A 72,089-nucleotide genomic window follows, 5' to 3' on the forward strand; every position below is an offset into this window, starting at 1 on the left:
TCGTTGCCATGGCTTCTCTTGTTGCAGAGCTTGGGCTCTAGGTGCATGGGCTTCAGTAGTCGTGGCTCACAGGCTCTAGAGCGCAGGCAGTAGTTGTGGCGCACAGGCTTAGTTGCTCCACGGCATGTGGGATCTTCCCACACCAGGGCTCAAACCAGTGCCCCCTGCTTTGGCAGGCGGATTCTTAACCACTGTGCCACCAGGGAAGTCCCCAGCTAGATGATTTTTGATGTCAGAAGGCCAAAAGCCCACCCTCAGAACATGGTAAGCCTGCCACTTTCTGAACATGTATCTCATGAAGAAGTCTGTAGCTTACTTTTACCTGTGCAGAATGACAATTACTGCACATTTTCCGTATCTTCAATCCCCACCCTCACCCCTGCCAAGCTTTATCCCATAAATATTCCTAGCCCCTCGCCTTTGGGGAGATGAATTTGAGATTTGTCCTTCCTTCTCCTTGCTTGGCTGCCTTGTGAATAAACAGTTTCTCTGCTGCAAACCACAGTGTCTCAGCGTTTGGCTTGCTGTGTGTAGGTCACATGAAACTGGTTCAGTAACAGTATGGACTGGGTGGCTTAAATAACAGAAATTTATTTTCTCACAGCTCTGGATGCTGGAAGTCTAAGAGGAAGGTGTCAACAGGTTTAATTTTTCCTGAGGCCTCTGTTTTGGCTTTGGGGTAGTCCACTTCGTGCTGTGTCCTCACATGGCCTTTTCTCCCCGTGAGCATACTCCTGGTGTCTATCCCTCTTCTTATAAGTGATGAAATAAAATTTACATTTTAAGGAAGGACAAGAAAATTTAAACATAAAATTTTCTGCTTTGGCCTCCCTACCTCCTTAATGTGCAGTGTGCATCTGCATTACACACTAACTAGTCTTCCTCAAAGATGGGAATGCTTTCTTAAATGTAAAGATCAATTTTTTTTTCCTTTCTTCTGATGCTAGCAATGGAACTTCTTAAAAGATTAGCATTCTTTCCCAACTCTATTGGGGGTCATGGTGACTCGCTGCTCGCTTTGTACATGCTTACTTGGCCTATGAACTTTATGTAAAATGTCAGTATGTCATTTTGTTGTACAATCCTTTGTCTGAAAAATGTAAATAATTGTGCCTTCAACTTCTAAAAGGCAGAACAGATCTCAGAGATTCTGAGAGTCTGTCTCCTGGGTGATAATCCTCAGTTTGGCTTGAATAAAACTCACTTTTTTCTTCTTAACTTGATTATTAATTGAGTTTTTGTCAACAGAAGGAAACCAGTCTTAATGGAATACAGCCACACTCTTATGACCTCACTTATCCTTAACTACCTCTATAAATGACCTATGTCCAATGACAATCCCATTGTAGGTTAGGGCTTCAACCTATGACAAGTATCTGTTAATATATGTTAGTGGTAATAAAAGGCAAGTAGCTTACTAAAGCTGGGTAATAAAGAGGAAAAGAATATTCAACTTTTAAAAGTATCCTCCAATTGCCAAGAGATCACAATAATTTCTGAAATTGCCTTTATAAAAACATAATTTCCAAAATATGCCTATTAAATACCATAAATGCATCACTTCTTTTTTTAAATTTACTTATTTTATTTTATTTATTTTATTTTTGGCTACATTGGGTCTTCGTTGCGCGCAGGCTTTTCTCTCGTTGTGGCGAGCAGCAGCTACTCTTCGTTGCGGTGCTCAGTCTTCTCATTGCGCTAGCTTCTCCTGTTGTGCAGCATGGGCTCTAGGCGCACAGGCTTCAGTAGTTGTGGCACGTGGGCTTCAGTAGTTGTGGCTTGCAAGCTCTAGAGCACAGGCTCAGTAGTTGTGGCAAACGGGCTTAGTTGCTCTGAGGCATGTGAGATCTTCCCGGACCAGGGCTCGAACCTGTGTCCCCTGCATTGGCAGGTGGATTCTTAACCACTGCACCACGAGGGACGCTCGTAAATGCATCACTTCCAAGAACTATTTCAAATAAACACAAACTTTCAATTAAAACAAATATTAAATGATGCAAAAATATAGTTTAATAAATTCACTTGAATACTTACACTTGTTATCATATACAACACTGATTATTATCCCACCTGACTAATCCCTCACAAACTCATCATCTTCCCTACAAAACGTTCAGATCATTCTGATCACTGAGATATCCTTTGATACCTGGCAAAAGAAGCCTTCACCTGCTTCCTCTGTTTTTCTCATCACTCTTCCCATCACACACTATACCAAAAACACATTGATCTTCCTTCAGTCATAAATTCCGTATGAGACTTTACAACTCAGAGTATTCCCAGGTTTTTTTCTCTCCAAATGAAACATCTATTTTCCCCACTATGCTTTGTAAATTCAAATAAATCTTTTAAGTGTCAACATAAAGTTTAACGTTTAAATTAAAGTGCTATTATAACCTACGCTCCTAAATCTTGAATATTCTCTATATTACCATAAAATTCCCTGGACCTGTGAATAACAGTATATAATTTTAGAAAATTGGTTTTGAATAATTATGAGTAGCTTTGCTGTTTTTATACTCTACATGTAATATGAAGCAGAGTTATTATCACTGTTATTCGATTTCAAATCAAAATATTCTGAAAGATGAAATGATATAAAATGTGAGCCTACAAATATATAAAGTTGATTAAATAAATGGTAGGGTGTTCTAGAGAGAATTTATAGCCCAGGAGCTACACTTAGAATATTTGTTCTCCTTGCCCAGAAGGCAAAGCAAAACAGAAAGCTGAGTGTCACTACCAAAGAGAACGAAAGGATGAATCTCGGTAAGCCTGAAAATACCTTTGCAGAGGTGTTCATTAGACCATGGTGTGGGTTCATAATCAGGCTTATCCAAAAAGATAAAATAGAAGAGAACAGGGTAAAAGGAGACAGCATATTCACCAGGATGAGAATGGTGAACACGGCTTTTTTCCCAGAGAATGGTGCTTTGGTCTCATGGGAAAGTCTAGGGGAAACGCTGTTGCTGTGAATGTGTTGGATTCTCTCGTATTTTGTAGTTTTACAGTTGATGACAACAAGAGGGTAAGTCAGACCCTGTTACTCCATGACAGCTGTAACCCACAACACACTGTAGGAAATAAGAGTGATTCTGAGTTTTAAAGTCTGACTCTCACTACTGGGCTTCTTTGGTGACTTTGCAAATTGGAACTAAGTTTTGGTTTGCAGCACAAGTGGAAGCAAAATAGGAAACTCCATATTAAATTCCTTTCCCCCCCAAAGCTAATTTATAGTTTTGTACCATTTTTAGAATTATACCAATTGTCTCTGCTGTCTCTTTGCATGTTGCGCCTCACTATTTATTTGGGAAAGAGAACACATTAATGATGTTTGTGTTAATCTGTTAGGACTGCCATAACAAAGTACCATACAAGGATTGGCTTAAACAATAGAAATTTATTTTCTCACACTTCTGGAGTCTGGGAGTCTGAGAGGAAGGTGTCAATAGGTTTGGTATCTCCTGAGGCCTCTCTCCTTGGCTTGGGAAGGCCATCTTCTCACTGGGTCCTGAAATGGCCTTTTTTGTCCCTGTGGGCATACACCTAGTGTCTACTTCTCCTCCTATGAGGAAACCAGTCCTAATGAATTAAGGCCCCACTCTTATGACCTCATTTAACCTTAATTACCTCTCTAAAGGCTCTGTCTCCAAGTACAGTCACTTAGGCGTTAGGACTTCAACATGTGTATATCATTAAGTTAATATAACTGTTAGTGGTAATAAAAGGCAATGGAGTTACTAAAGCTGTGGGATAAACAGGCAAAGAGAATTCAACTATTTGAAAGTACCCTGCAGGTGCTAATGGCTCATAGTAATTTCTAGAAGTGACTTTTGTAAAAACATAACTTCCAGAAGCTGCCCGCTGAATACTCTAAATTCCATAAATGCGTAACCACTACTAACTTTTTAGAACAAATAGAAAGCTTCCAACTGAAACAAACATTAAAAGGTGTTAAAATATAGTTTAATAAAATAAATTCATTTCAATTCAATACTTAGCACCTTTTATCTTAAACAATTATGATTATTTGTCCTACTTGATTAATCCCTCACAAAGCCATCGTCTCCCCGACAAAAAACTGTGTTCATTCTGATCCTCGAGATAACCTCAGATACCTACTTTCTCTGCTTCTTTGCTACCCACTGTCCCCATCACACAATATCCTAAATAGAAGATCTTCCTTCTGTTCTTTGAACTCCACATGTACCTTTCCAACTCAGAGTATTCCCAAGTCTTTTTCTCTCCATTGAAACATATTTTTTCCTACAATGTTTTGTAAATTAAATCTTCTAGGTGTCAACATAAATTTCAAATCAGCAGTGGTTTTCTACCCTGAACATTCCTATATATATTATAAAATTCTTTGAACCTCTAGTGAATAACACTATACAATTTACATAATTATGTTTAAATAGTTATTAGTACCATTCATGTTTTTATACACTATATGCAGTATGAAGCGGTTATCATCATCGTTATTCAATTTTGAATCAAAATGTCCCAGTTGGGTAAACACCATAAAATGTGAGCCTACAAATACATAAAGTTGATTATGTAAATAGTGAGATCTTCTAGAATGAACTTATAACCCAGAGACTACACTTGGAACCTCTGTTCTCCTTGCCCAACAGACAAAGCAGAACTGAGAAATTTGTGTGTCACTGTCAAAGAGCAGGAAGCAGATGAATTGCCAGAAGCCTGAAGACACCAGTGCACAGATGTTCATCAGACCATGGTGTGGGTTTATCATCAAAGTTATCCAAAAGAACAAAATAGAAGACAGCAAGGAAAAGGAGACACACATAGTCACCAGAATGAGCCAGTTCTTATGGTGCTTGTCTCACCTGGATGAGAGCAGCACTCTGGTCTCATGGGAAAGTCTACGGTAAGGCTGTTGTGATGAATGTGTTGGACTCGCTGTTAGCATCTGTGCAGAACAAGCCCATCTTCCCCTGCCCTCAGACACGAGAGCTCATGGATCTTGGTCCTTTGCACACTGGGACTTACACCAGCAGGCCCTTGGTTCTCAGGCCTTCGGACTTGCACTGAATGATACCAGCAGCTTTCCTGGTTCTCCAGTTTGCAGACAGCAGGTTGTGGGACTTCTCAGCCTCCATAACCAATTCCTACAATAAATGTCCTCTTAACATAGTCATCTCTCAGGGGATGTATCCACAGGGACCTGGTTCCAGCCTCCACCACTTGGATATCGGAATCCTCAGACGCTCAATTACCTTACATAAGATGGTCCAGCACAGTTGGCCCTCTGGATGTCGGGGTTCTGCATCTGGGGTTGGCTGAATCCTGGGATGCAGAACTCGCAGATATGGAACTGTATCTATATATCTTATTGCTTCTGTTTTTACGGAGAATGCTAACACAGACAATACAAATTCCCAACTGTAGAAAAGTCCCTGCAATCACAAAGGAAATAATAATCACGTCAATTGAAAGCTGCTCTTTGGCCCCGTTCCTGTTTGCCCATTTCTGTCCCCCCTCGCCTTGAAAGAACCTAATTAAAGGAATGAGATCACTAAACAATTTAAACTAACTCCTGACTTATGCTCTCCTGAATGCACACCACACCTTGCCTGACCTGTTCATTGTTTTCCTAGATTAAAAGAAGAATTAAGAATGACTAGCTCTCTACTCTCGACAGCTCCCTAAGCAATCCTGCAGGCAGACCCCACAGGCAAGGTAACATCCGAAGTCAGCCAGACTGAATGCAATGGAAAAGTTGCAGAAACTAACCTCCTGCCTTGACAATTCACTGAGATTCTTCCCCCTTTTTCCTTTTAAAATCTGTCATGGCTGGGAACTCCCTGGCAGTCCAGTGATCAAGACTTCACGCTTTCACTGCAGTGGGCATGGCTTCGACCCCTGCTCATGAACTAAAATCCCACATACTGCAACGTGTGGTCAAAAAAAACAAAACAAAACTGTCATGGCTGACCAGAATGTTCAGAGTTGGTCTCGGGACATGAGTCCACCTTCTCTCCGGATTGCCAGCTTTTCTGATGAAAACATCTTTCCCTTCTGACACTTCCTTCTCCATTATTGGCTTTTCAGCCGTGAGCAGCCAAACCTGAGTTTGGTAATACAATGAGATAAAATTCTGCATTTATGCTACTCCCAATAGTTCAAGACTCAGGAGACCATTCACATACATGCTTCACCTTTGAACAACGCAGCCACTGTACTATACCAAAATAGCATGTTTCTTTGTTCCCTTCTGAGACTGACGGTGTCAAAGATAAACACAACCAGATGTTAGTTGAAATGATAAAAACAACAATGGAAAAAACCGTTTTATTCAGTAACTACTGACAGCAGGAAAGAGTTGAACTCCATGGTAATTTCTGCAGAGGTGATCAAGTGTTTTAAACGGAGAATGAGAGGGACTTCCCTGGCGGCCCAGTAGTCAGGAATCCGCACTTCCACTGCAGGGGGCACAGGTTCAATCCTGGTCAGGGAACTAAGATCCAGCATGCAGTGTGGCACAGCCAAAAAAAAAAAAAACCAGAAAAAAAAAAAACCCTGTGAGATAAAAAAAAAATATATATATATACATTTTTAAATAAAGGGAGAATGAGAAAACAGGGAAGATGGGAGCTCAGTAGTCACAGAACTGAAAGATTACAGTGTTGGGAAATGTAAACAAGATTAGCGCAGCTGTATCTGATAGGCAGTAATTATGAAAACTAGGATTCAATCCTATCCAAAGAGACAGAGACAGAGGCCTAATTAATCCTCATGATTCCATTTCAATGGATTAGCTCTCAGCTCTTTGAGAAACATACATATAAACTCTTCTTAGTAAATGCTGAAAAAAAGAGGCTGGTGGGGGGGTGCCATTCAACAAGTTTACTGAGAACTAAGTAAATTCTCCTGGCAGATTAATCTAAAACTGTATAGTACATGTGTCCATTACGTTGTGTGTAACAAAAACATTGAAAAAACTCAAGACATGTTCTTCGAGTACTGAAAGCAATTATTCCATAAAGCAGTAAAATGGGTATCTTTGTTGTTTCACTGTCCTACTCGTTAAAGAAAAGGAAAATCGTCAATGAATCAAAGAATAAGCGGAAGAGGGAATTCCCTGGTGGTCCAGTGGTTAGGACTTTCACGGCAAGGGCCCAGATTCAATCCCTGTTTGATGAACTAAGATCCTAAAAGCTGTGCAGTGTAGCCAAAAAAAAAAAAAAAGCAGAAGACAAAACGAGACATTTTACCAAAGATAGCAAATATAAATCTGAAAGGATACTAACCATGAATCCTTAGGGAAATTCAATTCAAACAGTGAGAGAGCACGGCAAACTCATAAAAAGAGTTAAAATAAAAAACGACTGACCAACTAATTATTCACTAAGATGTGGAGGAAATGGAACCTTCATACAACTGCTGGTACGAATACAAAAAAATACACGACACTGTAAATCAACTAGACTCCAATAAAAATTAAAAAAGAAAAAATACCATGTTTAAATAGCAATTTGTTAGTTTCTTCAAAAGCTAAACGTTCACGTAACTTTGTGATTCAAACACTGCAATCTAATTTTTTGGCCAAAAGATAAAAGAAACAAATGTCCAGATTAAGAACTGTACACAAATGCTTGCACAAGTTTATTATCAACAGTCAAAACATGGAATTAACCCAAATAGCCATAAACAGGTGAATGGATAAATACTGTTATATCTAATGGTAAGAATATTACTCAAAAAAATTAAAAAGAGCTCCTCATTTAACATCACTGATGAATCTCAAAATAATTATAAAACACAAAACCAGGAGAAAACAAAAGTAAACATTTTAGGATTCCATCATGTAAATTATAGAAATCGCAAGGGTATCTATTACAAGGAGAAATAAATCAATGGTTGCTTGGAGGGCTGTGAAGGGTAGGGACACAGAGATTATAAAAGGACATCGAGCAAATACAGTGATAGACATGATCATTACCATGACTGTGATGATGTTTTCACAAGTATCATGTGTATGTCAAATCTTATCAAATACTTCACTTTAAATATGTGTACTTTACTACATGTAAATTACACCTAAATAAAGCTTTAAAAAAACACTTCAAGATTAACAAAATCTGTATGCCCCACTTTCTTGGAAAATAGATTTGAGAGCCCTATACTGACTCCACCATCTTTTTGTCATGCCCTCTGGGGGTCAGTCTTGCCTCAGTGGCAGCAAACACTGGCGAGTAATAAAGGACATTTCCACTTCGGTCAACAGGAATGTTGGCTGGCTCACAAGAGCCACATCCCTGGACTACTTTTCTCTACCTTTCTTTTTTCTGCCTGTGCAGCAACGGACTTGAGGCGAACATTGCAGGGAGGTTACAAAAATCCACAAAACTTTCCAATTATCTTCTCTGACAATGACCTCAGCTACACAAGATAAACATGCCTGGAGGTCGAGATTTGTGTACAAATCTGATCCTGCACATCGGCAATCATCACAAAGACATCTGTGGATGCACTTTTAGAAGAGGCACATTCCAATGAGCTGGCTGCTGTCTCCTCTGCTCCCTACTAACCCAGTTTCTGTAGCAGTTTCAGTTTCCCCTGGCCCCTATAGTCTTACAACCAGTGACTGTCACCCATGGAATTGTGGACTCCAGGGCACATGCTATTTGCAAGACCATGGGAGGAGATGCCTCTCAACAGTGCTGACACCTCCTGTGATACCCGCTGTGAACAGGGGAAAAAATTCATGCTGCTCCAAGAACTTGAGATTGTCACATCTTACTCCTCTTCAGGGTGATGTCTGAGTCTCCTAAAACTCATAGCATCCAGGCTTCAAATGAGGACCAAAAACCCCTGCCCTCTCTCCTACAACTTCACTGGCACCAATGCAAATTTGGCCAAAAATGGCAAGCCACTTTTTGCCATCATACTATCCTCCCTGAGGCCCATGCCTGTGGAGCCCAAATCTCCTTATAAAAAACCTCTAGCAGTACAAAGAACTCCCAAAACAAAATAGGCCTTAAACAGTAAGGCATCCATATTATACAAACCAAAACAACGTGTGGCACACAGTTTGGGTTGGTGACTCGCTAGATGGAAAAACTGAGCATGTGAGTACATGTCCCTGGAAAAGGTCATCCGTCTCTGCACACTGTCAGCTGAATTCATGTGATGTTCTCTGAGCCAACATTCCTTCAGGCTTTTGTACACGTAGTCAGAGAGAGGGGAACACCAACCCCGAAGGGACTGGGCTACTACTCCTGGTTTGCTCCAACACTTGGAAGAACAGAGGTCAGTTTCCCTGAGCGCACTGGGCTGGTGACTGATGCACACTGTGTGGACCTGCCAGGCGATAGAGGTAAAACGGCCACAGAAACGGGCAGTGACATAAATCTGGGAAGAGACCTGGACAGGTTACAAAGTGCAATACAGCCACACGTGCTTCCCACATAACTGAAATTTCAGGGGTATCTCCCCCAGTGGACAACTGAATGTATAAGATTGAATTCAGATGGGCCACTCCTCAGTTTCTTCCAACGTTGTTACCCTGAATAAGAAAATTGCACATTTCCTTGCACATTCAAGGCCTTTCTCCAGTGTAAACTCTACCATGTATACTGGGGTGAATTCTTTTGTTTTTTTAAAATTTATTTGGCAGTGTAGGGTCCTGGTTGCGGCACACGGGATCTTTGTTGTGGCGCACAGGCTCTAGAGTGTGTGGGCTCAGTAGTTGCGGCTCGCAGGTTTAGTTGCCCCACGGCATGGGGGATCTTAGTTCCCCAACCAGGGATCGAACCCACATCCCCTGCACTGGAAGGTGGATTCTGAACCAAAGGACCAACAAGGAAGTCCCATGAGGTGAATTCTTTAGGAAAGAATTTCCCAAATTCCTGGCACGAATAAGGTTCTTCCTGTGAACTCTAATAAGAACAAAAGGTGGAACTAGAAGTAAACAATTTCCCACATTCACAACACACATTAAGACCTTTCACCTCTGTCAACATGGATGTTGAAGGAGCACAGAGCTCTGGGGAAAAGATTTCTCACATTCACTACCCTCATATGGCCTCGATCCTGTGTGAACTCTCTGATGATAACGGAGGCCGGACCTAGACGAAAAAGATTTCCTACATTCACTGCATTTATAAGGCTTTTCTCCAGTATGAATTCTACAGTGTTCAATGAGATAAGAATTTGCTCTAAAGGACTTCCCACATTCAGTGCATTCATAAGGACTTTGGTTAGTGTGAATTCTCTGATGTTCACGGAGAATGGAACTACAGATAAAAGATTTCCCACATTCACTACACTCATATGGCCTCAACCCTGTGTGAACTCTCTGATGATAATGGAAACCATACCTAGATGAAAAAGATTTCCCACATTCACTGCATTTATAAGGCTTTTCTCCAGTGTGAACTCTACAGTGTTCAATGAGAGAAGACTCTCTCCTAAAGGATTTCCCACATTCACTGCACTCATAAGGGCTTTCTCCAGTGTGAACTCCCTGATGATAACGAAGGTTCCTCCTAGTGGTAAAAGATTTCCCACACTCATTACACTCATAAGGCCTTTCTCCTGTGTGAACTCTCTGGTGTATAAGAAGGTAACATCTTTGGATAAAGGATTTCCCACATACACTGCACACATAAGGCCTTTCTCCTGTGTGAATTCTCTCATGTTTAATGAGGTTGCAACTAGAGAAAAAAGATTTCCCACATTCACTGCACACATAAGGCCTTTCTCCTGTGTGAACTCTTTGGTGCATAAGAAAGTGACATCTTTGGATAAAGGATTTCCCACATTCACTGCACACATAAGGCCTTTCTCCTGTGTGAATTCTCTTATGATTGCTGAGGTTGGAACGAGAGGAAAAAGATTTCCCACATTCACTGCACACATAAGGCCTTTCTCCTGTGTGAACTCTTTGGTGTATAAGAACATGACATCTTTGGATAAAGGATTTCCCACATTCACTGCACACATAAGGCCTTTCTCCTGTGTGAATTCTCTTATGATTGCTGAGGTTGGAACTAGAGGAAAAAGATTTCCCACATTCATTGCACACATAAGGCCTTTCTCCTGTGTGAACTCTCTGATGATAACGGAGGGTGGAACCATAGGAAAAACATTTCCCACATACAGTGCACTCATAAGGCCTATCTCCAGCATGAGTCTTCTGATGATGACACAGGGCAGAGCTGGAGGTAAAACATTTTCTGCACTCACTGCACTCATAAGGCCTTTCTCCACTGTGAACTCTCTGATGATAACGAAGGCCAGAGTGAGAGGTAAAAGACTTCTCACATTCACTACATTCATAAGGCCTTGATCCACTGTGAACTCTCTGATGATAATGGAAGCCAGGGCGAGACGTAAAAGATTTCCCACATTCACTACATTCATAAAGCCTTGATCCAGTGTGAACTCTCTGATGATAATGGAGGCCACGGCGAGACATAAAAGATTTCCCACATTCACTGCATTCATAAGGCCTTTTTCCACTATGAACCTTCCAGTGCTGAGTGAGGTAAGATTGATGACTAAAGGATTTCCAACACTCACTGCACTCATAAGGCCTTTTTCCTGTGTGAACTCTCCGGTGGAGAATGAGTATCGAGCTATTGGTAAAAGATTTCCCACATTCACTGCAAGCAAAAGGCCTTTCCCCTTTATGTACTCGCTGGTGTAGGATGAGCACCAAGCTATTGTTAAAAGAGTTCCCACACTCACTGCAATCGTAAGGCCTTTCTCTTGTGTGAACTCTCCAGTGTACAATGAGGTAAAATTTTCGTCTAAAAGATATCCCACATTGAGTACACTCATAACGCCTTTCTCCAGTGTGAACTGTCCGTTCTCGAACTATGATGGATCTGCGGCTCAAAGACTGTGCACATTCACTGCACAAGTAACAATTTTCTCCAATGTGACTTCTCCAGGGATAACTAAGGACAAAGTTTTGGTTAAAGGATTTCCCACATTTGCTGCACTTGTACTGCCTCGCCCCAGTATGAATTCTTCGATGCAGATTGAGGGTTGAGGTTCGTCTGAAAGATTTGCCAGACTCACCACACACATGAAGCCTTTCCCCAGTATGCACTCTCTGGTGCACAACAAATGAGGATTTGTACCTGAATGTCTTCCCACATTCACTGCACACAAAACAATGTCTTCCAGGGTGGACACCCTGGTCCTGAACAAGTGCATGTTTTGGGCTGAAGGCTTTCTTGCATTCTCCCCGGCTGTAATGACTTCCTCTGCTTTGTAAAGTTGCCTCACGCTGGGCAATCTCATTTGGCTTCTCCCTGGTGTGAGGGGTCTGTGGCTGGAGATGTCCCAAGGTGGCCAGAAAGTCTTTCCCAACTTCCTCACAGGTAAAGGGCTTCCTTGACACATGGCATTTGCAGCTCTTCATAAACAAGGCCCTGACTACAGCGTTTCTGAAGGATTTCTCTTCCATGTGCTGCTTCTGGTGTTTTTGGAGGTTTGCACTAAAACGAAATCGTTTCCTACATATTCTACCCCCGAACACTTTCTGGCTGTGTTGTGTTTCTTCATGCTCAGCCAAGTGAAAAATACTTCTCAAGACCAGACTACACGTCTCACCAGAGTGGTTCTTCTGGGAAAACGAAGGTGCCTTAGGAGTCCTGGCCTGTGACATGCTTATAGAAATGCTTCGTTGAAAGGGTGCTTCTGCATCCTCTGCTCCACAGCAGCAACCTGAATGCAAATAAATGGTGGTGAAATACATGCAAATAAACATGTTGACTTTATAGGGAGGGGGCAACATCATCATAAAGGTAATGTGTCACATCTAGGAATGAGTCTACAGGATGCTTTTCCAGAAAGGAGATTTGTAATTCCACTGGGGAAGCGGCTACTAGGCATGAATGTGCCTCTAAGGCAAAAGAATGGTACACTACACCAGGGGAAGGACATTAGGATAGGGTGCAGTACCAAGTAGAGAGGCATATTCTAGAACTTGTTCATATGCCAGAGGATTCCTGCAGGACCTATTCTGCTAGTGACGTGACACTGTGTAGAAGCATATGTCCAAACCCAGGAGAAACCAACTGCAGTAGAATAGCTGCTGTTCAAGGCCAATTTAAGGATGTGTGGACACCTCATAGCACATGTGGACCAAAGTTGCAGAGCGAGAGAGGAGGAGGTATGAGAGAATGGCTGAGATTTGAGGTCCAGAAACATGGGGCTTGTCCCTGGGCTGGAAGTCAGAGTAGATATCACAGTGGAGTAAAACTGACTAGTCAGCACAGGCTTAACAGTGGGGAAGGGAGGTACACATGGGCTGTGGTGCGGGCAACAACCAAAAAAATACTGGGTAAATGAGAAACATTCCTGGTATGATCTGAACACAGTACTGATGTCACACCCTCCAGGTTCACCAGGGCAAGGTACCTGTGAGTTCACCTTGCAGCCTTGGCTATTGAGAATCCCTATAATTTTTGGTGTCCCTGACCTCAGCTGACAGCTGCAGAACCATTACATGGCTGGTCCCTTCTGAGAGCCCAAACTGCCATACCCCACCTAGCCAGTGACCTTGTAACCAACCCAACTTAAGGTCTTTCCCTACCAAAACCAGTCTGAAAATCCGGATGATGTGACTGATCCATCAAATGCAGAAACATGAACAAAAGGCTCTAAGAAACATGGAATATCAAGGAAACAAGACATCACCAAAGGAGCATAAGTTTCCAGCAAGTGAACCCAAAGAAATGCATATCTATAAACAACTGGACAAAGATTTCAAAATAAATGTTTTAAGGAAGCTCAGCCAGCTCCAGGAGAACACAAACAGAAACTCAATCAAAGTAGGAAAAAAATACACAAACAAATCAACAGGTTCCAAGAATGGGAGTTCCCTGGCAGTCCAGTGGTTAGGGCTTCACACTCCCACTGCAGGGGGCACGGGTTCCATCCCCAGTCAAGGAACTAAGATGCTGCGTGCCACATGGTGTGGCCAAAAAACAAAAAACAAGAAGTTCCAAGATACAAAAAAAAAAAAAGAAAAAGGAATTAAATTTTGGAGCTGAAGAACACAATGAATGAAATGAAAAATACAACAGAGACCAGCCAACTTGATCAAGCAGGAGAAAAATCTGTGACCTTGAATCAGGTGATTTCAAATCATCCAGCTAGAGGGATAAAAGACTGAAGAAAGCTTATGTAAATTATGGGATGCCATCAATGGAAATAATATTCACACTGTAGAAGTGCCACAAGGAGAAGTAATGGAGAAAGGAGCAAAAAGCTTATTTAAATAAAAAATGGTGGAAACAATCAACCAAATCAGGAGAGAGAGGTGAGGATATGCAGGTACATGATGCGCATAGGTCCCCATCCAGATTCAATCCAACAAGATCTTCACTGAGACAGTGAAATGAAAGTCTGAAAAGTCAAAGACAAAGAATTTTGAAAGCAGCAAAAGAAAAGAAACTCACCACATACAAGAGAACCCCTGTAAGGCTATAAGCACATTTCTCAGCAGAACCCATGCAGACCAGGAGAGAGTGGGACATTAAATTCAAAATGCAGAAGGAAAAAAAAACTGCCAACTAAGGAATACTTTATCTGGCAAAGCTGTCCTTCAGAAATGAAGGAGTGATAAAAACTCTCCTACATAAACAAAAGCTAGGAGAGTTCATCACCATTCAACCTGCCTTACCAGAAATGCTAAATGGAGCTTGTCAAGCTGAAAAGAGAACACTAATTAGTAACAGGAGGATATACAAAAATATGAAGCACAGTGGTAAAGGTTAAGTATATACTCAAATTCAGAATATGCTAACACTGTAACATGGTGGTGTGGTAATTATTTAATACTAGTATAAATGACAAAAGACAAAAATAATAAAAATTAATACAGCCACAATTATTTCTTAATGACTATAAGTATAAAAAGACATAAACTGTCACATCAAAAACATAAATTCAGGGACTTCCCTGGTGGAGCAATGGTTAAGAATCCACCTGCCAATGCAGGGGACATGGGTTCGAGCCCTGGTCTGGGAAGAACCCACATGCTGCGGAGCAACTAAGCCCGTGCGCCACAACTACTGAGCCTGTGCTCTAGAGCCCGCGTGCCACAACTACTGAAGCCCACATGCCTAGAGCCTATGCTCTGTAACAAGAGAAGCCACTGCAATGATAAGCCTGCACACTGCAACGAAGAGTAGCCCCTGCTCACCGCAACTGGAGAAAAAAGCTCACGCGCAGCAACGAAGACCCAACAGAGCCAAAAATAAAAAAATTAAAAAAAACATAAATGCAAAAGGGGTGAGATACTAAAAGGGGACTTTTCCCCCTTTTATTTATTTATTTTTATTGAAGTATAGTTGATTGACAATGTTGTATTAATTATTGCTATAAAGCAAAGTGATTCAGTTATACATATATATACATTCTTTTTTTAAAATATTCTTTTCCTTTATGGCTTATCAGAGGATACTGAATATACTTCTCTGTACTATACGGTAAGACTTTGTTGTTTATTCATTCTAGATATAAAAGCTTACACCTGGGAATTCCCTGGTGGTCCAGCAGTTAAGAATCCGCCCTCCAATGCAAGGGACGTGGGTTTGATCCCTGGTCGGGGAACTAAGATCCCACATGCCACAGGGCAACTAAGACCACGTGGCTCAACTAGAGACCCTGCGTGCCACAAACTATAGAGTCCATGCACTCTGTAGTCCGCATGCCACAACTGCACAGCCCGCATGCTCTGGCGCCCGTAATCACAACTAGAGAGAAGCCCGTGCGCCACAACAAAGATCCCGCATGTTGCCATTAAGACCCAACGCAGCCAAAATAAACAAATAAATAAATTAAAAAAAAAAAAACAGCTTACACCTGCTAATCCCAACCTCCCACTCCATCCCTTCCCCAACCCCCTCCCTATTAGCAACCGCCAGTCTGTTCTCTATCTCTGTGATTCTGTTGCTGTTTCACAGATAGGTTCATTTGTGTCATACATTAGCCTCCACATATAAGTGACATCATATGGTATTTGTCTTTCTCTTTCTGACTTACTTCACTTAGTATGATAATCTCTAGGTCCATCTATGTTGCTGCAAATGTCAAACTTCCTTCTTTATGGCTGAGTAGTATCCCATCGTATATGTTGGGTTGGCCCAAAAGTTCGTTCGGGTTTTTCTATAAGATGTTATGGAAAAACCCGAATGAACTTTTTGTCCAACCCAATATATACCACATCTTTTTAAACCATTCATCTATTGATGGGCATTTAGGTTGTTTCCATGTCTTGGCTATTGTGAATAGTGCTGCTATGAACATTTGGGTGCATATATCTTTTTGAATTATGTTTTGTCTGGATATATGCCCAAGAGAGGGATTACTGGATCATATGGTAATTCTTTTAGTTTTCTGAGGAACCTCCATACTGTTTTCCACAGTGGCTACACCAACTTACATTCCCAACAACAGTGTAGGAGGGTTCTAAAATGGGACTTTTTGTATAGAACTGACATTAAGTTGTTATCAGCTTACAATACTGTTATGCTTCATGCAAACCCGATGGTAAACACAAAAGCAAAAACCTACAGTAGACACAAAAAGAGAAAGAGAAAGGAATCAAAGAACACTGCTACCGAAAACCATCAAATCACAAAGGAAGAAAGTGAGAAAGAAAAAAAGGAACTAAGGAACTACAAAAATTCACAATATGGCAATTAGAAAGTCCTTACAAAATTCTCCCCATTCAGGAGACACACAGTGGCTGAGGATAAAGCCTTCAAGAGACTTGCTTCAGCTTTAAGGACACAAATAAGCTGAAAGAGAAGGAATTGAAAAAAAACTCCATACAAATGGAAACCAAAAATCAGTAGCTTATTCTTATAAATAGCCTACATTTAGGCAAGAAAAATAAACTTCAACTCAAAACCTATCACAAGAGAGAAAGAAAGTCGTTAAATAATAATAAAGGTGTTGACTCAAGAGAACAGAATATATTATAAGTAATATGCATCTAACACCAGGGCACTTAAATGTATAAGGCAAACATTAAGAAAGTGGAAAGTAGAAAAGAAAGCAATGAAATAGTATTAGCAGACTCCAATACCCATCTTTTGAGAATGGGTAGATTAACCAAATAGAAAATCAATAAGGAAATATTTAATGACATTTTAGCTCAAACATTGACCAAATACTGAATGGAACTTTAGACCACCTCAACCTAACAAACATACACAGAACATGCAATTCAACTACAGCAGAATACATTCTTTTCAAGTGGACACAGAACACTCTCTAAGAGAGATCATATGTTAGGTCACAAAACAAGTCTTAACACATTTAAGAAGACTGAAATCATATCAAGAATCTTATCCAGCCATAAGGGTTGGAAACTAAAAATCAGTAACATAATATATTTGTGAATGCGGGAAAGTTCAAACATATATGAACATTAAACAACACATTCCTGGGACTTCCCTGGTGGTGCAGTGGATAAGACTCCACGCCCCCAACGCAGGGGGCCCAGGTTCAATCCCTGGTCAGGGAACTAGATCCCACATGCATGCCGCAACTAAGAGTTCACATGCCACAACTAAGGAGCCCATGTGCTGCAACTAAGGAGCCGGCAAGCCTCAACTAAGGAGCACACATGCTGCAACTAAGACCCCATGCAACCAAATAAATAAATAAATGAATATTAAAAAAAAAAAAACACATTCCTGAACCATTAATGTGTTGAAGAAACAAAATCAGAAGGAAAAGTAAAATTATCTTGAGACAAAGTAAAATGGATCAAAACACGCCAAAACTTATGAGATGTAGCAAAAGAATTTCTAAAAGTAAACCTGATAGCAATAAATGTCTATATTAAGGAAAAATAAAAATCTCAAATACACAAACTCACTTTACACCACAAGGAACTAGGAAAAAAACAACTAAGCTCAAATGTAGAAGGAAGGAAATAACAAGGGTCAGAGCAGAAATAAAATACAGACTGAAGAAACAATAGGAAGGTTAACAAAGCTAAGAGCTGGTTTTTGAAAAGAACCAAAATTGACAAACCTTTAGGTACATTAAATTAGAAAAGAAGAGACTCAAATAAATGAAATCAGAAATGGAGGAGATACTACAACTGATACTATAGATACACAAAGATCATAAAAAACTATAATGAACAACTAAATGCCAACAAACTGGATAAAGTAGAAGAAATTCTTTGAAACAAACAACTTAGCAACACTAAATCATGAAGAAAAAAATCTGAATAGGTCAGTAACAAGTAAGGAAACTGAATCATTAATCAAAAATCTCCCAACAAGGGCTTCCCTGGTGGCGCAGTGGTTGAGAATCTGCCTGCCAATGCAGGGGACAGGGGTTCGAGCCCTGGTCTGGGAAGATCCCACATGCCGTGGAGCAACTGGGCCCATGAGCCACAACTACTGAGCCTGCGCGTCTGGAACCTGTGCTCCGCAACAAGAGAGGCCGCGATAGTGAGAGGCCTGTGCACCGCGATGAAGAGTGGCCCCCACTCGCTGCAACTAGAGAAAGCCCTCGCACAGAAACAAAGACCCAACACAGCCAAAAATAAATAAATAAATTTATATATATATAAAAAAAGACATATAGTATATTTATTAAAAAAAAAAAAATCTCCCAACAAGCTAAGCAACAAGGATATATTTTACAGCGCAGAGAAATACAGCCATTGTTTGCCTTCCTTCCTTCCTTCCTCCCTCCCTCCCTCCCTCCCTTCCTTGGGTCTTCATTGTTGCATGCGGGCTTTCTCTAGTTCCGGTGAGCAGAGGCTACTCCTTGTTGCAGCGCGCAGGCTTCTCATTGCGGTGGCTTCTCTTGTTGCGGAGCACGGGCTCTAGGCACACGGGCTTCAGTAGTTGCGGTATGTGGGCTCAGTAGTTGTGGCTCATGGGGTCTAGAGCACAGGCTCAGTAGTTGTGGCACACGGGCTTAGTTACTCTGCAGCATGTGGGATCTTCCCAGACCTGGGCTCGAACCCATATCCCCTGCACTGGTAGGTGGATTCTTAACAACTGCACCCACGCAGTGCAACGAAGAAGCCCATGCGCCCAGAGCCCGTGCTCCGCAACAAGAGAAGCCACTGCAATGAAAAGCCCGCTGACCACAATGAAGAGTAGCCCCCGCTCGCCACAACTAGAGAAAGCCCGCACACAGCAACGAAGACCCAATGCAGCCAAAAATAAATAAATAAATTTATTTAAGAAAAAAAAAAAAAAAGATGCCCACTGTCCTCATTTCTATTCAGTATTGTTCTGGAAGGCCTACCCAGAACACTTGGTCAAGAGAAAAAAGTAATAATAATAAAATCTTAAAAGAAGTAAAACTGAGTCTGCAGAAGGGATGATCTTATATATAGAGTACCCTAAAGACTCTCCCCTAAAACTGTTACAAATATTAAACAAATTCAGTAAAGTTGCAGGACACAAAATCAATATGCAAAAATCAGTTGCATTTCTATAAACTAAGAATGAAATATCGGAATAAGAAACTAGGAAAGCAATCACATTTACAATATCAAAACCAATAAAGTATATATGAATAAATTTAACCAAGAAAGTAAAAGATCTGGACTCTGAAAATTGTAAGACACTGATAAAAGCAAGTGACACAAATAAATGAAAAGATATCTGATGTCCTTGTATAGGAAGAATTAATAATGTTACAATGTCCACACTACCCAATGCGATATACAGATTCAATACAATTCCTATCAAAATCACAATGGAATTTTTCACAGAAATAGAACATGAATCCTAAAGCCACAAATGACCTCAAAGAGCCAAAGCAATCTTGAGCAAGAAGATCAGAGCTGAAGATATCAAACGTCCTGATTTTGAAATACACTGTGAAGCTGCAGTAATCAAAACAGTATGGTACTGTCACAAAAACAGACACACAGAGGAATGGAACAGGATAAAGAACCCAGGAAAAAGTCCCAAACATATATGGTAAACTAATCTTTGACAAGGGTGCAAAGAACACAGGATGGGGAAAGGACAGTCTCTTCAATAAAAGGTGTTGGGAAAACTGGATATTCACATGCAAAACAATGAAACCAGGCCCCTACTACTAATAATTAACTCAGAGTAGATTGAAGAGTTAAACAGAATACATGAAAATGTAAAACTCCGTGGGGGAAAAAAACAGGGAATACGCTAGTTGGCAGTTGTCTTGGTAATGATTTTTTTTTTAATACAACATGAAAAGTACAGGGAAAAAAAATAACAAGTGAAACTGCATCAACCGAAAAAGCTTTTCTGCACAGCAAAAGAAACAGTCAAAAAAATAAAAATGCCACCTACAGAATGGGAGAAAATATTTGCAAGCCATGTACCTAATAAAGGGATAATATTTTAAACACGTAATGTACTCATACAAATCAGCAGAAACAGAATAATCTGATTAAAATATGGGCAGAGGGTCTTAACTAAGCAAACTGTTTCTTGGTGTGCTCTCCCACTTGCTGTTGTGCTATGTCTCTAGCAATAAACTTTGTACCTGTTTTTACAAAAAAAAAAAAATGGGCAGAGGATCTGATTAGGCATTATTCCAAAGATGATATACAAATGGCTAACAAGTATATGAAAAATTGTTCTTCCTCACTAATCATCAGGGAAATGTAAATCCAAACCACAATGAGATATTACTATATAACTGTTAGGATGGCTATCATCAAAAAGACAAGAGGGTGGGATGAATTGGGAGATTGGGATTGACATATATACACTATTGATACTGTGTATAAAGTAGGTAACTAATGAGAACATACTGTATAGCACAGGTAACTCTACTCAATGCTCTATGGTGACCTAAATGAGAAGGAAATCCAAAAAATAGGGGATATATGTATAGCTGATGCACTTTGCTGTACAGTACAAACTAACACAATACTGTAAAGCACCAATACTCCAGGAAAGAAAGAAAGAAAAAGAAAGAGAGAGAGAGGAAGGAAGGAAGGAAGGAAGGAAAGAAGGAAGGAAGGAAGGAAGGAAGGAAGGAAGGAAGGAAGGAAGGAAGGAAGGAAGGAAGGAAGGAAGGAAGGGAAGGAAGGAAGAAAGGAAGAAAGGAAAGAAAGAAAGAAAGAAAGAAAGAAAGAAAGAAAGAAAGAAAGAAAGAAAGAAAGGAAGGAAGGAAGGAAGGAAGGAAGGAAGGAAGGAAGGAAAGAAGGAAGGAAAGAAGAAAGAAAAGGGAAGGGAGGGAGGAAGAAAGAAAGAGGTAAGGGTTGGCAAATGTATACAGATAAGGGAACCCTTGTACACTTGGTAGCAAGATAAACTGGTACAGGCATTATGAATAAACAGTATGGAAGTTCCTCAAAAATTCAAAACAGAACTATCATAAAATCCAGCAGTCCCACTGCTTGGAATATAGCCAAAAGAAATGAAATCCAATGGGGAAAAGATAACCTGCACTGTCACGTTCACGGCAGCATTATGGATAATACACAAGATATGGAAACAACCTGAGTGTCCACCCATGTAGGGATGGATAAACAAGGTGTGATATACTCACACATACACATGCATGCCTTGAATATTATTTAGCCTTAAAAACAAAGGAAGTCCTGTCATATGGGACAACATGGATGAACCAGACGGACATTATGCCAAATAATGTATGATATCACTTACATGTAGAATTTAAAACAAACAAAATTGTTGAACTCACAGAAACAGAGAGTAGAAGGCCAGGGGCTGTGGGATGGGAGAAATGGGAAGTTGTTGCTCAAAAAGCACAAACCTTCAGTTACAAGATGGTACAGATCACTAAACGCACTGCAGGACTACAGACCTCAAATTCTTCCCAGTGAGGATCCGGTACAGCAAATATTGGCGTTGCAGGGGAGAGAAGAATGGAGTGCGAACAACCCAGGCATACCTACCACAGCAACTACCCAGAAAGCTGTGGAAACAAGCAGTGCCTGAGGTCCACATGTCACAAGGACAGAGCACCCCCACAGAAAAGGGGGGTGAGCCAGAATACAGAGCTCACTCCAGGTCACTGGGAAGGCTGTGAGAGTCTTACCCAGTGAGGATATGAGTGTAAAGTTTTCCAGCATCACATCGTGGTACAAGTGCTTCTGAACCTCATCAAGGAGCCTCCATTCCTCCCACGAGAAGTACACGGCAATGTCTTCAAAGGTCATACTATCCTGTCAACATGGGGACAGATGAAAAAATGAACACTCTGAGAACCCACAGTCCATCACCTCACACATCTACCCCACTATCATCCTCCTCCCAAGCTTCCCACCTCAAAGGAGATACCAGGACCTGGTGCTACTGATGCTCACTCTCTCCTCAGGTCCCATGAACCACTGTGCTCAGCCCTCAGCAATAACAGTCAGGGAGACATATAGATGCCATGTAAGCTCTGGGCCTGGCTAGCAGAGCCCCATCCCTCCTGCCAAGCAATTCCCCTGGAGTCTCCCAGACTGTACATACAAGACACAGTCAAACATGGGCTCATGCTTCACCATTAAGTCCCCAATACCAGGGCCATGGGGCTATCAGCACATCATTCTGTAGACTCTCACTCTCTAACATCATCACTCCCCAGGGCTACACTCCCAGTCTGCCACCTCCCTGTTCTACAACACAGGCATTTCCCTCTACTCACTCATAAACGTGGCCCATAGCTTCCAGAGAGTCCTTGACACTCAAACACGACTCAGTACCATCCGAGACCTCTGATGAATCCCAATACCAGGGAAAGTCCCACATGCAGCTTTGCAGGCCTCTCCACCTGCTTCTGATCCTTGCTTCAATATTAGCCACTCAGAACCACATGTGAATTACAGACACCCATGACATTCTTCTACTTCTGTGATGCACTGTCTGATTGCCTGTCCCCTCAACAGTCACAACCCTCCTCTCTCTACTCAAACTTCCTCACAACCCCAGCCCTTACAATCGCCCTGCCAGGCATAACGACTTTCACAAGTGACTCCATTTACCCTGGATCTTATCCACCAGCAAGACTAAAACACTCTAGACCCCAACAAGGCTCACTACACAATTCTGGAGAATCTGGACAGTAGTGAATTAGCAGGAGCCCTGGCCTCAGTGTCAAATTGTCTCAATTATTTCTCTGCCTCCCAAACCACGTATTTTGCACCCATTCATCCCATGGTAGCCTTGGCCACCTGCCAGATCATCTTCTCTCCCAGACCATCCAGAGCCATTCTCTCTCTCACCTGTGTTTGTTATACTCAGGAACCTCAACCAGGTGCTAAGCAAGAGAACCACTCATTGGCATGCACCCTAGTCTTTCTGACGCGCTAATAACATTACGACTCTAACCTGCATTCTACTTTTGAAATGTCATCCACATCTCTGCTCTGGTCCTTATAATAGCAACCACTCTTGAAAGTCTCCATCCGGAGCCCTTCCCTAAATTTCAGACATATATGTCCAGCTGCCCATTTGATGGCTCCACTCACTGTACTCTGAAACACCCCAGACCCATAAAAAGACCAAAACAAAATTTCTGATATGCACAAGGAAATAAACATACTGCATCTGTCACATCCAAGTTGATGAAGGATCCATTCCTTCAGCTCCTAGGGCCAAAAACCCTGGAGTCATCCCTAACCTCTCCCTTACCTACAACATCCAAAAATCTACTTGGCTCTTTTTAAAAAATGTACTTAGAATCCAAACTTGTCTCCTACCTTCATGGCCACAGTTCTGTTCCTTTAACACTCACCTGGATTACAACAGTAAGCTCTTCCTGGGCTCACTGCCTCCTTCCTTAACTCCATAGTCTTTTCCCTTCTCTCCAGCCAAATGGAGCCTACTGAACCCTGGTTAGTACCAACACTTCCTCTTATTCAAACCTCTCATTACTTCCATAAATGATGCCCAACTTCTCAGACAGCCACATCATAGGCCTAATTACCAGGTCCCCTGCTCTTTGTTCCTAACCGAAAGAATGAAGACCGGCTGTACCCTGTTCCCAACTCAGTCACACCTCCAAGCATTTGCACATGCTAGTATCTGCTCCTGGGATAACCTTCCGTACAGGTTCCAACAGTTTACACAGGTTGTCAGGAAAGTGAACACCTGTATGTTACCCTTGTCCTGCACACAGGACCCACAGCTTGAGAATATCCTCAGGGCCCGCAGAGCTAAGAGCTGAGAATATATCAAGGGAAGACTCTCAAGACACAATACCCAGCCACCCTATGGGTGGTGTCATTACCAGTGAGGGACTGGGACACCCTCTCCTGCCTTGTGTAGGATCCCTAAGTGCTTTTTCAACGTTCAGAACACGTGGGAAGTGGAAGGCAACCATGGCTGGGCTCCATGTGCGCAGGACTCCCCTGTATTCCCACCCGACCCTGGAACCTGGACCTCGGGTAACTTACTAATGTCTGGGTTTCAATCTTAGAGCTGCCTCTTACCAGATCTCTGACCTTGGACAAAGGCTCTACTTCTCTCTGTCTCAATGTCTTCGTTACCCACATTCCAGTCTGTTCCCTCTCTAAGCAGCATTTTGATAACTTTTAAAACCCTAACACATAATGTGTCCCTCTTCTGTCCACTAACCTCCACGGCCTCCAGGTCCCTCAGAAAAAGGAACAACCTCTCTGCCGGTCCAGGTGCCACTCCGGCTCACTCTGTTTCCTGCAGACATCAGATGGACCCCAGGTTTCCCGAATCCTCCCGCCTCAGCCCGACCTCCAAGCTTTTGCACCTGCCGGTCCCTCCGCATGCCACCCTCTCCCACGTGCCATCACACTGTCAGAAACAGGGCCCCACCCAGGACCGCCTCACAGTCCTGGACACAGCCTGGGCTGCGGGCACATGAGCAGGCGCCCCGCACTCGGGGCTTTAGTGTCTGGTGGGGTGAGGGCGGTGAGGGCCCAGAGGCCGAGCGTCTACCTGAGGCGGGTCCCTCAGCGCCGCCGCCGCAGACGCCATAGCAGTCCGTGGGCGGAACGGGGCCGTGAGCGTCGAGAGAGGAGGTGGGACGCGGGCACTGCGGTCCGTCTCCCGGGCCTGACGCGGGGCACTCCGGGCGGTGTCGCCGAACCTCAGACCCGCCTCTGTGGCGCGCGGACAGTGCCTCCTCTCGCGCTTTTTCAGTCCCGTCACCCCGCTGCCCTGTAGCCAGAACAGACCCAGGGCAGTTACAATGGCCGCCACGAGGAGGAGGCCGGAAGTCCCGCCCCGACGTGAAGAATTCTCCCGGAAATGCATTTATCCTGGTGTGCCTTGGCTCACCTCGGTGCAGGATCTTCCGGGTAATGTAGTTTGCAGGGCTTTAGAAGCCGCCGCAAAGGGGGTTCTCCTTTCTGACCGACCAGAACTTTTGCCACGCGGCACCGGGAGGGATGCTGGAAAGCAATCATCCTACCTCGAGGAAGGGAGGGGCTCTGTTCGTTGTTAAGTGCAGCAAAGTGACAAAATGTCAGACTTCGTGATGCTCAGTCAGCTCCCAGAAAGTAAAAATATTATTTGAGATGCTCTCAAATGTACAGATCTAAATGGCCATATTATTATAGAGTCATTCAGACATGACTCAGCGCGTAGCTGGACACATTATATAACTGTTCTTCAAATGCATGTATCTGAAGCCATAGTCAGTTTTCTGAGTTGTATTATGATAGGCTATGAGCCAGAGAAATCAGTCCGTACAGTGCCATGACTGTGAAGAAAGAAGATGGATATTCTAAATTAGGTGGACAAGCAGGAGTTTTACCTCCGGTTCCACACAAAGCTTCTCACTTGCCTATAGAGTCGGTGATTGTGTCCTACCCATTAAGAAACACTTTCATCCATATAATATCTTATTCCATTTCCTAACATAAACTCAATTCCTTTTAGTGTACAGACATCTATCTCAAACGGAGAGCAACTTAACTAATGTCATTTTAGTATGGGCCAATAGCTGCAACTTTCAAAGTCACAGCACGTGTGGAAGGGAGTATCTGAACACTCATATAAAGGAGGGCATCTTAAGCTTATGATCTCGTGTCCTTGCTGGTAAGTGATTATCATTTTCTAGTGATTGCAGGTAGAGTTCTTCATGGGGAAATGAGATAATATCAGAAAAACAGTTTTGAAATGCAGGTGTTGGAAAGTTATTAATATTTATGTAGTTATTCAAAGACAGGGGCAGATATCGCTCTGGGGAAATAGTAGATGATGTTGAAGACAGTTAATACTTCAGAGAACTTTTGGTAGGGATTTTATTCTTGAAAACATTAATACCGGCTTGGAGAAAGAATTGGAGTGGACGTTAAGAGTAGCCAGACTAGTAAAAGTGAACAAGAATTTCGGGTGCCATGTTTATTCACGGTTCTAATAAATTTTCATTGAACAAAATAGTGTCAGGCACTGTTTCAGGTGCATGAGAACCATGACAGACAAAAACCTCTGTTTTCATGCAGCTTACACTCTTCAATGAACACAGAAAGGAAACATGAAAGAAAAAGTGTGTAACTTTATAGTAAGTTTTAGTGTGATATTAGAAAGTTCAAAGACTCATCTACATATCATCTAAGTCAGATATGAATGAGACTCAAAGTACAATCAGTCCTGAGGCAAAACTGCTCTCCAGCTGTGAAACCAAAAGCTCCATGCTTCCAAAATGTAATATTGGGACAGGCATAGGATAGACATTTCCATTACAAATGTGGGAAATGGGAAATAAAGGAGTGAGGGGTCCTAAACAAGTCCAAAACCTAGCAAGGCAAACATCATGAGATCTTATGGCTCATAAATAATCCTTTTTGGCTCAATGCTCTGCCTTCCAGACCCACTGGAGTAGTGGTCCTATCCCTGCAACTGTGCTGGATGGGTACTGCCCCCAGGAATCTATCTGGTGGAAATCCCACATCCAAGGTTCCAGTTGGTTTCACCTCCAAGACATTGGGGTGAGTGCTGTCGGTGTGGGCCATTGTCGTGGTTGTGGAGGTGGGAGAAGTTAATGAATTTTTGAATCAGTTTTTTAAAACAGGACAGCCAGACTTCCCTGGTGGCGTGGTGGTTAAGAATCCACCTGCCAATGCAGGGGACATGGGTTCGAGCCCTGGTCCGGGAAGATCCAACATGCCGTGGAGCAACTAAGCCCATGCACCACAACTACTAAGCCTGTGATCTAGAGCCCGTGAGCTACAACTACTGAGCCCAAGTGCCACAACTACTGAAGCCAACGCGCCTAGAGCCCGTGCTCCGCAACAAGAGAAGCCACCGCAATGAGAAGCCTGAGCACCGCAACGAAGAGTAGCCCCTGCCCACCGCAACTAGAGAAAGCCCGCGTGCAGCAACAAGGATCCAACGCAGCCAAAAATAAATAAATAAATTTCTAAAACGGGACAGCCTGGTTTTTCGGATTGTGATGTTGATAGAAAGTAAGGTAGGAGTCAGGTATGACACCAAGATTTTTCGTGTTGGGAGGTGGAAGGATGGAAGCTCCATCAGCTGTGTTGGGTGTTCTATAGTGGAAATAATTCTCATTGGGGATATCAGCAGTTTCCTTTTTGGCCAAGTTGAGGGTATGAGATATTTCATAGAACAAAAGAGTGGAGTTATTTAGCAGGACACACAGGTCTGGAACTATGGGAAGGGCTTCTGGATGGACACATGTACAAAACGTGGTGGACGGTTTGTGGACCAGGGGGACCTTTTGTTGATATTAGTTGGAGGAATCCTGAACATGATGGTAATGCCAATAGCAAATCAGAAAGAGGAGGGTGGGTGCCACAAGTGCATAGAGAGCTTGGGTACCTGAGTGAAGGTGGGGGGCATCATAAGCACTGGTGTGGGAGAGAGGATAATTTGTCAGGTGGCCAAGGATGCTGAGGAATGTGTGCACATGAGATGGGTGTGGAGACAGTTGTAACTGAGGCAAGATGACATTGAAGCCTGCTGTTCATTCACTGCTCTACAGAATCACTAGGATTTTGTTGTGAGCCTTGGTGGTGCCTGGGGTGTTTCAGCCAGGCTGGCAGATTAGTTCATGGGCACAGCAGCTCTCTGATAGAGCAACTTGACCTGAAGTGAAGGGACACTAGGGCTGGGCTTCAAATGAGGGTTAAGTGTACAGAGAAAGGCTGACAGGTCAGAATGGCTATCATCAAAAAGTCTACAAATAGTGAGTTCCCTGGTGGTCTAGTGGTTAGGATTCTGGGCTTCACTGCCATGGCCCGGGTTAAATCCCTCGTCGGGAAACTGAGATCCCACAAGCCGCACAGCACGGCAAAAGAAAAACCCAAAAAGTCTTTAAATAATAAATGCTGGAGAGGGTGTGGAAAAAGGGGAACCCTCATACACTGTTGGTGGCAATGTAAATCCATGCAGCCATTGTGGAAAACAGTATGGAGGTTTAAAAAACTAAAAACAGAATTCCCACATGACCCAGCAATTGCACTCCGGGGTATATATCCAAAAATACCAAAAACACTAATTCAAAAAGATACATGCATCCCAATGTTCACAGCAGCATAATTTACAATGGCCAAGATATGGAGGCAACCTAAATGCCCATCAATAGATGAATGGTTTAAAAAGATGTGGTATATATTGTGTTGGCCAAAAAGTTCATTTGTGTTTTTCCATAGCATCGTACAGAAAAACCCAAACGAACTTTTTGGCCAGTGCAATGTATGATGGGATACTACTTAGCCATAAAGAAGGAAATTTGACATTTGCAGCAACATGGATGGACCTAGAGATTATCATACAAAGTGAAGTAAGTCAGACAGAGAAAGACAAATACTGTATGATATCACTTATATGTGGAATATAAAAAATACAACAAACTAGTGACTATAACAAAAAAGACACAGGCTCACAAATATAGAGAACTAATGGTTACCAGAAGGGAGACAGAAGGGGGAAGGGGCAATAGAGGGGTAGAGGAGTAAGAGGTACAAACAATTAGGTATAAAATAAACTACGAGGATATATTGAACAACACGGGGAATATAGCCAATATTTTATAACTATAAGTGGAGTATAACCTTTAAAAATTATGAATCGCTATATTGTACACCTGTAACTTATATAATACTGTACAGCAACTATACTTCAATTAAAAAATTAAAATTAAAAATGTAAAAAAAAAAGATTTTTCTTTTTTAATAAACTGAAGTGTGCAAGTCATTACAAGCTAAGCCCCTATTTAAGGCCACAAAATATACTTTTGATTTTTGTAAATAAAAATTCAAGTGGGGAGTTCCCTGGTGGCCTAGTGGTTAGGATTCTGGGCTTTCACTGCTGCGGCAAAATATAGTAACAACTAAAAATTTAAATGACAAAAATAACGTGTATAACGTAAAAAAAATTGTCTATATTTTCAGTATCCATAAAACCATAAAAACATTGGGCAACATTTTGCAACAGGCAATTTTTGTGAAAACTATCCAATTACCATACAATAATCTAATTTATGAAAATTTCATTTTGATTTCAAAATCTACCTATAACCAGCCAGAATTAAAGTGGACTGATAATTTTAAATGTTCCCAAAACATTCTGACTATAGAATACTTATAGAATTATATATTTATTACTTTATCACATACTTTTATCAGCCACATTTCACTGAACAGGATTTCTTAAAAACTTACTTGCGACTGAGCTCTCACCACCACAGCAACAGTCAGCTCTACCCACCACCAGAGCCTCCCATCAAGCCTCTTAGATAGCCTCAACCACCAGAGGGCAGACAGCAGAAGCAAGAAAAACTACAATCCTGCAGCCTGTGGAACAAAAACCACATTCACAGAAAGATAGACAAGATGAAAAGGCAGAGGGCTATATACCAGATGAAGGAACAAGATAAAACCCCAGAAAAACAACTAAATAAAGTGGAGATAGGCAACCTTCCAGAAAAAGAATTCAGAATAATGATAGTGAAGATGATCCAGGACCTCAGAATAAGAATGGAGGCAAAGATCGAGAAGATGCAAGAAATGTTTAACAAAGACCAAGAAGAATTAAAGAACAAACAAACAGAGATGAACAACACAATAACTGAAATGAAAACTACACTAGAAGGAATCAATAGCAGGATAACTGAGGCAGAAGAATGGATAAGTGACCTGGAAGACAGAATGGTGGAATTCACTGCTGTGGAACAGACTGAAGAAAAAAGAATGAAAAGAAATGAAGACAGCCTAAGAGACCTCTGGGACAACATTAAATGCAACAACATTTGCATTATAGGGGTCCCAGAAGGAGAAGAGAGAGAGAAAGGACCAGAGAAAATATTTGAAGAGATTATAGTCAAAAACTTCCCTAACATGGGAAAGGAAATACACACCCAAGTCCAGGAAGCGCAGAGAGTCCCATACAGGATAAACCCAAGGAGAAACACGCTGAGACACATAGTAATCAAAGTGGCAAAAATTAAAGACAAAGAAAAATTATTGAAAGCAGCAAGGGAAAAATGACAAATAACATACACGGGAACTCCCATAAGGTTAACAGCTGATTTCTCAGCAGAAACTCTACAAGCCAGAAGGGAGTGGCATGATATACTTAAAGTGATGAAAGGGAAGAACCTACAACCAAGATTACTCTACCTGGCAAGGATCTCATTTAGATTTGATGGAGAAATCAAAAGCTTTACAGACAAGCAAAAGCTAAGAGAATTCAGCACCACCAAACCAGCTCTACAACAAATGCTAAAGGAACTTCTCTAAGTGGGAAACACAAGAGAAGAAAAGGACCTACAAAAACAAACACAAAACAATTAAGAAAATGGTCATAGGAACATACATATCGATAAGTACCTTAAACATGAATGGATTAAATGCTCCAACCAAAAGACACAGGCTTGCTGAATGGATACAAAAACAAGACCCATATATATGCTGTCTACAAGAGACCCACTTCAGACCTAGGGACACATACAGACTGAAAGTGAAGGGATGGAAAACGATATTCCATGCAAATGGAAATCAAAAGAAAGCTGGAGTAGCTATACTCATATCAGATAAAATAGACTTTAAAATAAAGAATATTACAAGAGACAAGGAAGGACACTACATAATGATCAAGGGATCAATCCAAGAAGAAGATATAACAATTATAAATATATATGCACCCAACATAGGAGCACTTCAATACATAAGGCAACTGCTAACAGCTATAAAAGAGGAAATTGACAGTAACACAATAATAATGGGGGACTTTAACACCTCACTTACACCAATGGACAGATCATCCAAAATGAAAATAAATAAGGAAACAAAAGCTTTAAATGACACAATAGACCAGATAGATTTAATTGATATTTATAGGACATTCCATCCAAAAACAGCAGATTACACTTTCTTCTCAAGTGTGCACGGAACATTCTCCAGGATAGATCACATCTTGGGTCACAAATCAAGCCTCAGTAAATTTAAGAAAATTGAAATCATATCAAGCATCTTTTCTGACCACAACGCTATGAGATTAGAAATGAATTACAGGGAGAAAAACGTGAAAAGCACAAACACATGGAGGCTAAACAATACATTACTAAATAACCAAGAGATCACTGAAGAAATCAAAGAGGAAATCAAAAAATACCTAGAGACAAATTAAAACAAAAACACGACGATCCAAAACCTATGGGATGCAGCAAAAGCAGTTCTAAGAGGGAAGTTTATAGCTATACAAGCCTACCTAAAGAAACAAGAAAAATATCAAGTAAACAATTCAACCTTACACCTAAAGGAACTAGAGAAAGAAGAACAAACAAAACCCAAAGTTAGCAGAAGGAAAGAAATCATAAAGATCAGAGCGGAAATAAATGAAATAGAAACAAAGAAAATATTGGCAAAGATCAATAAAACTAAAAGCTGGTTCTTTGAGAAGATAAACAAAATTGATAAGCCATTAGCCAGACTCATCAAGAAAAAGAGGGAGAGGACTCAAATCAATAAAATTAGAAATGAAAAAGGAGAAGTTACAACGGACACCACAGAAATACAAAGCATCATAAGAGACTACTACAAGCAACTCTATGCCAATAAAATGGACAACCTGGAAGAAATGGACAAATTCTTAGAAAGGTATAACCTTCCAAGACTGAACCAGGAAGAAACAGAAAATATGAACAGACCAATCACAAGTAATGAAATTGAAACTGTGATTAAAAATCTTCCAACAAAAGTCCAGGACCAGATGGCTTCACAGGTGAATTCTGTCAAACATTTAGAGAAGAGCTAACACCCATCCTTCTCAAACTCTTCCCAAAAATTGCAGAGGAAGGAACACTCCCAAACTCATTCTATGAGGCCACCATCACCCTGATACCAAATCCAGACAAAGATACTACAAAAAAAGAAAATTACAGACCAATATCACTGATGAATATAGATGCAAAAATCCTCAAGAAAATACTAGCAAACAGAATCCAACAACACATTAAAGGATCATACACCACAATCAAGTGGGATTTATCCCAGGGATGCAAGGATTCTTCAATATACGCAAATCAATCAATGTGATACACCATATTAACAAATTGAAGAATAAAAACCATATGATCATCTCAATAGATGCAGGAAAAGCTTTTGACAAAATTCCACACCTATTTATGATAAAAAAAAAAAAGCTCTCCAGAAAGTGGGCATACAGGGAACCTACCTCAACATAATAAAAGGCCATATACAACAAACCCACAGCAAACATCATTCTCAACGGTGAAAAACTGAAAGCATTTCCTCTAAGATCAGGAACGAGACAAGGATGTCCACTCTCACCACTATTATTCAACATCGTTTTGGAAGTCCTAGCCACGGCAATCAGAGAAGAAAAAGAAATACAAATTGGAAAAGAAGAAGTAAAACTGTCACTGTTTGCAGATGACATGATACTATACATAGAGAATCCTAAAAATGCCACCAGAAAACTACTAGAGCTAATCAATGAATTTGGTAAAGTTGCAGGATACAAAATTAATGCACAGAAATCTCTTGCATTCCTATACAATAATGATGAAAAATTTGAAAGAGAAATTATGGAAACACTCCCATTTACCATTGCAACAAAAAGAATAAAATACCTAGGAATAAACCTACCTAGGGAGACAAAAGACCTGTATGCAGAAAACTATAAGACACTGATGAAAGAAATTAAAGATGATACCAACAGATGGAGAGATATACCATGTTCTTGGATTGGAAGAATCAATATTGTAAAAATGACTATACTACCCAAAGCAATCTACAGATTCAATGCAATCCCTATCAAATTACCAATGGCATTTTTTACGGAACTAGAACAAATCATCTTAAAATCTGTATGGAGACACAAAAGACCCCGAATAGCCAAAGCAGTCTTGAGGGAAAAAAACGGAGCTGGAGGAATCAGACTCCCTGACTTCAGACTATACTACAAAGCTACAGTAATCAAGACAATATGGTACTGGCACAAAAACAGAAACATAGATCAATGGAACAAGATAGAAAGCCCAGAGATAAACCCACACACCTATGGTCAACTAATCTATGACAAAGGAGGCAAAGATGTACAATGGAGAAAAGACAGTCTCTTCAATAGGTGGTGCTGGGAAAACTGGACAGCTACAGGTAGAAGAATGAAATTAGAATACTCCCTAACACCATACACAAAAATAAACTCAAAATGGATTCAAGACCTAAATGTAAGACCGGACACTATAAAATTCTTAGAGGAAAACATAGGAAGAACACTCTTTGACATAAATCACAGCAAGATCTTTTTTGATCCACCTCCTAGAGTAATGGAAATAAAAACAAAAATAAACAAATGGGACCTAATGAAACTTCAAAGCTTTTGCACAGCAAAGGAAACCATAAACCAGACGAAAAGACAACCCTCAGAATGGCAGAAAATATTTGCAAACGAATCAACGGACAAAGGATTAATCTCCAAAATATATAAACAGCTCATTCAGTTCAATATTAAAGAAAAAAACAACCCAATACAAAAATGGGCAGAAGACCTAAATAGACATTTCTCCAAAGAAGACATACAGATGGCCAAGAAGCACATGAAAAGATGCTCAACATCACTAATTATTAGAGAAATGCAAATCAAAACTACAATGAGGTATCACCTCACACCAGTTAGAATGGGCATCATCAGAAAATCTACAAACAATAAATGCTGGAGAGGGTGTGGAGAAAAGGGAACCCTCTTGCACTGTTGGTGGGAATGTAAATTGATACAGCCACTATGGAGAACAATATGGAGGTTCCTTAAAAAACTAAAAATAGAATTACCATATGAGCCAGCAATCCCACTACTGGGCATATACCCAGAGAAAACCGTAATTCAAAAAGACACATGCAGCCCAATGTTCATTGCAGCACTATTTACAATAGCCAGGTCATGGAAGCAACCTAAATGCCCATCAACAGACGAATGGATAAAGAAGATGTGGTACATATATACAAAGGAATATTACTCAGCCATAAAAAGGAATGAAATTGAGTCATTTGTTGAGACATGGATGGATCTAGAGACTGTCATACAGAGTGAAGTAAGTCAGAAAGAGAAAAACAAATATCGTATATTAACGCATGTATGTGGAACCTAGAAAAATGGTACAGATGAACCGGTTTGCAGGGCAGAAGTTGAGACACAGATGTAGAGAACAAACGTATGGACACCAAGGGGGGAAAACCGCGGTGGGGTGGGGATGGTGGTGTGCTGAATTGGGCGATTGGGATTGACATGTATACACTGATGTGTATAAAATTGATGACCGATTTAAAAAAACCCCAAAACTAATTTACTGTTTACTTCATTTGTATGTGATGTTCTCCTTATAACATCATTAACATGGAGACAGGGACCACATTACAAAGGTAACAATGTAAATCCCTGCCCCACTTTTTAATAGGGAAGAAAAAAACAAAACAAAACTTACTTGCAACCTTTCCAGTACATTCAAATGAATATTCATTGAAATAAGAATGTTTTCTAAGTAGTTATCTGTTGTTTACATCATATTAAATAAACTATTTTTAAATAAACAAAACTTGCATTGAGTTTCAGGGGAAGGAAAAAAAACTAATGAACAAAAAAACTTACGTGAAATGACTATCTGGGGGACTTCCCTGGTGGCGCAGGCGTTAAGAATCCCCCTGCCAATGGAGGGGACACGGGTTCGAGCCCTGGTCCGGGAAGATCCCACGTGCCGCGGAGCAACTAAGCCCGTGCACCACAACTACTGAGCCTGCATTCTAGAGCCCAAGAGCCACAACTATTGAAGCCTGCGTGCCTACAGCCTGTGCTCTGCAACAGGAGAGGCCACCGCAATGAGAAGCCCGCGCACACTGCGACGAAGAGTAGCCCCTGATCGCCACAACTAAAGAAAAGCCCACGCGCAGCAACAAAGACCCAAGGCAACCAAATAAATTAATTAATTTTTTAAAAAAGTGAAATAACATACTCTAATAGAATTGGTCATTTTGCATTTCAGCATAATAAACGAAATATGTTTAAAGAGGATCTGAAGAGCATTAATTTATCAGTTAGGGCAAACAGAAGAGATCTCTCAGTACACTTGAAAAAGAATCAAACTATTTCTGTGATAATCCATCAATTGATGAGTGTGCTCTCAATCTCACAGAGTAAATGGATTCAGGAGAAATATGCTATAACAATGATACACATATGGATTGAGTAAAATTTCACAGTATATTTACATGGCATTTATATTAACTTACATGGCACTCTATAAAATGGAACAAAATGAGAATGTTACTAATACAACAAAAATACCAATAAGTTAGTTAAGTACAATAAGAGAATTGTGAAAAGGAAACTTATGAAAATATTTTCTATTAAAATTTTAAATAAACACGTCACATACAAGTTCAAAATACAAACCCTGGAATTCAGGTGTTAAGTGCTCAGTGTTTTGTTACTTTCATTGATCCTCCCAGGGGCCAAAGTTAACACCTCTATGTCCAAGTCAGCAAACTGAGGCTCAAGGAGCTTTAGCAAGTTGTCCAGATTATTTCCCACTGGGGAATCCACACGGAGACCTCAGTACCCAGCAGCCCCTCCTCGATGCATGTAAGTCCGTGGGGGCTGACCCAGATCGTGGGTTGTGAGACGCCCCATTTATTTCTGACATGCCCCTGGGGATAGAGGGGTCTGGAGCTAGAGGGATCTGAGGACATCAGGGGGAGCTAAAGGTGGCTGGCACCAGAATGTCACCTGCAAAGGGAGCTGCATAGGAATGGACAGCTCCCCTCTTCACATCTTTCAGTGGACCAGAGGCAGGTCAGCTCCTAATCCCCACCTTACATAGGAGGAAACAGGCCTGGGGAGGAGTGTTTGCCTGTGGGTCCTTGCACTGGTCAGGGATACAGAATTTAAACCCAGCAGCCTGGATGAGGACTTGTGGAGTCTGACCACTGATCTCTTCATCCCCCCCCACCCCAGCCAGGCTTTGGGACTCAAAGGAAAGACCAGTCCATCCTGATGAAATCTTGTCCCTGGGACTTCCCTGGTGGCGCAGTGATTAAGAATCCACCTGCCAATGCAGGGGACACAGGTTCGAGCCCTGGTCTGGGAAGATCCCACATGCCACGGAGCAACAAAGCCCGTGCACCACAACCACTGAGCCTGCGCTCTAGAGCCCGCGAGCCACAACTACTGAAGCCCATGAGCCTAGAGCCTGTGCTCCTCAACAAAAAGAAACCACCACAATGAGAAGCCCACGCACCACAATGAAGAGTAGTCCCCACTCTTGCAACTAGAGAAAGCCCGTGAGCAGCAACAAAGACCCAACGCAACAATAGATAGATAGATAGATAGATAGATAGATAGATAGATAGATAGATAGATAGATAGATAGATAGATAGATGGAAAAATAAATCTTGTCCCCATCTGCTCCAACCCAACTTCCACGGTGATATAAACCAGAAAAATGTGTAAGCAATATAAAGCAAGGCTTTATTGTATTCTTCAGTGACTGAACTTAAGAATATAGAGAATATGTTAAAAATGCAGATTAAATTTAAAATGGTATGTCTAAGTATCCATTGCATTGTGAATACTGCAGATGTTTTTCAAGTGAGAAAATTCTGCCAGTAAATTTACTCCATAAAGCAAAATCACTTCTTAAAAATACTATTAAAAATATTAAAAAATGAGTGAAATTCCAACATACATCTTTATTGTTTCATTGTCCTATTTGTTAAAGGAAAATAGCCAAAGATCAATAAAGAAAAACATTTGAGCAAATACTTTAACAAAGATACACAGATAGCAAATGAACATCTGGAAAAACGCTCATCATGAATCCTTACAGAAACTCAAAACAAAAAGTGATGTAACTCTAAAAACTCAGTTAAAAGGCTAAAATTAACACGACTGATAAACCAAGTATTCAGTAGAATATGGAAGAAATGGAATTCTCATACATTGCTGGTAAGATGCAAAAGGTCCAATCATTTTAGATCACAATATGTTAGTTTCTTCAAAAGTAAAACAGTTGTGGGACTTCCCTGGTGGTCCAGTGGTTAAGAATCTGCCTTCCAACGTAGGGGACAGGGGATTGATCCCTGGTCGGGGAACTAACATCCCACATGCCGCAGGGCTACTAACCCCACAGGCAGCAACAAAGAGCCCACTTGCCACAACGAAAACCCAGCGCAGCCAAAAAAAAAAAAAGAAGTAAAACAGTTGTGACTCATACATTACATTCTAAGTTACTGACAAAAGATAAAAGAAACATATATATTCTTTATATATTTATATAAAGAACACAATTTTTATACCAGCTTTATTTTCAAAAGTCAAAATCTAGAAACAAGCCAAATGCCCATAAAGAGAATGGATAAACTAACCGTCGCATATCGAAAAATATTACTCAGCCAAAAACAAAACAAAAACCAAAAGCACTATATACCACTGATGAATCTCAAAGTAATTATGATACATAAAGGAAAACAACAAAAATGGTAAACAACATATGATTCCAATAATATAAATTCAAGAAAATACAAGGTATCTACTGTAAGGAAACACAAAGCCTCCAGGCTTCAAATGAAAACCAGAAATCCCTGCAGTCTTTCCTAGGAGGCAGTGGGCAGCAATGCAAATTTGGTCAAAACTGGCAAGCTACTGTCTGCCATCATACCGTCCCTCCTCAGACACAGAAATTTTGAGACCCTTAAAAATTGTTCTCCCCTTTATGCTTACAGAGTACAAACCTGTGTATAAACTACCTGCACAGTAAACAGAACTTCCAAGATTAAAGAGGACATAAGGAGCTTGTAAGGCCTTGATTATTTTACAAGCCAAAGCAATCTGCAGCAGGCAGTTACCCAGTTCATGATTTGGAAGCTAGAAAAACTTACTACTATCACGTGAGACCAACACATCCTTGTGTTGTCATTCTCTGCAAGCTGCCAACTGAACTTTTGGTATCTTCTGGGCCAACACTGACCAGGTCCATGTCCAAGATAAGTCAGGGAGGAGTGAAAGCTGAAGCTGTAAAGGTTCAGGTGACTCCTAACTTGGTCAATACATGGGAAGACAGAGGTCAGCTTCCCTGAGCACACTGGGTTGGTGACTGATGCACACTGTGAACCTGCCAGGTGGTGGAGGTAAAATGGCCTTGACCCCAGAGATGGAAGTGACATAAATCTGGGAAGAGCCCTGGACAGGCTAGAGAGTGCAACATCGTCACACACTTCCCACATAACTGAAACTTATGGGGAAATCTCCCCACTGTGCATGCTCAAATGTCTGAGAGTTAATTCAGACATATGGCTCCTCAGTTTCCTCTGGTACCCTTACACTGAACAAGAAAACTGCACATCCCCAGTACATCTAAGGCCTTTCTCTAGTGTGAACTCTCTGATGTTGTGAAAGGGTAGATTTTCGCATAAAAAATTTCCCACATTCTCTACACTCGTAAGGCCTTTCTCCAGTGTGACCTCTCCGGTGTTGACTAAATTGGGAACTATCCCTAAAGGATTTCCCACACTCACTGCACACGTAAGGCCTTTCTCCCGTGTGAACTCTCTGATGGTAACGGAGTTTAGAGCTAGAGATAAAGGATTTCCCACACTCACTGCACTCATAAGGCCTATCTCCTGCGTGAACTCTCTGGTGATAACGAAGGGTGGAACTGGAGGTAAAAGATTTCCCACATTTGCTGCACTCATAAGGCCTTTTGCCTGCATGAACTCTCTGATGATAAGAGAGGGTGGCACTACTAGTAAAAGATTTCCCACACTCACTGCACACATAAGGTCTTTCTCCTGTGTGAACTCTCTGGTGTCGAATCAGTATGGAGCTATTGGTAAAAGATTTCCCACACTCATTGCACTGATAAGGCTTTTCTCCCCTGTGAACTCTCTGATGATAACCAAGGCCAGAGATAGAGGTAAAAGACTTCCCACATGCACTACACTCATAAGACCGTTCTCTATTATGGATTTTCTGGTGTGTTGAGAGGGAAGATTTTTGGCTAAAAGATTTCCCACATTCACCACACTCATAAGGTCTTTCTCCAGTGTGAGCTCTCCGGTGTTTATTGAATTGTGATCTATCCTTAAAGGATTTCCCACATTCACTGCACTCATAAGGCCTTTCTCCAGTGTGCACTCTGTGATGATAACGGAGGCTGGCACTAAAAGTAAAAGATTTCCCACATTCACTGCATTCATAAGGCCTTTCTCCTGTGTGAACTCTCTGATGATAACGGAGGGTAGAACTAGAGGTAAAAGATTTCCCACATTCGCTGCATTCATAAGGCCTTTTTCCTGCATGAACTCTCTGATGGTAACAGAGGGTGGAGCTGGAGGTAAAGGATTTCCCACATTCACTGCACACATAAGGCTTTTCTCCCGTGTGAACTCTCTGGTGTTGAATGAGTGTCCACCTATTGTTAAAAGATTTCCCACATTCACTACAGTTGTAAGGCCTTTCTCCTGTGTGAACTCTCTGGTGTAAAAGGAGATTATTCCTTCGGATAAAGGATTTCCCACATTCAGTACACTCATAAGGCCTTTCTCCAGAATGAACTCTCTGATGATATTGGAGGTCAGACCTAGAGATAAAAGATTTCCCACATTCACTGCACTCATAAGGCCTTTCTCCTGTGTGAATTCTCTGATGATAACGGAGGGCAGAGCTAGTGGTAAAAGACTTCCCACATTCATCACACCCATAAGGCCTTTCCCCAAGGTGACCTCGTTCATGATACTGGAGGGTGGAGCTACAAGAAAAAGATTTCCCACATTTATTGCACACATACGGCTTTTCTCCTGTGTGAATTCTCCGGTGTCGAATGAGTGTCCACCTATTGTTAAAAGATTTCCCACATTCACTGCACTCATAAGGTCTTTCTCCAGTGTGTACTCTGTGATGATAACGAAGGCTGGAGCTAAAGGTAAAAGATTTCCCACATTCACTACACTCATAAGGTCTTTCTCCTGAGTGCACTCTTAGGTGTATAATTAGGTTATTTTTTCGGGTAAACGACTTCCCACATTCACTACACTCATAAGGTCTTTCTCCAGTGTGAACTCTGTGATGATAACGGAGAGCAGTACGAGTGATAAAAGATTTCCCACATTCACCGCACTCATGAGGCCTTTCTCCAGAATGAACTCTCTGATGGTAACGGAGGTCAGAACTAGAGATAAAAGATTTCCCACAATCACTGCACACATAAGGTCGTTCTCCTGTGTGAGATTTCTGATGATAACTGAGTGCAGACATAGAAGTAAAAGATTTCACACAGTCACTACACTTATAAGGCCTTTCTCCAGTTTGAAATCTCCTATGTGGAATGAACACTGAGCTATGGCTAAAAGATTTCGAACATTCACTGCACACATAACTGTTTTCTCCACTGCGCCATGGATGGGGATAAATGAGGACAGCTTTGTGGCTTAAGAATTTCCCACATTTGCTGCACTTGAACTGCCTTGCCCCAGTATGAATTCTTCGATGTTGATAGAGGGTTGAGCTTTGCCTAAAAGATTTTCCACATTCACCACATACATGAAGCTTTTTTCCAATGTGGATTCTCTGGTGCAGAACAAATGAGGATTTGTACTTGAATGCTTTCCCACATTCACTGCACACAAAACACTGTCTTCCACTGTGGACACCATGGTCCTGAACAAGTGTGTGTTTGGGGCTGAGGGCTTTCTTGCATTCTCCCCAGGTGTGACGGCTTTTCCTGCCTTGTGAAGTTGACCCGCACTGGGTGATTGTTTTTGGCTTCTCCACAGTATGAGTGGCCTGTTGCTGTAGATGTCCCACGATGGTTGGGAAGTCCTTTTCAAACTCCCCATAGCACAATGGCTTCTGTGACACATGGAATCTGCAGCTCTTCACAAATGAGGCCTCATCCACACTGCTTCTGAGGGTTTTCTTTTCCATGTGCTGCTCCTGGTGCTGCTGAAAGTTTGCACTAAAATAAAATCGTTTTGCATATGCTCCACACCTCAAAAGTTTCTGCCTGTGTTGTGTTTCCTGGCACTCAGCCAAGTGGAAAACGTTTCTCAAGACTGGACCACACATCTCACAGGGGTGTGTCTTCTGGGAAGACAAAGCTGCCGTGGGAGTCCTAGCCTGTGACACTCCTAGAGAAGCGATCTGTTCAAAAGGTGCCTCTGCATCCTCTGCTCCACAGCAGCAACCTGAACAGAAAGAAATGCTGGTCAAGTACATGTTGACTATAGGGAAGGGTCAAGTTCATCACAGATGTGCATCTGTCTCATCTAGGTATTAGTCTATGAGATGCTTTCCAAGACACAGAAGTTGGAATTCAGTTGAAAGGACAACCGACTGTTTTGCATTATTGAGCCTCAAGATCACAGAAGAGTGAAGACCTCACCAGGGGAAGGAAACAAAAGACAGGGCGTGACACAAGGAAGAGAGGCAGGGTCTACAACTCATTTCTCTCCCAACGGCTTCTTACAGGATTTTTCTGCTGCTGATGTGAGACTGGGTAGAAACGTGCATCTAAGCCCATTAAAATCCCACAGCAACATATTAGCTGCTATTCAAAGTCAATTTAGGGAAATGTGAACATATCACAGTACAACCAATGTTGGTGAGTACTACAGAAAGAGTGGTGAGAGAAATGGGAGAGATGTGGAGTCCAGAGAAGTGGAAATTATCCCTGGGCTGGAAGTCACAGTAGGAATCACAAGTAGTAGAACTGACAAGTCAGCCAAGTGTTAACAGTGGAAAAGGAAAGATAGAAGTAAGGTATGGCCACTGGAAATGGCACCTAAACCCTGGTTGAACAAAGACAGATTCCTGGTATGATCTGAACACAGCCTGATGTCATACTCTCCTCAGCTGCCATTCACCAGGACCAGGCCCCCTCTGAGCCCACCATGCCATGACTGGAGTCATATCCATCCTGGCACATCTTACGTAAGCCCTAGTTAAGCAACTACATGGTACATGCAAGATACAAATTCTAAGGTAAAAACAGGACAGATGAATGACTTTTACTGTCACAGAGCAACTCAGCACATAACAGACCCAGAAAACCGATCTAGAAGTGATGTCAGCATAACAGCAGAGGACACCAGCTTTCACCACCAACAAAAAACAGACAGCTAACTGCAAACAAAATTGGCCCTTGGAGGACTCAGAAATCCAATTAAGACACTGCAGCAACACAATGGAAATTGAAAAGTAGAATAACCACACAAAAAAGATCACTGGGGGGGCTTCCCTGGTGGCGCAGTGGTTAAGAATCCGCTTGCCAATGCAGGGGGCATGGGTTCAAGCCCTGGTCCAGGAAGATCCCACATGCCGTGGAGCAACTAAGCCTGTGCGCCATAACTACTAAGCCTGAGCTCTAGAGCCTGTGAGCCACAACTACTGAGCCCAAGTGCCACAACTACTGAAGCCCACGCACCTAGAGCCCGTGCTCCACAAGAGAAGCCACTGCAATGAGAAGCCCACACACTGCAACGAAGAGTAGCGCTGCTCGACACAACTAAAGAAAGCCCACGTGCAGCAACAAAGACCCAACGCAGCCAAAAATAAATACATAAATAAATTAAAAAAAAAAAAAGGATCGCTGGGGACATCAGCTTAACAGACACATGGAGATGGATAGGAAATAAGATGAATGGTGGGAACTATGTGTATCAGCCAAATGGTGGCTGCCATCACATTCCCCAATGCCCTGCTCTGCAAAGGACCCCAGTAGCCTTTGCTTCAGAGAACCTCAACAGGCCCCGATATAGCTGCAGATCCCACCGTCTGCACGGCAGAGGAGGGCAAGTGTTTATAGGTGTGGACACCAGCTGCCTGCTCTGCAGAGGGTACTGGCAGCTCTTGCAATAAGGTAACTAACAGCCATGACCACGGGGGACCTGCAAGAGAATAATATGCCGAATCACCCCTGTTCCCCCAAAAGTAGCTACTGCTCTATTTCAAAACCATGGCTGCCACTCCCATAAATCCTGCACGCACCCTAAACCCCAGAGCCCCAACTGTGCCATGGATGCCCATATTCCATAACCTGACTCCACAGCTGTCACCTGAATGCCCGTCTCAGGCACCAGATTCATGGCCACTATGGGTGAGCTAGTTCCTCAGACCCCAGACACTTCTGTGTGCACCCATACTCCAGTCAAGGCTCCATCACTGCTCAGTGTGCGACTGCATCTCACAAAGCAAAGCCAACACTGCTGCAGGCTGTTCAGTGTCTGGGACCCTAGAACTGCTACTGCTCTGCATTTATTCACACCCTAGAATCCAGATCTATATCTGCTCCACAGTGCCCGCACATCAGACACCAATGCCATCACCACCATGAAGCACCACCCCCCACCAAGACCCGGACTTACCATCAAGAGGGAACCCCTCAGTCAAAACATTTCCCTTGGGAGAAAGAGATCAGGTGATCCCCAGCAGTCTTCTCTACTACTGTGGATACCCACAACTTTAGCTATTGAGGACCCCTGCAGTCTTTGCTGACACTGATCTCAGTTGACAGAGCTGGATAGACTCTAAGCCCCTGGGCCTTGCTGTAGTCGGAACAGCAACTACCCATCAAGCTGGCATACTAACACCCACAAAAAGGTGAAGATCTTCCCCACCAAAACCTTACGTAAAGTCTGAAAGAAATGACTGCTCCATGAAATGTATTAACATCAAAGCAAGGCTACATGAAACACACACAAAATAATCAAGGAAACATGACACACCCCAAAGGAACATAATAAGTTATCAGTTGCCCCAAAGAAAGGAAGATCTATAAGCTGTCAGACAAGAAATTCACAATAATTGGTGTTTTTTTTTTTTTTTTTGGCCACGTCATGAAACATGCGGGATCTTAGTTCCCTGACCAGGGATCGAACCCATGCCCCCAGCAGTGGAAGCACAGAGTCTTAACCACTGGACCACCAGGGAAGTCCCTCACAATAATTGTTTCAATGAAGCTCAGTGAGCTACTAGAAAACACAGACAGACAATCCAACAAAATAAGGAAAACAATATGCAAACAAAATAAGGTTTCAAACAGAGAGACAGAAAATATGAAAAAGAACCAAACAGAAATTATGGTGAAGAGTATGATGAACAAAACGAAAAACACAGTAGAGCATCAATAGCTAACTTGATCAATCAAAACAATGAATATGAAACTGAAGGTAGGTCTTTGAAATTATCCAAAGGAGAAAAAAGACAAAACAACTAAAAAGAGTAAAAAAAAAAAAAAAAAAAAAGTCTACATGAATTATGGGACATTGTGAAACAAAACAATATTTGCATAATGTGAGCCCTAGAAGGAGTAGAGAGAGGAAGGGGCAGAAAATTTATTTAAAGAAATAATGGATGAAAACTTTCCAAATCTGGGAAAAGTGGACATTCAGGTACATGATGCTCAGAAGTCCCCAAACAGATTCAGTCCACAGAGGACTTCACCAAGACACATTAATATAAAACTCAAAAAGTAATGATAAAGAGAATTTTAAAAGCTGCAAGAAAAAAGAAAACCCTCATACAAGGGAACCCCCATAAAGTGGTTTTCTTAGCTGAAACGTTGCATACCATGAGAGTGAGATGATATGTTCTAAATGCTGGGGTGGGGGGAAAAAATTGCAAACCAAGAATACTTAACCAGCAATACTATTCTTCAGTAATAAGGAAGAAAGACTTTCTCAGACAAACAGAAACTGAGGAAGTTCATCACCACTTGATGTACCTGACCAGAAATGAGAAAGACTAAAGAATTCTTCCAGGTGAAATAAAAGTATGCTAACTAGGGACTTCCCTGGTGGTCCAGTGGCTAAGACTCTGTGCTCCCAATGCAGGGGGCCCAGGCTCAATCCCTGGGCAGGAAACTAGATCCCGCATAGTGCAACAAAGATAGAAGATCCTGCATGTTGCAACTAAGACCCAGCAGAGCCAAAAAAAAAAAAAAAAAAAAGTATGCTAACTACTAACATGAAATCATATGAAAATATAAAACACACGGGTAAAGATAAGTATATAGTCAAATTCAGAATACTCTAATACTGTAAAACTGTGTTAATCACTCAACTCAACTACAAAGGATAAAAAACAAGAGTATTAAAAACAACTATACCCACAATAACTTGTTGGTTACCCAATACACAGTATAAAAACATGTAAACTGTGACATCAAAAACATAAAGTGCATGTGTGGGAGAAGTATAATAGTAGACTTTTTGTATGAGATTGAAGTTACATTGTTATCAGCATAAAATAGAATGCTATAAGATGTTTTATATAAGCCTTATGGTAACCACAAAGCAAAAACCTATAGTAGACACAAAAGACAAGGAGAAAGGAATAAAAGTATATTACCACAGGGACTTCCCTGGTGGTGCAGTGGTTAAGAATCCGCCTGCCAATGCAGGGAACATGGGTTTGAGCCCTGGTCTGGGAAGATCCCACATGCCACAGAGCAACTAAGCCCGTGTGCCACAACTGCTGACCCTGCGCTCTAGAGCCCATGATCCACAACTACTGAGCCCACGTGCCACAACTACTGAAGCCCGCGCGCCTAGAGCCTGAGCTCTGCAACAAAAGAAGCCACCGTAGTGAGAAGCCCGCACACCACCAACGAAGAGTAGCCCCTGTTCGCCACAACTAGAGAAAAGCCCACACCCAGCAACAAAGACCCAATGCAGCCAAAAATAAATAAATTTAAAAAAAAAAAAAAGGAGTTGGTACTTCAAAAAAAAAAAGTATATTACCACAGAAAATCATCAAGTCACAAAGGAAGACAGCAAGAGAAGAAGAAAGAAACTACAAAACAGCCATACAATAATAAGATGGCAACAGTAGGTCCTAAAAATATTCTCCAATCAAATGATATACAGTGGCTGAACAGAAAAAAACAAACAAACAAAACCTCAACTATATGCTGCCTACAATAGAGTAACTTCAGCCTTAAGGACACACACAGGCTGAAGGTGAAGGAATTGAAAGAGATATTCCATGCAAATGGAAATCAAAAGAGAACAGAGTAAGCTATATTTAAGTGAGACAAATAGCCTTTAAATCAAAAACTATCACAAGAGGGACTTCCCTGGTGGTGCAGTGATTAAGAATCCGTCTGCCAATGCAGGGGACATGGGTTCGAGCCCTGGTCTGGGAAAATCCCACATGCTGTGGAGCAACTAAGCCTGTGCGCTACAACTACTGAGCCTGCACTCTACGGTGAGCCACAACTACTGAGCCCGTGTGCCACAATTACTGAAGCCCACGTGCCTAGAGCCCGTGCTCTGCAACAAGAGAAGCCACTGCAATGAGAAGCCCGCACAACGCAATGAAGAGTAGACCCTGCTCACTGCTACTAGAGAAAGCCCATGCGCAGCAACAAAGACCCAATGCAGCCAAAAATAAATTAATTTTTAAAAAAGAAAAAAAGACCACTCAAAAAAAAAAACTATCACAAGAGACAAAGTTCATTACGTAATGATAAAGAAGTTGATTTACCAGGAGGATGTAACAATTATAACTACATATATACGCACTATATATTAAAAATTAAGCAAATATGACCAGATCTGAAGGCAGAAATTTTTTTTTTTTGGCCGCGCTGCACGGCATGCAGGATCCTAGTTCCCCAACCAGGGATCAAACCTGTGCCCCCTGCAGTAGAAGCACAGAGTCTTAACCACTGGACTGCCAGGGAAGTCCCAGCAAAAGAATATTAACACATTTTTGACTAGAGATGCATTAATACATCTTTTGTTACTCAAACGTTATTGACCGGAGACGTATCAATACGTTTTTAGAGAGTGACACAATTAACATCACCGTGCAAAGTTGTTAGACCTTAAAATTGATCAAGGGTTCATTATACAACTTATGATTATCATTATCTTTCACATTTTGCTCCATTAGGTTTTTGTTCCAACCTTGTGTACATTATAAACGCAAGTTTATTACCATAAAATTTTCAAAAATGATGCATCACAAAATTGAGTGAAGAAGAATTTTTCGGTGAATTTTATGCAGATGCTTTCTCTGACTGTCTGAGCGACATATATACTAGTGTCTCAGAAGATGACAGTTCTTCAGAATATAGTTCTGATTCAGACAATGTGAATATTAGACCAACAAAAAGACAAAAAACCTTAGTGATTGACTCTGCTGTGGAAAGTGAAAATAAAACTCAAGAATGCTCCTTTGCTTCTACGTAAGAGTGGATTGAAGACAACATTTCACAAAAATTAGAAGACTTTACAGGTGTGTCAGGTGTAACTATTGAATGTAATAACCCGCAAAGTGTTAGTGAAATAACAGAATTAATTTTTGGTAACGACTTTTTCGAGTTGGTCACTTGTCAAACAAACTTATATCACCAACAGAATGAAAAATCATATAAAAAGTATGATAAGGCTTTAAAATGGACTAAGGTAACCAACAGTGACATGAACAAGCCTCCTGGATTAATAATTTTGATGAGACAAATAAGAAAGTCACAGTGGAAAAAATATTGGTCGACTGATCCCTTACTTGAAACACCTATCTTTCCAAAGATTAGGACGAGAAGAAGATTCAAACAAATAATGACATTTCTTCACTTTAACGATAACTCGGAAACTCCACTTCCTGCAGACAGAATTTCAAAAATTAAACCTCTTTTGGCTTATTTTCTACCAAAATCTCAATCGACCTATACACCCAAACAAGAGCTATCACTTGATGAGGCAATGATAAAGTGGAGAGGACGACTCAGATTCAAAACCTATAATCCTGGAAAATTTACAAAATATGGAATTTTGGTCAGGATGCTTAATGGAAGTGAAACTGGATATATATGCAACTGTGATATTTACATGGGTGAAGGAAAGAAACTGCAAGAAACAATATTGTTGGTCCTACAACCTTGGTTCACGGCACCATATTTACCAAGACAATTATTACAACAGCCTGTCCACATCTGTAATGTTGTTGAAAAATAAAACCAGAGTTTGTAGGACTATTAGAGAGAATCATGGTCTACCAAACCAATTAAAGGAGAAATCTAAAAATCTACAGAGGGTAGAAATGACATTCTTACAGAAGAGAGAAGTGATTCTTCTTATATGGAAAGACAAGAGGCTAGTCTGCATGGTGACAACTATTCATGACACCTCCATAGCATCTACAGGAAAGGAAGACAGAAAGACTGGCCATCAGATAACTAAGCCCACTAGTATGTTATAGTATAATAAATATATGAAAGGAGTCGATCGATCCGATCAATATCTGGCAAACTTCAATATCCTCTGGAAAACTCGAAAATGGTATAAGAAAGTGGGTTTCTAGTTGAGTAACTGCGGTTTATTCAATGTATTTAAAATTTATTTCAGCCTTAATGCACAGAATAAAATGACTTACAAGCAACTTTTTTAATAAATTTATTCATCTATTTATTTATTTTTGGCTGCGTTGGGTCTTCGTTGCTACGCGCAGGCTTTCTCTAGTGGCAAGCAGGAGCTACTCTTGGTTGTGGTGCGCGGCCTTCTCACTGAGGTGGCTTCTCTTGTTGTGGAGCACGGGCTCTAGGCATGAGGGCTTCAGTAGTTGTGGCACGAGGGCTCAGTAGTTGTGGCTCACGGGCTCTAGAGCGCAGGCTCAGTAGTTGTGGCGCACGGGCTTAGTTGCTCCACTGCATGTGGGATCTTCCTGGACCAGGGAGTGAACCCATGTCCCCTGCATTTGCAGGCAGATTCTTAACCACTGCACCACCAGGGAAGTCCCATAAGCAATTTTTGTCAGCAGTAGCTAGAGAATGGGTAACTGACCATTCCGGTGAATGCAGTGGTAGTCCCACACCTGATTCTTCTCGTGGCGTTTCTAAAAGAGCCCCCCAAGAGACTTCCCTGGTGGTCCAGTGGGTTAGACTCCACACTCCCAATGCAGGGGGCCCGGGTTCAATCCCTGGTTGGGGAACTAGATCCCACATTCATGCCTCAACTACGAGTCTGCATGTCACAACTAAGAAGTCCACCGTACTGCAATAAGAAGCCCGTGTGCCACAACTAAAAGATCCCGCATGCAGCAACTAAGACCTGGCACAGACAAAATAAATAAAATAATAAATAAATATTTTAAAAATAAACAAATAAAAAAATAAAAGAGCCTCCCCTCAAAGATCCACCTTGTTGACTACCAGGTAAAATAAAAGAACATATTCTAGAGGAAATAATACCCACAGGGCTAAAAAAAAAAAAAAGCCTCCAGAAAGTATAGAGTCTGCTCTTCCAGGGGAAAGCACAGTGAAACACAGTGTATTTGTAATAGATGTTCTGTTCCCCTGCACAGAGGTTCCTGCTATACTGTCTATCACACTCTAACAAAGTATTAGAATGCTTTAGTAAGACATGTACAAAGTTTCAAATAAATACATTAAGTGCAAAAAAAGTTGTTGATATTTACTCAAACTAACAAATTGCTGGCCACAGGCATTAGTTTCTGAAAAAAATCCCCTGGTCAGTAATGTGCTAATAGGGAACTTAAATATCCCCCTTTCAACACAGGTGGATATCCAGATAGAAAGTAAGGGTATCTTTGAATTGGACAACACTTTAGTCCAAATGAATGTAACAGATGTATACAGAACATTCCATCCTATTATAGCAGAATACACACTCTTCTCAAATGCATATAGAATATTCTCTAGGATAGATTATATGCTATGTCAAACAAGTCTTAACAAACTTCAGAAGACTGAAACCATATCAAGTAACTTTTCCTAACACAATGGATAACACTAGAAACCAGCAACAGAAGGAAAGCTTAAAAATTCAGATATGTGAACATTAAACAATATGCTCCTGGCCAATCAATCTGTCAAAGGAAAAAATCAACAGGAAAATCAAATGTACCTTGAGAAAAACAAAAACAGAAACAAAACATATGGAATGTGCAAAAGCAGTTTTAAGAGAAAAGTTTAGAGCAATAAATGCCAGTATTAAGAAAAAAATCAAGTTTGGAGCAATAAATGCCAGCATTAAGAGCAAAAAATGTCAGCATTAAATAAACAACCAAACTTTACATCTCCAGGAACTAGAAAAAGAACAAATTAAGACCAAAGTTAGCAGAACAAAGGAAAAAATAAAGATCAGAGCAGAGGGGAATTCCCTGGCAGTCCAGTGGTTAGGATTCCGTGCTTCCACTGCAGGGGGTGCAGGTTTGTTCACTAGTTGGGGAACTAACATCCCTGCATGCCACATGGCACAGCCAAAAAAGAAAAAGAAAAAAAGAAAAAAGAAAGATCAGAGCAGAAATAAATGAAATAGAAACTATAAAAACAATAAAAAAGATTAACAATACTAAGAACTGGTTTTGTTTAAAGATACATAAAACTGACAAACCTTTCTCTAGACTTCTGAGAGGGAAGACTCAAATAAATAAACAAAGAAATAAAAGAGAAACAAAGGCTCATAAAAGACTACTATGAACTGTTATACACCAACAAATTAGATAACCTAAAAGAAACAGATATATTTCTAGAAACATACAACCTACCAAACCTGAATCATAAAGAAATAGTAAATTTGAATAGACCAATAACAAGGAAATTGAACCAGTAAGCAAAAATCTTCCAACAAAAATAGGCCATGACCAGATAGATTTCATTGGTGAAATTTATATTTTAATATGTAAAACATTGATATATAAGGTACTCTACAACTCAACAGGAAAAGAACAATCTGATTAAAAAGTGAACATTTTAGTGAGGTGGATGGAGTTAAGAGTCTGTCATACAGAGTGAAGTAAGTCAGAAAGAGAAAAACAAATACAGTATGCTAACACATACATATGGAATCTAAGGGAAAATAAAGGTCATGAAGAACCTAGTGGCAAGACGGGAATAAAGACACAGACCTACTAGAGAATGGACTTGAGGATAGGGGGAGGGGGAGGGGGAGGGGGAGGGGTAAGATGTGACAGGGTGAGAGAGTGGCATAGACATATATACACTACCAAATGTAAAATAGATAGCTAGTGGGAAGCAGCCGCATAGCACAGGGAGATCAGTTCGGTGCCTTGTGACCACCTAGAGGGGTGGGATAGGGAGGGTGGGAGGGAGGGAGATGCAAGAGGGAAGAGATATGGGAACATATGTATATGTATAACTGATTCACTTTGTTATAAAGCAGAAACTAACACACCATTGTAAAGCAATTATACTCCCATAAAGATGTTAAAAAAAAAAAAAAGTGAACATTTTATCAAAGATAAAATGGCTGAAGAGACATTTTATCAAAGATCTACAAATGGCTAACAGGTATATGAAAAAATGTTCCTCTTCACTAATCATCTCACTAATCAACAGGAAAATGCAAATCAAAACCACAATGAGGTATCACCTCACATCTGATAAGTCAGTTACTATCAAAAAGAGCAGAGGAAAAAAAAAAGAGCAGAGATAACAAGAATTGGTGAGGGCATAGATATAAGGGAACCCTTCTTTGTCCACTGTGGTTGGAATTTTTTAAAAATAAATAAATAAGGGCAAAATAATAGAAACAGAGAGTAAAATACCAGGAGCTGCGGAATATGGGAAACGGGGAGATGTTAGTCAAAAGGTACAAATGTTCAGTTAAGATTAATAAGTTCTGCGGATGTAATGTATGGCATGGTGACTATAGTTAACAATCACATTGTATACTTGAACTTAAAGTAGATCTTAAGCATTCTTACCAAAATAGTAACAACAATAATAACAACAACAATGTAACTTTATGAGGTGATAGATGTTTAATTAACTTCAATGTGGCAATTATTTCACAATGTATAGATATACCAAGTCATCACTTGTACACATCAATATATACAATTTTCGAGCTTCCCTGGTGGCACAGTGGTTAAGAATCCACCTGCCAATGCAGGGGACACAGGTTCGAGCCCTGGTCCGGGAAGATCCCACATGCCGCGGAGCAACTAAGCCCACGAGCCGCAACTACTGAGCCTGCACTCTAGAGCCCATGAGCCACAACTACTGAGCCTGCGTGCCACAACTACTGAAGCCCGCATGCCTAGAGCCTGTGCTCCGCAACAAGAGAAGCCACCTCAATGAGAAGCCCACACACCACAACAAAGAGTAGCCCCCATTTGCCGCAACTAGAGAAAGAACGCGCACAGCAACAACAACCCAATGCAACTAAAAATAAATAAATAAATAAATAAATTTATTAAACAAAACACAACAAAAAAACAACACTACAGGGACTTCCCTGGTGGCCCAGTGGGTAAGACTCCACGCTCCCAATGCAAGGGGCCCAGGTTCAATCCCTCGGGGAACTAGATTCCCCATGCAGGCGACAACTAAGAGTACGCATGCTGCAACTAAGAAGTCCGCATGCTGCAACTAAAGATCCTGCATGCCACACTGAAGACCCAGTGCAGCCAAAATAAATAAATAAAATAAATAATTTTTTAAAAAAACTTTGGATAAACATATATTTTAAAAATAAATAAATAAACACTACAAACCTTGCAGTAGGACACTGAAAAGTAGCTCATGGTTCAGGTAAGTAATGACCATGACAATGCCTGCATGCTTGGCACAGGCAGGCACAAAGAAATGTTAGGTAAATGAAGGGATCAAGGGAGTTCCCTGGCGGTCCAGTGGTCAGGACTTGGTGCTTTCACTGCTGTGGCCCTGGTTCAATCTCTGGTCGGTGAACTAAGATCCCTCAAGCCATGCAGCTCAGCCAAGAGAAAAAAATATATATATATAATTAAATTAAATTAAAATAAAAACAAATAAATAAAAGAAGGGATCAAATCTCGGACACAGAGGTGAAAAGGATCTAGACACACTGACCCAGACAGAGAGAAGGAAGTAAGGTAGAATCCATTAAGCTCACTGCAATACTACTGGCTTGGAATCCTTTTCCTAACAGCGTTCAGTACAGCAGGTATCAGGGTTGATATTCCAGGAGAAAGAAGAGGGCAGTGCAAACAACCCAGTCCTAGCTACCACAGCAACTACACAGAAAGCTTGGGAAGCAAGTAGTGCCCACAGTTCACATGTAGAAGAACAGAGCACCCCCTGGGCAAAGGGGGGTGAGGTGGGATAGAGCCTAGTCCAGGACACTGGGAAGGCTGTGAGTCTTACCCAGTGAGGATATAAGTGCAAAGTTCTCCAGCATCACATCGAGGTACAGGCGTCTCTGAGTCTCATTAAGGAGTCTCCATTCCTCCCAGGAGAAGTACACAGCAATGTCCTCAAAGGTCACACTGCACTTCTATGAGAAAGACAGAATGAGCTATGAACATTCTCTCTCTAAGATCCCACAATCCATCTCATCACACATCTATCCCACCCTCATCCTCTTCCACAGCTCTCCACCGAACAGGAATTTCAGGCCTAAGTGCCACTGATGCCCACCTATCCCTCAGGGTCTCTTTATTCACTGTGTTCAGCCCTCAACAACACTGGACAGGACAGCAGAGAGATGTCATCCAAGCTCTGGTCCTGGCCTGTAGGGTCCCATCCATCCTGTCAATCAATTCCCCTGGGGTCTCTAGGTTGTGACTCACAGACACAACCAAACTTGGGTTCAAGCTTCAATCTTCAGTCCCCAATAACAGGGTCGTGGTGCCATGAGCTAGCACTTCCTCTTAGTGAGCCCATCATTCTGTAGACTGTACCTCTCTCACATCTTCAGTCCCCACAGTTGCACTCCCACAACTATGCACGTGGGGAAAACTGCTTTGAAGGCCTCCTTCATACCTTTATGGATCCTTGCTTCAATTTTAACCACCCAGAAGCACATGTGATTACAGATGCCCATGACCCACCTCCACTTTTGTGCTGCACTCCCTGTCCTCTCAGCGGCCACAACTGTCCTCTCTCCCTCAACCTTCCTTGGAATCCTGGCCCTGACGGTGTCCGTTCCAGGCACAGTGATTCTCACAAATGACCATATTTGCCCCAGACCTACCTACCGTCAAGATCAAGCACACCACACCCCACCAAACCTCACCACAAAATTCTGGTGAACCTATACATTAGTGAATTAGCAGGAGCCCTAGCCTCATCATCTTGTTTCAATTACTCCAATGCCTCCACAGCCATCTCATGTCCACTAATCTCACAAAAGCTTTAGTCGCCTGTCAAACCATTCTCTTCAATTCAGTTACCCATTCTCTTCCATATGGTTACCATGTTCACTTCTATCCTTCACCTGCATTTGTGTGCTCAGCAACCCTGATCAGGTGTGGAGCAGGGAAACCACTCATCATGTACCCTCCTCTTTCAGACCAGCGAACAGCATTGCCAGGATGACCTGCCTTCCCCCACCTAAATGGGATCCACAGCTCCTCCCTGTTCCACACAACAGCCACCTTCCTCCCCAGATTTCCAGACAACCAACTGCTGCCTCCACTGCTTTCTCTGAAACATCTCAGACTCTTGACAGGGCCAAAACAAAACATCTGATATTCCCAAGTAAAATTAACCTACCATAACTTCCCCATCCCAGTTGATGGAGCTTTCATCCCATTAGCTCCTAAAACCGGAAACACTGGGGTCATCCCTGACTCTTCCCTTTCTCTCCCTCACCTTCAACATCCAAAAATCTACTTGACTCTTCTTAAAACATGGATGGAAAGTCCAACTTCTTTCCCACCTCTGGGGCCACCACCCTGGTCCAACACTCATCTGGATTATAGTAAATGCCTCCTTGGTGGCTCCCGGCCTCTTATATTACTCATACAGTCTGCTCTCTTCTTTGCAGCCAATGGAACCCACTAAGACCTGCATAAGAACCAACCCCTTCCTCTTATCCAAACCTCTCATTATCTCCACAACAGATGTCCAAATTCTTGACAGCCACATTACAGACCTGATTATTGACACTCAGCTCTTTGTTCCTAATAAAATGGAAACTGACTGTACCCTGTCTCCAGCATAGTCATACCTCCAAACATTTGCACACGTCAGTATCTGGTCCTGTCACAACCTTTCACACTTGTTTATATTGGCTGATAGCAATAGCAATACCTCCGTGTAACCCTTGGCCTGCACTCAAGACTGGGCTTGAGGTATCCCCAGGGTCCCCACGAGCTGGGAAAAAAGCAAGGAAGACGTTAAAGACACCACAATCCCAGACACCATTTGGGTGGTGTCAGGGCCAGTGAGTGACTGGGACATCCTCTCCTTCCATGTATAGGTTTCCTAAGTGCTTTTCATCCTTCAGAACCTGCGGAGAGGGGTAGGCAACCAGGGCTGGGCTCCAGATGAGGTCAGGCCTCCCCTGTATCCCCGTCCAGCCCTGGATCCCGGTGACCTCCAGCTAAGTGACTAGCTTCTGCGCCTCAGTCTTCAATGCTGCTTCTTACTAGCGCCTTGTGCCTCACTATCCTTTTTACCCCCATTCTAGTTTGTTCTCTCTTTAATCGGTTTTTGGAAAACTTTTGAAACCCTAATACAGACTGTATTCCTCTTCTGTACACTACCCTCCATGGCATCCAGGTCCCTCAGAAGGAACAACCTCTCTGCCAGCCAGTCCAGGGGTCACGCTACCACACACTTCCCTGCAGACATCAGACGGACCCCAGGTTTCCCAATATTCCCGCTCAATCCGACCTCCAAGCCTTTGCACCTGCCGGTCCCTCCGCCTGTCACCCTCTCTCACGCGGCCATCACACTGTCTGTCAAAAACAGACCCACCCACGAACGCCCCACCATCCCGGACACCGCGGCCTGGGCTACGGGCACGTGAGCAGGCGCCCCGCACTCGGGGCTTTAGTGTCTGGTGGGGTGAGGACGGTGAGGGCCCGGAGGATGAGCGTTTACCTGAGGCGGGGTCCTCAGCGCCGCCGCCGCCGCCGCCATCAGTCTGGGGGCAGAGCGGGGCCGGTAGCGGCGGGAGAGGCGGGTGGACGTGGGCACGGCGGTCCCTCTCCCGGGACTGGCGCGGGGCACCCCCGGCGGCGTCGCCGAACTTCAGACCGGCCTCTATGCAGCGGGGACAGCGACTCCTCTTGGACCTTCTCAACCCTGTCACCCAAGTCCCGGCCCACCGCTCCGGAGCGACAACAGATACGAAAGCAGTAAAAATGGCCGCCACGAGGAGGACGCCGGAAGTCCCGCCCCGATGAGATGCGCACGCACGGAAATGCCTTTATCCTGACCTTTCATTGGCTCAACTCGGCGCACTACCTTCCGGGTAATGTAGTTCCTAGCGTTCTAGCGCTCTTCCCCGTCCCCTCCCCCGAAAGGTGTTCTCCATCTTGACCACCAGAGAGTGGTCCAAGCGGTACTCTGGGGAGTACTTGAGAGTGGTCATCCTACCTAGACGGAGGGAGGGGCTTTACTCGCTGTGAACTGCAGGAGAAAGACGTAGTTTCATACAACGTGAAGGTCAGCCTGCTACCAGGGAATAAAATTGAGATGCTCCCAAATCTACTTATCTAAATGGCTATATCATTCCACAAAGTAATTCAGACATAAAATAATCCACCCATAGTTGGAGACATTGTGCTATTCTTCTTGAAATACGTGTAGCCCGAGGCATTAGTAAGTTTTGTAAATTCTATTATGATTGGCTGGGAACAAAGGAAAAGACTGTACAGGGACATGACTGAGAAGAAAGAAGATGGGTGTTTGGCCACCCTGAAACAAACAGGATCTCTGCCTCTGGTTCCCACAGAAAACTCTGCCTTGCCTATATAGTTAGCAATTATGTCCTACCCATTGAGGAACACTTTTTTATTTATTTATTTGGTTGCACTGGGTCTTAGTTGCAGCAAGCAGTCTTCTTAGTTGCGGCTCACTGGCTCTTTAGTTTCAGCATGTGGGCTCCTTAGTTGTGACATGAGAACTCTTAGTTGCAGCATGCATGTGGGATCTAGTTCCCTGACCAGGGATTGAACCCAGGTCCCCTGCATTGGGAGCGTGGAGTCTTAACCACTGCGCCACCAGGGAAGTCCCATTGAGGAACACTTTTATCCATATAATATTTCTTACTGTATATCCTGAGACATACTCAACTCCATTTAGTAAACTGACATCTATCTCAGATGGAGACCAACGTAACTAATGCTGTTTTGGCTGAGGTCAGTGACTGCAACTTTCAGAGTCACAGCGTGTCTGTGTTACCGAACCAGGTTCGTTTGCCTCACATTCAGAAAGTAAAAGGCTGAGACGCTGAGGTTTGCAGCAGAAAAAGGGTTTATTTGTGTGGCATCAAAGGGAGGAGTCAGGACAACTAGTCTTAGATCCACCTCCCTAACAGGAGGGTGTTGGGATATTTATGGCCTAGAGGAGGAGGGTGGTCTCAGGCCTAGGGAATGTAGGCAAGAAAAAAGTGAAGAAATCTGTGTTCTGCACAGGCATATCTGAGCTATATTCTTCTTCATGGGAAGCATATTCAGAAAATGGTGGCATTAGCATGATCTAAGGGTGGACAGTCACACAGGCCCAGTTGAATGGTTGGTGGTCTTGACCAGTTTGAACTGGACAAGACTAACTGCATGTTCCTGAACAACAATTTAAGGAACTGTTACCATAGCGACCCATACCTCAGAGATGTTATCTATAAGGTTTTGTGATATATTGTCTAAGCTAGGTGAAGCTTGGAGGGTATGTAATTTGCAAAAACAATTAAAGCAAGTTTACTCAGTGAAGGCAGGTTACAGAATATTATTTATAAAGCCAGTTAGAGTTTCAGGGAACTAATTGATAACTGCCCTTGGTTTCATCTGCTAAGGGAACATCTGAACCCCATGATCTCATGTTGTTGCTGGTAAGTGATTATCATTCTCCAGTGATTGCAGGTATAGCTCTGCAAGGGGAATTGAGATGATCTCAGAAAACAGTTTGAAATGCAAATATCAGGAAATTAGAAATAGTATTGAGGCATTTGTTCAAAGATAATGAAAGAAATAGCTCTGGGGAAATATCATGGGATTTTTTTTTAAATTAATTATTTATTTATTTATTTTTGGCTGTGTTGGGTCTTCGTTTCTGTGCGAGGGCTTTTTCTAGTTGCGGCAAGCGGGGGCCACTCTTCATCGCGGTGCGTGGGCCTCTCACTATCGCGGCCTCTCTTGTTGCGGAGCACAGGCTCCAGACGCGCAGGCTCAGTAGTTGTGGCGCACGGGCTTCGTTGCTCCGCGGCATGTGGGATCTTTCCAGACCAGGGCTCGAACCCGTGTCCCCTGCATTGGCAGGCAGATTCTCAACCACTGCGCCACCAGGGAAGCCCTCATGGGATTTTTTTTTTTAATAAATTTATTTATTTATTTATTTATTTTTGGCTGTGTTGGGTCTTCGTTGCTGTGCGTGGGCTTTCTCCAGTTGTGGTGATTGGGGGGGGCTACTCTTCGTTGTGGTGCGTGGGCTTCTCATTGTGGTGGCTTCTCTTGTTGTGGAGCATGGGCTCTAGGCGCACGGGCTTCAGTAGTTGTGACACACAGCCTCAGTAGTTGTGGCTCACGGGCTCTAGAGCGCAGGCTCAGTAGTTGTGGCGCACCAGCTTAGTTGCTCCGCAGCATGTGGGATCTTCCCGGACCAGGGCTCGAACCCGTGTCCCCTGCATTGGCAGGTGGATTCTTAACCACTGTGCTACCAAGGAAGTCGGGATTTTTTTTTTTTATAAATTTATTTATTTATTTATTTGGCTGCATTGGGTCTTCGTTGCTGCGTGCGGGCTTTTCTCTAGTGGCAGCGAGTGTTGCTGTGGTGCATGGGCTTCTCATTTGCGGTGGCTTCTCTTGTTGTGGAGTATGGGCTGAAGGCGTGTGGTCTTCAGCAGTTGTGGCACACGGGCTCAGTAGTTGTGGCTCGTGGGCTCTAGAGCGCAGGCTCAGTAGTTGTGGTGCACAGGCTTAGTTGCTCTGCAGCATGTGGGATCTTCCCCGACCAGGGCTTGAACCCATGCCCCCTGCATTGGCAGGTGGATTCTTAACCACTGTGCCACCAGGGAGGTCCTGCACGTATGTAATTTTAAAAGGGATGAATAAATGAGTTATGTAATGTGGGTAATTCAAGATTACATTAGCACCTTGAAAGAGGCTCACAGAAGAGAAGAAGCACAGATCATGAGAAGCACAGGTTACTGTTGTGGTCCGAATGCAGGTTGGAAAAGAATTTCCAGACACAAGGCAGAATGTAAAGAGGATAGAATTTATTAGAGGGAATGGTTGCTGCCAGAACAGTGGGCCGACTTCAGAGAAGTCTGGGAGAGCCGACCCCAAACACGTGCTATTAGTCAGTTTTTATAGCCAGAGAAAAAAGGAATGGTCCAAGGTGAAAATTTCATTTTCTGATTAGTCGAGGCCCATATACCTTCCTTCTGTAGGGTGGGAGTGGGACAGGGCAGATGCCTGTCCTTATTTGGAACGAGAGAGGAACAGGTCCTGTCGCCCAGGTGGGCTCAGGAATTTCGTAACCATCGCAACATGGCGGGGAGAGTGACAAGAGCCCGGTAGGGTATGTGACGCTGAAACTTTTTCAGGTAGGGTTGTCCTTTGTCCTTGACCATTGTCTTTGGAGCACCACAGTCACAACCTGGACTTTCAATTGGTGTCTGAAGTCGGGTTTGGGGGGGGGGGGTCCTACGAGGGTCAGTCTTGTAGGACTGAGCCCTTAACCTTGGAATCTGATGCTATCTCAGGGTAGACAGCATCAGAATTAAGTTAAATTGCGGGACACCCAGCTAGTGTCAGAGAATTGGTTGCTATTGTGTGCAAATCCACCCCTCCGCCATACACATTGAAAATTGGGGCAGAACCTTCAGGTGGTAAGCAGAGAACCTTGAGTTCTAAATTGTAAAAGAATGAAGTTGAGCCCATGACTGTGCTGGAAATTTGGCTACTGAGAAGTTCTTGTTTTTACAAAGTGTATATTTTTTTTTCACTCATGAGAAGCTTAAGGAGAATTAAACTTGGAGGGAAAGAAATAATCAAATGAAAGTAGAAAGAGGTGAAAGTGTGGAAGGAAGCTACCACCTTGTGCTGTTTCATTACTTCAAAAACATGTACTAAACATCTCACCAGCTTCAGAGACAGGTCTAGGTGTGTGTTATTTATCAGTGAAGAAAGAACTGTGTCCTCATGTAGTGTCCTTCAAAAGCCTTTATTGAGGAGAGTAACCAATAAGTCACAAAGAAAATGCTACATATTATAGTAAATTATAAGGTGACAGGTAGAAATGAAAAAAAAAAAAAAAAAAAGAGCAGCACCAAGGAATAACAAGAATGTGGAGTCAGGAGGATTTCAGTAGGAAACAGAGGGTTGTTCTCATAAGGAGATGATATTTGAGCACACAATTAAAGGAGGGGAGGAAGGGAATTCCCTGGCGGTCCAGTGGTTAGGACTCTGCACTCTCACTGCCAAGAGCGCAGGTTCAATAATCCTTGGCTGGGGAACTAAGATCCCACAAGCCGTGCAGCTCAGCCAAAAACATAAATAAATAAATAAGGATCCACGGAGAAGAAACAGTCAGTACAATGTCCTAGTCCCAAGGTCCAGAAATTGGATGTGATTGTTGTTTGACATTAGTTTTTTTTTATATATATTTTTTGATGTGGATCATTGTTTTAGAGTCCTTATTGAATCTGTTACAATATTGCTTCTGTTTTATGTTTTTGGGTTTTTGGCCACGAGGCATGTGGGATTTTAGTTCCCCAACCAGGGATCGAACCCGCACCCCCTGCATTGGAAGGTGAAGTCTCAACAATTGGACCACCAGGGAAGTCCCTGTTTGACATTGTTAGTGATATACTTTGGTGAATTTTAATAATTCATATGAAATTTGCCTACTGTGTGCACAGTTCCATAAATACATCCATATGTCTCTACTGCAGACCTCCTTTCAACAATCTTCTCAACTTTTCCTTCCTTACCAGGGCAGATCATTGGCTGCTATCCTGGAATCTATATATATGGTCACCTTTGAATAACGATTCTTCCACACAAAATGGATGGCCAAATCATAGCATAACCCATTGGGAAAACGTTTCTACTCCATTATCTTTCAGGGACACCCTGAATGTGGCTGTGATGCGGCCACTGTTGATTTTACATGCACCCATAAAGCAAAATGAGCCAAGCAGAACCCCAGCTCAAGGTTTCTCCTCTTCCCTCTGGCTGTGGAGGGCACCCAGACAGCCACGGAAGTGAGTTGTTACCATGTTGGTGGGGTCTCAACTACCTATTCATGCAGCCTAGTTGTGTTCTCTAGAACTGATCTGGCTCAATCCTGGCTGTACATTTCTACCTTATAATGGAATACAGCAGTGTCTGTAGACTTCATGACTTGGTTGGTCCAATCAGGGTCCTTAGACTTCATGACTTGGTTGGTCCAATAGACCAACGACCCTCATAGTGGGTCGTTCTGGATGCATGGCTATCTGATGCCCCATACTCAAGTGTTCTGTTCTTATTCTAGCACAGTGACCCATCAGGAGCTGTTTCAAAATGATGTATAAATCTGTCCTGCAGATGGTATGGACTTCCTCCAGAGCCCCAGGAGGCTGCATTGTGATTCTCTGGCTGGGGCTTGAGAATACGATTCCTACTCAACTTGGGTGAAACTTATAGGATTTAAGCTATTATATTGTATGTTAAGTAGTTGAAAAAGAATTCACAGTGGCCAATGTGAACTTCCATGTTAGTTGTTTTGAAACATCTGCTGTGGGACTGCTAGTGTTACTTCAGATAAAAAATTTGATTGACAATGTACCTCACTGAAACAGAAAAAGCAAATGGTAGAGATGAGACCTCCTGGGGCATAACCGTTACACCCACTGACAGACTCCTTAAAAAGAAACCACTGGACCTCCCTGGCGGTCCAGCAGTTAAGACTCCATACTTCCAATGCAGGGTATGAAGGTTCAATCCCTGGTCGGGGAACTAAGGTTCCACATGCCTCACGGTGCAGCTGAAAAATTTAAAAATAAAAAGAAAGAAACATGGAGAAGGAAAGAAAGAAAGAAGGAAAGAAAGAAAGGAAAGAGAAAGAAAGAAAGAAAGAAAGAAAGAAAGAAAGAAAGAAAGAAAGAAAGAAAGAAAGAAAGAAAGAAAGAAAGAAAGAAAGAAAGAAAGAAAGAAAGAAAGAAAGAAAAGAAACCACTGAACTGAACGACTTGAAGCCTCTTCGCTGGAGGACCCCACTCCACACTGCTGAGAACTGTTCCAGACGGACACTGCCAGAGCCCTGTCAGAGCAGAAAGTGACCTTCCACTCACTCTTGTCACGAGACCAGTTGCAGAACTGGAGACAGCTGCTGGTGCTGAGATACCTCCTTCACAGACGTCTTGTAGTGGATGTTAATCCCTTTCCTATTTTCCCTACTTTGTGCTAATTTTGTGCAATAAACCTGAATGATTCTCGAATTGAGTATTGGCTACTTTTGGTATATTTCCAATTCCGTGATTCTTACCTGGCCTTAGTGCTGGGCCCTGCAATAAACATCCTACCTTGAGGAGGCCTTGGTAGCTGTGCAAGTGTGTTGTGCTGTTTCCATGACCCAAAATATAATGAACCGCTGGTATGGAGAGTCACGTGCTTAGGGTCTAGAGAGCTTCTGTTTCTGGGAGAGCCCAATGGGTAACTAGTCATTTGTTGTTTTATTGTTTTAATGATTTATAGAGTTGAGGAGGGCTAGGTTTTTTTCATCAGAAGATCAGGGGCAACTAATGACTATCATAAGTTGTCCAGAGACTCGACGAGGCATGAGATGGGGTTACTGAAGTTTCTTTAGTGCAGGAATCTCTGAGGGCACAAATGGGAGTGGCTGCTGATTTCAGTTTGGAAGTAAAATTTATAAATAAGAATATGTTGCCATCAAAAGTACTAAAAGATGTTGGACTTGTATGTCCATGATGAGTGTGTCAAATAAGTCTTCTTGGAGGTAGATGTCCTCAATGTAAGGTCATACCTGTGCTCCTGGAGAAAGGTGAGTGCAGTGATGATCCTATCTGCAAGGACTGTGTGTGATGACAATGCCGTTGATGTACCCGATGGGCATCCTGGAAAGGATGTATTGTGTCACTTTGGAGGTGAAGGCAAACTACAGCTGAGAGGCTGTTGATCTCAAGGGAGGTCTCCCAGTTACCATACCCCCTACACCAGGTTTTCAGCTCAAGCCTGACAACTAGTGAGCCTGGTTTAGGTGCAGAGGTGTCAGCTTCTGCTACTCCAGGGAGCCTTTATAAATAATTAGTCAGTTTGTCCAGGCAGACTTGCATGATGGGGAGAGATAGCACTGACTATTCGTCCCCTTACCCCTGCCAAGCTTTGACAGGGGCCAAGTCCTGCAGAGTTGTCACAGGCCCAGCAATTTAGGGTAGGAAGATAAAGTCACACTTGGAACAGACAATGCAGAGCCTCACAAAGTATTGCCCACGGGACTTCCCTGGTGGTCCAGTGGTAAGACTCCAAGCTCCCAATGCAGGAGGCCCAGGTTCGATCCCTGGTCAAGGAACTAGATCCTGCATCATGCCGCAACTAAGAAGCCTGCAAGCCACAACTAAGACACGGCGCAGCCAAAAATAAATACTAAATAAATAAATATTAAACCAAAAACCAAAACAAAAAAACCCAAAGTAGTGCCCACGATTGCCAGCAAGAGGTAGAGCTTTCCCAGTGTTAAAATAAAAAACAGAGACGAGCCTTGAAAATTCCCCGAGCAGACAAAACCAGTTTAATCTTACAAGACAAAGCTTAATTTAGTTTATTTTGCAAGACTAATTTGTCCTGGGTCATTTCTTGCTTATGCCTTCAGAAATTATAAGCAAAACTTGAACTGTTTCTCAAGGTTGGTATGAGGTAACCACTGACCAATTTCCTATCATTTAAGAAAATTCTAATACCATAAGCAATCACTAAGATGAATAAACAGTCCCTGCTTTCTCATTATCTAAGTTGCTTTGTAACAATATACCCCTGCGTCGCATACTACATTTTGGTATGAGTGTTCCTCGTTTGCATGCTGTCTTTTTGGTGTGTGTACAATAAACTTTCACAAATTACTGCTTTGGTGATTCATTGGTTTTACTCCTGTTATTCATGAACTTTTGACCTCAGATGGTGTTGCTAGTAATCCCTGACCATCATGGGGGTCTCCTCCTGTCCCAAACTAAACCATTCTCTTCATGAGGACACTTGTTCTAAAAATAGAAATGCTGGATATGGTACAGTAATGTCGCTGTGGGGTTTCAAGGCAAAGGAAGGCAAGGGCAGAGTAAACAGTTTAAGATTGGGTATTTGAATAACTCAGGTGAGACTGGGGCACAGGGGTGATCTCTAGTTGCCTGGAGCCTGGCCCTGGGATGATTAGGGCAGAGGAATATTGTGGAGTAAGATATATAATATGGATTAAACAGTGTTCCTTGTTGAGTAGGACACAGTCACTGTCAATACAGGCAAGGGAGACATTGGTTATCAATAGGCTGAAACCTGCACAAAACACATAGCTACTATCAAAACTGAGAGGAGTCGTCAGTTAGATCCATTAAACTATAATTTGGTTAATAAATACTGAACTGTAAAATGCCTTCACTGATTAAATTTGCTTCAGCTGATTCTATAAAAACTTGAATGTCATCCAAGCATCACACGGCCTAAACAATTAAGATGTTTGCCGGAGTTTTTTTTCACGAACTTGGAGTCAGCTGGGTCCAGTTCAAGCTTGAGCCAATCAAGACTGATTGGGACAACAAACTTTTCAACTGGGCACGCACGAGTTATCTAATTAGTTACCATTTGACATCAGAGGGCCAAAGACTCCACCCTTAGAACATGCTAACGTCGCCGTTTTCTGAACATGAGTCCATGGAGAAGCATGTAGCTTTGTTGTGCAAAACCATGATTACTTCACATTTTTCTTATCTCTAATCACATTCCCCCATGCTCCCCACACCTCAGGTTTATCCCATAAGTATCCAGAGCCTCTCACCTTCAGGGAGATGGATTTGCGATTTGTTCTGTCTCCTTGTTCGGCTGCCTCATGAATAAACCCTTTATCTGCTCAGCTTCATTCTCTCAGTTCTCATACTTCAGTACTCAGGCTCAAAATTACCTTTTTACAGCTATTGTAAATATTTCCTCAGAGCTATTTTCTCCACTCTCTTCAAATAGCTGCAGAATCATTATCAATAACTCTCGGGAATTTTTTCACTGATAATCTCAACTCCCTGTGCAGATCCCTGGTGCACACCCCTGGTGATCACTTCACAGCAAGGAGACGACCTCATGGTGTCCCAAACATTTATCTCAGGGTTCATATGACCCATTTTGGGCTCATGCTCCCAATGTGACGATGATGGTCACTGTTCAGGCAGGCAATAGCATTCAAATGGTAGCACTTCTTTTCTAAGAGGTCTCAGATGTTAAAAGCAATTCTATATATGGTGGTATTGTTACAGACCAGGGTTCTTGGCCTTCCCCAATAAATAGAAATTGAGTAGAGGCCAGACAAGAAATTCAGGCAAGGCTTTATTGGGGCCCCTGCTGCAGCAGGGGGCAGCGAGAACAAACAACAAGTTCCCTTGCTTGCCGGCTCCCCAAGGGGGAGCAAGCTTGTTCCCTATATGGGGTGAGGGAAGGGGTCTGTCCAGGGGTCTGGCTGGAGGGGTGGCTTAGGTGTTTTGCCCACCCCTTAGGTGGTGCTGTGTGCAGGGGGGCTTGCACAGTACCCTGCTTTTGCTCCCAACACCCTGTTTTTGCTCCAGGCCCTTCAAAAGTGGCAGTTGGGTTTTTTTGGTCTCTTTGTATCTTTTGGTTCCAGAATTTGCCCCAACCGCGCGTGCATGCAGTTATTTTCAGTCCTATACAGTTTCTTCATATTTTGTTGCTTGAGGAGAGGTGTGTCCAGGTGCAAGCACTGCAGCACTGCAGCAGAGGGTCCCAGGTCCCAGCAAAGGGTCCCAGGTCCCAGCCCATCTCAGTATACCAAGTAAGAAATATTACTTGGAAAAAAGTGCTGCTTCCTGGGATGAATACAATCACTGATTATACAGGTAGGAGAAAAGTTTTCTGAGGAAATCTATCTACTGGCTCCAGAGTATCTCAACATCCCTCTCTCTTCTTCCACTCCATGGCCCTGTCTGGAATATTTCCTCTCTTGTCCCTAACCAGAACTGAAAGTAACAACACTGAACCTAAAGCTTCAGTCCAAATGTATTTTTTTTTAACATTAAAAAATTTTTTATTTATTTATTTTGGCTGCGCCGGGTCTTAGTTGCAGCATGTGGGATCTTTAGTTGTGGCATGCATGTGGGATCTAGTTCCCCGACCAGGGATGGAACACAGGGCCCCTGCGTTGGGAGCGTGGAGTCTTACCCACTGGACCACCAGGGAAGTCCCTAGAATGTATTTAAAAGGCAACAAGGTAATGGTTACTAGCTCCCAGGTATGAATGGACGAGAGAAACTTGATGTGGTGTGTCCTTTTGGTTTTGCAGCTTTCCGGACTATCTGAAATAATATGACTCCAAACATTTCTTTAATTAGTGCAGACAGCAATCCACGGAATCTGCATGCGGGCCCTTGAAGAGGAGCTAAGCCCCGCCTCATCCTCGGGAATTAGGGGTGCCACTTACAAACCCCTTCTTGTGGTACCCAGCCTTTCCCCAGGAGCCCAGGCCCAGGCCCTGAACCTGTGCCTAGGCCGATGGCTCACCAAGAACTACATTACCCAGAAGGCTCTGCGCCACACGTCCAATGAAGGCCCGGGAGAGGGGCGTTTCCGTGCGTGCGGAAGACGTTGGAGCGGGACTTCCGGCATCTTAGGCGCAACCAGACATTTTGTCGGTTGTTGTGAGGATCTATGCGCTAAGGGGCTCTTGAATGCTTGGTCTGGACCGAGGGTGGAGGAATCGGGAAGACGCGTGAGGAGGCGTTGTCCCCGCCGCTCGGAGGCGAGACGTTGTCCCCGCCGCCGGGGCGGGGCTTGGGACCGCGGTATCCACGTCCTCAACCCGGATGCCTGCCTCTCCCGGCGCACTCCGCCCACAGACTCCGATGGCGGAGGCCGCGCTGAGGGACCCCCCTCAGGTACACGCTCCTCCTCCACCCCACCAGACACTAAAGTCCCGAGTGCGGGGCGCCTGCTCCCGTGCCTGCAGCCCAGGCCCGGTGTCCGGGATTGTGGGGTCCCTGTTTCTGACAGTGCGATGGCGCGTGTGAGAGGGGGACGGGCAGAGGGACCGACAGGTGCAGAGGCTTGGAGGTCGGACTGAGCCAGAGGCATTGGGGAGATCGGGGATCCGGGTCGTGTCAGCACCGAGCAGGATGTGAGGAGTCACACCTGGGTTGAGGAGTTGTACTTTCATTCTGAGGGCTCTGGGAGCCATAAGAGTTTCGAATAGAAGGAGTACTTGAGCTAAGTGGAGATTTTAAAAGTATCCCACATTTTGCGCTGGGCGAAACAGATTAGGTTGGGGCAGGGAATGTGAGGATGGATGCGTGGAGATTGGTAAAGAGGCTACTGCAGCGGCTTCAAGGAATGTTTTGACGGTGGATGGACTTGAGTGCCAGGAGAGGGGGAAGAAGTGATCAGGTTCTGATATATTTTAAAGATACCACCGCCAACATTTCCTCCTGCATCAGATGAGGCTGTGATTGATAGTAAGTGAAAAAACAAGTTTTAAATTTTTTTGTTTTTTTGTTTTCATGGACATTTTGAAAATGGAAATCAGGAAGTCAAACTAGGGAGCAGATTTCAGAGTGGACATGGTTGATTCTGAGATGTCCAGAGTGGAGGTGTCACATGAGCAGCTGGACTGGAAGGTCTGGCGTTCTGGAGAAGGGGCTGGGTTGGAGATGTCCACAGGGTGTAGAGAGTGGTCTGGACTAGGTCAAGGCCTGGAGATCAGATTTAGGGGTAGCAATCTTTTTTTTATATAAATTTATTTATTTTTAAAATTTTTGCCTGCGTTGGGTCTTCGTTGCTGCGCATGGGCTTTCTCTGGTTGTGGCGAGTGGGGACTACTCTTTGTCGCGGTGCGCGGGCTTCTCACTGTGGTGGCTTCTCTTGTTGCGCAGCACAGGCTTTAGGCACACGGGCTTCAGTAGTTGTGGCACGTGGGCTCAGTAGTTGTGGCTCGTGGGCTCTAGCGTGCAGGCTCAGTAGTTGTGGCACATGGGCTTAGTTGCTCCGCAGCATGTGGGCTCTTCCCAGACCAGGGATTGAACATGTGTCCCCTGCATTGGCAGGCTGATTCTTAACCACTGCGCCACCAGGGAGGTCCCATGGGTAGCAATCTTAAGTATGTTATTTCAAATGGTCTTTGGGGTGAGAGAGGAGGGCTGTGGATGGAGGCGGGGGGGAAAGGGTGGGCATTTCTGAGACTTCCCTCCACAAAGGAGGGGCATTCTGTTTGTCCAGTGTCTGCATGAGGAGAATGCTTTGTAGGGCACAAGGAACCTGGCCTGGCAGCAGAAGATGGGGTGTCATAAAATCACTGTCTGATGACAGTTACCCTTGCTTTTGAACAACCTGTTCTAAGAGAAACACACACTGAAAAGCTCCTCCAGTGCCAGGAGTGATTCCACTTTACTCAGTCTTGCCAAAGCCACAAAATCCCTCAAATGCCATATGATAGATTGTCCCAGCCTGTGTGTGTGTGTGTGTGTGTGTGTGTGTGTGTGTGTGTGTGTATGTTTAATTAATTTTTATTGGAGTGTAGTTGCTTTACAATGTTGTGTTAGTTTCTACTGTACAACAAAGTGAATCAGCTATATGTAAACATATGTCCCCCCTTTTTTGGATTTCCTTCCCATTTAGGTCACTGCAGAGCACTGAGTAGAGTTCCCTGAGCTATACAGCAGGTTCTCATTAGTTATCTATTTTATACATAGTATCGATAGTGTATATATGTCAATCCCAATCTCCCAATTCATCCCACCACCACCCCTTTCCCCCCTTGGTGTCCATACGTTTGTTCTCTAAGTCTGTGTCTCTATTTCTGCTTTGCAAATAAGATCATCTATACCATTTTTCTAGATTCCACATATATATGTTAATATACAATATTTGTTTTTCTCTTTCTGACTTACTTCACTCTGTATGACAGTCTCTAGGTCCATCCACGTCTCTACAAATAACCCAATTTCGTTCCTTTTTATGGCTGAGTAATGCATTGTATATATGTACCACAGCTTTATCCATTCCTCTGTTGATGAACATTTAGGTTGCTTCCATGTCCTGGCTATTGTGAATAGTGCTGCAGTGAACATTGGGGTGCCTCCTTGTGTTTTTGTCTTTGTTATTTATTTATTTATTTATTTGGTTGTGCTGGGTCTTAGTTGCGGCGGGATCTTCAATCTTCGTTGCGGCTTGTGGGATATAGTTCCCTGACCAGGGATCGAACCCGGGCCCCCTGCATTGGGAGCGCAGAGTCTTAGCCACTGGACTACCAGGGAAGTCCCTCTCCTTGTTTTTGACTAAATGTTCCAAGGAGGACAGGCTTCTTGCCTCACAGGAAGTTCCTACCAAAGAATTCCTCTAACATAAGTTGTCCCAACACAGGAAATGTTTCTGCCCACACTTCTGTATACTATTTGTAATTTTAATGAGCGTAGGAGAGGCAAAACTCTATCTCTGCCAATCTTAGGTTTTCAGATGGGTCTCTTTAAGAAAAAAACAGACTAATGAGAAAAACAGTATATTAATATGTGCAGCACACAACACATGGGAGAAACCTAAACCAAAAGTAACTGGAATTGGTGGCTTAGAATTCTAGTTTATATTAGTATCTTCGACAAAGAAGAGTAAATTTGTAGAGAAATGACAGAACGAAGAAAAGCAGTTTTAGGCTTCCAAGGGCAGCAAACTGAGAAGGTAAATACGGGGGAGGAACCTAATATTGTGTGGTTTGATTGCAGATTCCTTTGGTGCCAGTCTCTGGGCTGAAAATCTGTCTCCAATAAAAGGAGAATTTATATCTTGCCTTTAGGTAGAAAAAGGGGAGCTTTTTCTGTGTTTGCTGTTTCTCACTGCCTTCAGCTCAAAATAATTTTTATGTCAAAGAGGCATATTTTGGGGTGATATTATTCTGATTTTCTTTATGAGCTACAAAACAGCCAGGAAAAACAGTTTGTGTTATTGAAATTCCTATATTATTCTCCCTTTGTATACTGTATCCAATTTTATGAGAGAATTTATGAGAGAGATTTTATGAGAGAATTAAGCATTACTTTCCCAAGGAATTCATTGTAGGTAGTGAACTGATTATTCTTCTATGCATTTAGACTGGTCTTAGGCATGTACTTTCCTTGGGGTATTTAAGACAGTATCCACTGAAATCATTTTCTGTGGGAACAAATTCTCTCATGGAACCCCATTTGAGAAAGGCTGCTAAAGATTATGGTCTCACCAATTCCATTGTGTATGGGTGGGTTTTCTTACACCAATAAGCAATTCTCTCACGCCAGCTGAGTGTCCTATAATTCAAGTCAATTCTGACACTGTTTACCCAGAGATAGCATCAGATCCCACAGGTTAAGGTCTCAGTCCCATAAGACTCCTCCCACCCCACACACACCCTTTCAGACACCAGTCGTTAAGTCCATGTTTTCACCTGGCCTTCTGAACTGATTGGAGGTTCCAACAGCCTCCCTTTTGGGTTCAATCAATTTTCTTAGAGTGGCTCACAGAACTCAGAAACATTTTACTAATTAGATTACCAGTTTAATATAAAAAGATATAACCCAGGAACAGCCACATGGAAGAGATGCATACAGGGAAAGGTATGGGGAAAAGGTGCAGAGTTCCCATGCACATTGCTCTTCCTGCATCTCCATGTGTTCGTCAACTTGGAAGCTCTCTGAACCCTATTCTTTTGGGTTTTTATGGAGGCTTCATTTCATAGGCATGATTGATTACATCCTTGACCATTGGCGATTGAACTCAGGCTCCAACCGCTCTACCCCCTCAGAGGTCAGGGGGTAGGACTGAAAGTTCCAACCCTCTAATCATGTGCTTGGTTCTCCTGGAAACCAGCCCCACCATCCTTTTGTGCTTTCCCAAAGTAACCTCATAAGGGCATTTTTATTGCTCTTCTCACTTAGGAAATACCTAAGGTTTTAGGAATTCTGTGCCCAAAACCTGGACAAAGACCAAATGCAGGGACTTCCCTAGTGGCACAGTGGTTAAGAATCCGCCTGCCAGTGCAGGGGACACGGGTTCGAGCCCTGGTCCGGGAAGATCCCACATGCCGCGGAGCAAGCAAGCCCGTGCGCCACAACTACTGAGCCTGCGCTCTAGAGCCCGCAAGCCACAACTACTGAAGCCCGTGCTCCACAACAAGAGAAGCCACTGCAATGAGAAGTCCGTGCACCACAACAAAGAGTAGCCCCCACTTGCCGCAACTAGAGAAAGCCCGCACACAGCAACAAAGTCCCAAAGTAGCCAAAAATAAATAAATAAATTTATTTTAAAAATTAAAAATTAAAAGACCAAATACGTATTTCTTGTTATAAATCATATTATTACACTGCTCTAGTAAACAAATATACATATATTCATAGAGAATTCATAAAACTTGTGATCTGTGTTGTGGCTTCATTTTTCCCTTAGTGAATGTAATTTTTCAAATGTTCAACAGTGTAAAATCAAGATGAATGTGTATCTTCTGAATGTTATATTATTAATATCATTTATATGCTTATTCTTTGTCTGATTTATCCCTTTCTAAGAAGATAGAT

General features: G+C 42.5%; 3 protein-coding genes across 3 annotated transcripts in view; 1 reads left to right on the forward strand and 2 right to left on the reverse strand.

The window, feature by feature from the left end:
- Positions 1-9,979: 9,979 nt before the first annotated feature.
- LOC133077810 (zinc finger protein 154-like) lies at positions 9,980-25,100 on the reverse strand. Its single transcript, XM_061172549.1, has 5 exons — positions 24,894-25,100; positions 22,033-22,159; positions 12,788-12,796; positions 11,929-12,456; positions 9,980-11,844 (listed from the first exon to the last, which is right to left on the reverse strand). Exons 1-5 carry the CDS (start codon positions 24,930-24,932, stop codon positions 9,980-9,982), a joined length of 2,568 nt encoding a protein of 855 aa, XP_061028532.1. The 5' UTR covers positions 24,933-25,100.
- Positions 25,101-37,258: 12,158 nt separating this feature from the next.
- On the reverse strand, positions 37,259-56,495 carry LOC133077865 (zinc finger protein 418-like). Its single transcript, XM_061172627.1, has 3 exons — positions 56,231-56,495; positions 53,546-53,675; positions 37,259-41,621 (listed from the first exon to the last, which is right to left on the reverse strand). Exons 1-3 carry the CDS (start codon positions 56,267-56,269, stop codon positions 38,794-38,796), a joined length of 2,997 nt encoding a protein of 998 aa, XP_061028610.1. The 5' UTR covers positions 56,270-56,495; the 3' UTR covers positions 37,259-38,793.
- Positions 56,496-67,162: 10,667 nt separating this feature from the next.
- The window catches only part of ZNF671 (zinc finger protein 671), a 16,215-nt gene continuing 11,288 nt past the window's right edge, over positions 67,163-72,089 (forward strand). Inside the window, exon 1 of the mRNA XM_061172628.1 lies at positions 67,163-67,436. Within this exon, the coding sequence (XP_061028611.1) occupies positions 67,365-67,436 (72 nt within the window). The 5' untranslated portion in view covers positions 67,163-67,364. The remainder of the gene's footprint in view (positions 67,437-72,089) is intronic.

This window comes from Eubalaena glacialis, chromosome 18, assembly GCF_028564815.1.
Source record: "Eubalaena glacialis isolate mEubGla1 chromosome 18, mEubGla1.1.hap2.+ XY, whole genome shotgun sequence".
Classification (NCBI taxonomy): domain Eukaryota; kingdom Metazoa; phylum Chordata; class Mammalia; order Artiodactyla; family Balaenidae; genus Eubalaena; species Eubalaena glacialis.

What these genes read in the sequence shown, in the direction of transcription:
- LOC133077810 (XM_061172549.1), bottom strand. Translation starts at nt 24,932, where the DNA reads ATGGCGTCTGCGGCGGCGGCGCTGAGGGACCCGCCTCAG. An exon ending in CGCTGAGGGACCCGCCTCAG is followed by an intron (nt 22,160 to 24,893) that starts GTAGACGCTCGG and finishes CCATGTTGACAG; the next exon opens with GATAGTATGACCTTTGAAGA. An exon ending in TAACCAAAACTTTGTCCTTA is followed by an intron (nt 11,845 to 11,928) that starts GTTATCCCTGGA and finishes GATCCATCATAG; the next exon opens with TTCGAGAACGGACAGTTCAC.
- LOC133077865 (XM_061172627.1), bottom strand. Translation starts at nt 56,269, where the DNA reads ATGGCGGCGGCGGCGGCGGCGCTGAGGACCCCGCCTCAG. An exon ending in CGCTGAGGACCCCGCCTCAG is followed by an intron (nt 53,676 to 56,230) that starts GTAAACGCTCAT and finishes TCTTTCTCATAG; the next exon opens with AAGTGCAGTGTGACCTTTGA. An exon ending in TGCACTTATATCCTCACTGG is followed by an intron (nt 41,622 to 53,545) that starts GTAAGACTCACA and finishes CTTTCTGTTCAG; the next exon opens with GTTGCTGCTGTGGAGCAGAG.